The sequence below is a fragment of the Phragmites australis genome, chromosome 13, assembly GCF_958298935.1.
Source record: "Phragmites australis chromosome 13, lpPhrAust1.1, whole genome shotgun sequence".
NCBI lineage: Eukaryota > Viridiplantae > Streptophyta > Magnoliopsida > Poales > Poaceae > Phragmites > Phragmites australis.
In genome coordinates this window covers 2,671,431-2,743,519 of record NC_084933.1, presented here as the reverse complement: position 1 = coordinate 2,743,519, position 72,089 = coordinate 2,671,431, and the positions used below count along the sequence as shown (strand labels likewise).

The 72,089-nt window shown below is 43.0% G+C and overlaps 1 protein-coding gene across 3 annotated transcripts; it reads left to right on the top strand.

The window, feature by feature from the left end:
• Window positions 1–15,779: 15,779 nt before the first annotated feature.
• LOC133888923 (sterol 3-beta-glucosyltransferase UGT80A2-like) lies at window positions 15,780–44,294 on the top strand. Of its 3 annotated transcripts, XM_062329317.1 has the most exons (14): window positions 15,781–16,177; window positions 17,797–17,978; window positions 19,317–19,556; window positions 19,693–19,804; window positions 19,897–20,067; window positions 21,341–21,404; window positions 21,497–21,554; window positions 28,890–29,067; window positions 29,786–29,916; window positions 40,916–41,018; window positions 41,104–41,180; window positions 41,466–41,513; window positions 41,854–42,003; window positions 43,752–44,294. In XM_062329317.1, exons 1-14 carry the CDS (start codon window positions 16,078–16,080, stop codon window positions 43,926–43,928), a joined length of 1,791 nt encoding a protein of 596 aa, XP_062185301.1. In that variant the 5' UTR covers window positions 15,781–16,077; the 3' UTR covers window positions 43,929–44,294. The 3 variants fall into 3 exon arrangements, with proteins under 3 accessions (XP_062185302.1, XP_062185303.1, XP_062185301.1); XM_062329318.1 differs by lacking the exon at window positions 29,786–29,916 and having other exon boundaries at window positions 15,780–16,177; window positions 40,920–41,018; XM_062329319.1 differs by lacking the exons at window positions 28,890–29,067; window positions 29,786–29,916 and having other exon boundaries at window positions 15,780–16,177.
• The last annotated feature ends 27,795 nt before the right edge of the window (window positions 44,295–72,089 follow it).

Genomic DNA, 72,089 nt, shown 5'->3' with positions numbered 1-72,089 from the left:
AAAAGAAAAGGAAGTTCTTAATTAGAGCTTTCGAGCACCTTGTAGACGAGATTATCTCCCGTATATGGGTTTTACTTCAATGCAATGTACTGGACAGGATATTACAGGAGCCACATGATCGGGAAAAAGGAGGGGGGGGTGGGGGGGATCCATAACCTCCATAGTACTTCTTTACGGGTTCGAAGAGTTCTATTACTTGTTTCAGTCATTTCAGTTCCTAGCTTGAAAGCAAAAGATAACAAAGGGTAAAAAAACAAAGTTTCATTTCCCTAAAAAGCTCGCAGTTAAATCCTTCCCTAGCTTGAAAAGACAAGATGATGAAATTGGTGCGACACAGAATTCAGCGTAAAACATTCCCAGCAATCTTACAAACAATAAATTTGGCGCAAACCTGTAGCACTACACTATGAAGGCAGCAGGAACATAAAAGTTGGGAGAACCTGATTCTGTAAATGTGCACCGGTCTACCATCAGGTAACAACTGACAACATCCAGGAACTGTCACATAATTTATGCACAATACTCTCATCGGATTTCACTTTCTTGTTTTGCTCAAGTAGCTACTAATAGATGTCAAACCCCCCGAAAACTCCGACATTTGGGGATGACGACTGATTCGATGGAGCTTCTCATCGCCGAGCCACCGGTCGCTGTCGAGGAAGACCCACCGATTAAACGTGTCCTGGTCTATCCAATTGACATCTCGGTCAGGCCTGTCCTCCAGCCGATGATGGATGATCCTCCTCCTTCTCCTCCGGCCGAGGACGACGAAGGTCGGCGCAGACGTCGTCGTCATCGCCGGCGTGGTGCTTTGCCCCGAGACATTGCCGGCAATCCTAGCGAAGGCCCGTGTGTTTCGGTGCATGGACGGCTGGGATCAAGATCAACTGCTAAGCGCCACATGGATGCTGCCTCTGGTTCCAACTCAGAGTCCCCATGCACTTTGGTCTCCTCGTTTCGTGTGGAATATATTGATGGCCAGGCGGCTTCCTCAGGGCCCCATGCGACTGCTTTGTTGGATGCCACGATTGTTGAGCAGCTTGCCTCTTCGGCGGCCGTCACATTTAACACGAAGGCTGCAATCCGTTGCCAAGACTTGGTCCATCTGCATGGTGTGCACCCACCGCCTGCCCCTGCTAATGACCGGGAGGTCGAGTCCAACCGTGATGCGGCTAGTTCTGAAAATCATATCATTCCAGTTGATGAGCCCAATTCGGTTGCTTTCCTGGGTGTTGGGCCTCTTGCTGCCCCTTCCTCAGATCCATTTGAGGCCCGCATTGTTCCGCACCCAGTTGATGAGCCCGTTTTGGTTGCTTTCCTGGATGATGATACCGGCCCTCTCTCCCCTGGCCTGAGGATTCTGAAGACCAACACAGAACCAAACTCTGTCGCTGATGCCAAGCTCTGTTCTCCTGCGCCAACTGAGGTCGAGTCCTGTGAGGTGCCGCGCACGCCTGTGGCTGTCTCTGATCCAGAACCATTGCCTCTTTCTTCTAATGTTGAGGCCACGCAATGGACATCTCCCAGGACGACTGTCCAGGCTCGGGCGCCTATTCTTCGGGTTTATGTTCGGCGCCGCAAGCTTATCAACAGGAATGGGAGGGAAGAGCTGGCTACTCCTGCAGCGTCGGCTCCTCGGAATTCTTCCCCGCGGAAAGCTCATCACAACTTCATCAAACGGCTTACTTTGAAGACTTCTGGATTGATCCCAACGCCTCATGTTTCCAAGAGAAGGCAAAAAAACTCTCCCACCTAGCACTACTCCACGTCGCAGTCGGCGTGTGGCTGGTGTTGGGGTGGAATTTCCGACGGAACCTGAGCCTAATCGAGCTAAAAAAACGAGTCATGAGATCGCTGGATCTTATCAGGGGAGAGATAGCAATTAGCCAACAAGCTTTGGATGATTATGCCAAGATCTTCGCCCAACCGTTATCTGATTCTCACATACAAGCGCTGGCAGCCTTGTTTGGCTGGACTCCCCCACTGGATGGGGTCGAGCCGGCCGCAAGTCCTTAATGCTGTTGAATCTCGGTCATTTTTTTATTATTTGGTTCATGATGAATCCGTCAAACATCATTATTTGGAATGTTCAGGGCCTAAATTCTTCAGCTCGACAGGACTCGGTTCGTGCCATGGTGCATTCATCAAGGGCGGACGTCATTTGTCTCCAAGAGACCAAAATGGCTGCTATTTCTCAGTAGATGATTCTTTCTATGCTCGATTCAGATTTTGGAAATGTTGTGGAGCTTCCTGCGGTCGGTACTAGTCGAGGAATTCTAATTGTATGGCGGAATGGCCTTGGCCCTATTGGCAGCAGTCGGATTGATGCTTTTAGTGCTACAATTCAGTTTTGCCCTGTGGATCAGCAACCTTGGTGGTTAACTTGCATCTATGGGCCACAAGGGAATGACAACAAGATTGCATTCCTGCTCAAGCTTCGGGATATTCGAGCATCTTGTTTGGGTCCATGGGTTGTAGTGGGCGATTTCAACCTTATCTATAAAGATAAAGATAAGAACAATGCCAACCTTAATCGTGCTATGATGGGTCGGTTCAGGCACCTAATTTTTTATTTGGCTCTCAAAGAATTGCCTCACGACAATGCGGGTTTGCACCCAACCATTTAAAATGACAAGGAAGGTCAAGGTCTGGCGATATTGAAATGAAATGAGGCATTTTAGCAAGGTTCAACTGGCCAGAGTGTCCCTTTTTTAAAGACTTGAAGTGATCTGTGAACCTTTTGTTGTGATAGCAGTTGTTCCCTGAGAAAGCTATCATTGAGCACAGCCTTGTTGGTGGGGTTCGATTCCCCTATACATTGAATCTCAATGAGGGAAAGGTCTCGTCTTGTCGATTTCTAGCTTGGTGGTGCCATAAGAACCCAACCGTAAAATCAATCCCCCGGGGATAACGGATTTATCTACCCTCGATCGAATCGAGGTATCGACAATTACATTCCCCTGGCAAGAAAGGTTATAGACTTGAGCAACAAAGGACAAGAAGGCACAGGTCGTGGACCACTCTTCCTTTAAAACTGCTAGCTGGAGGAGCGCCTTTGCATGGCCGAAAGTTTACTTGGACTAATGGCCAGGATTCTCCTACACTTGTCAAGCTTGATAGTGTTCTTCATTCGGTGGATTGGGAGGAGCTTTTCCCAAATTGCTTGTTGCAAAGTGCTGCAATAGAAGATTCAGATCACTGTCCTCTTCTTCTTGGGCTGAGAGATAACAAGTCCGGAAAGAGAATATTCCACTTTGAATCCTTTTGGCCAAATTTGGACGGGGTTCATGAGGCGGTTGAGCATGCTTGGAGTTTTGTAATCGCGTGCTCCTACCCCATGGAGACCCTTTCTTTAACATTCAGAGCTGCTACTCGAGGTCTTCAGAGTTGGAGTCAAAGAAAGGTTGGTCATGTTCGATCGCAGCTTGGTCTTGCCAAAGAGGTTTTGCATCAGTTGGAAATTGCGCAAGATAGCCGCACTCTTTCCGCTTCAGAGATTTGGCTTCGAAATTGCCTCAAAAAGCACTGCCTTGCTTTGGCTTCGCTCATGCGGACTATAGCTAGGAATCGTTCCTGTATTAGTTGGCTTAAAGATGGAAATGCCAACATAGCTTTATTTCATCTCCACGCGCGTCATCGTAAGAGGAAAAACTTCATATCCAAGCTGGTTTCGAATGATAAAGTCCTCACTAGCCATGAGGACAAAGCTAAGGTGATTCTTGATTTATATAGCAATTTGCTCGGTTCTTATGGGGATCGGGTCAACACTATCAATCTTGTTTTGTTAGGCATTGAATCCCATGATCTAGCTGATCTTGATGCCCCTATTTCTGAAGAGGAGGTTTGGAATACAATCAAACAAATTCCTTCTGATACGGCGCCGGGGCCGGATGGTTTTACAGGGCGCTTTTACAAATCTTGTTGGCCGATTATTATGGATGATATCATGGCTGCCATTTCGGCTATTTGGAGCAGGAAATTCAGGAATTTTTGGTTGCTCAATAAAGCCTATATTACTCTTCTACCAAAAAGAGATGAGGTTAGTCATGTTAATGATTTCCGACCTATAAGTCTTGTGCACAGTTTCTCAAAACTTGGTACTAAGCTTTTGGCCAATCGGTTGGCTGGTTGGCTACAACACTTAGTCACCCCCAATCAGAGTGCTTTTATCAAGGGCCGATTCATACAGGATAACTTCATGTTTTTGCAACAAACCGCGAGATACTTGCATCAACAAAAACAGCACTGAATTCTTCTTAAGTTGGATATCTCAAAAGCTTTTGATTCGGTTTCTTGGCCCTTCCTCCTTGAGGTCTTGAAGAAATTAGGTTTCGGACCAATTTGGTGTGATATGATCAGTGGACTGTTGGCTTCCTCTTTGACTCAGATTATGTTGAATGGAATCCCCGGTGAGGTTATCATACACTGGCGAGGTTTACGACAAGGCGATCCCTTGTCTCCTATGCTCTTTATTTTGGTTATGGATATTCTCAGTCACATGGTGTCTCGAGCATTTGAAGAAGGTATGCTGCAACCTTTATCAACTAGGACAATCCAACATCGGATTTCATTATATGCGGATGATGTGGTTCTTTTTCTTCGGCCGGGTCGTAATGATATTGAACTTATGCTTGACATCCTGAACCTGTTTGGAGAAGCCTCAGGACTTAAAACTAATGTGCATAAGAGCTGTGTTTTCCCTATTCAGTGCTCTGAGATGGATGTTGCAGTAATTCAGGAACATCTACCATGTGAGCTGCAAGAACTCCCTTGCAAATATCTTGGGTTACCTCTCTCCTTGAGAAAATTGACAAAAACTCGGTTGCAACCTTGTATTGACTGAATTGCAAATCAAGTGCCTGGGTGGAAGGCTGATCTTATGACCAGGGCTAATCGGGTTATTCAGGTGCAGCATGTCCTCACAGCCATGCTTGTTTACCTAACCATGGCCTTTGATCTTCCAGTTTGGGCTATAAAAGCAATTGATAAGATTCGGCGGGGTTTTCTTTGGAGAGGAAGAAAAGATGTTAGAGGGGGTCATTGTCTCATTGCTTGGGACAAAGTGCAGCGGCCTCGAGAGCTTGGCGGTTTGGGTATTTCTAATCTTCAAAGACTTGGTTGGGCTCTTAAGATGAGATGGTTGTGTTGCAGAAAACAGAGCCCAATAGGCCTTGGTCTTTTTTTCCGATCCAAGTGCAAGAGTGTGTTCATGCTTTCTTTTCCATGGCGATCGTAACTGAGATTGGAGATGGTGCACACACTTTGTTTTGGAAAGACAGGTGGGTGCAGGGACAACGAATTGTTGATCTCGCACCCAACTTATTTGCTGCAGTTTCCAAAAGGAGAGCCAATACGCGCACAGTCCGTGAGGCTTTAACAAATAATTTTTGGATTCATGATATCCAAGGTGCTATGACTGTTGGTGTGCTAGCCGAGTTTCTTGATCTTTGGGATCGGTTGTCTGAGGTTGTTTTGCAGCCGGGGGAACAAGACATTCATCGTTGGTGGCTTTCTACATCAGGACAATACTCGGCCAAATCGGCTTATGCAAACTTTTTCCAGGGTTCTGTCCTTTTTCAGTCTTGGGAGTGCATTTGGAAATCTTGGGCACCAGGCAAATGTCGTTTCTTCCTTTGGTTACTGATGCACAAAAGGTGTTGGACTGCAAACCGGCTTGCTCGACGGAATTTGCCTCATCCAACCCGTTGCCCTCACTGTGACCAGGATGCTGAAACAATTGATCACCTGCTCACCACTTGTGTTTTTGCGAGGCAATTTTGGTTTAGTCTCTTGAGGCGATTTGATCTTCATGCTCTGTCACCTTCAGTTGATGATGGAGCCTTTGAAGACTGGTGGTGTAAGGCAAGGGCTACTGTTAATGGGTAGGTGAAAAAAGGCCTTAATTCTCTGGTCATTATGGGTGCCTAGACCCTTTGGAAGCACCGGAATCGATGTGTTTTCAACGGAATTGCCCCTAGCTTGGCTGCAGCCTTGCTGCTTGCCGAGGAGGAGGTGCAATTCTGGGTGATGGCTGGGGCTCGAGGACTTTCCCTCCTTACTGCCCTAGTTTCTAGTGATTAGGTTGTTTTATGGTCGTTTTTGTGTTTTATTCACAGGCGCGTCGGTAAATAGCCTTTGGTGTGAGTGTGTATGGGTGTTCTTGGGTTTATACCCTTCTTCTTCTTTAATATAATGATACGCACTTCCCCTGCGTATTCGAGAAAAAATGTCTGCAGAGCAGCCCATCATCACCATCTCTAAAGTCCAAGTGCGTGCCCTTGTATTCCAGGTTTTCAGGCTCCGATGCCACACCATCAAGGTCTGTTAGTGATTTGAGCTGATGACCGAGGTTAACGATGGTCTTTTTGGCACTCCGCGAGCTTCCCAGCAGCATTAGATAGCTCTTTCTCCTGTGATGATGTGAGATTGGCATTCAGGAATTTTTGAAGTGTCAGGTAAGATTAGACCAGTATGTAACAACCAATGCTTTGAGCATACAAATTAGGAATACAGAGCTACTATTTTTGGCTTAAAATTGTGAGCCTAAAGTATTACAATATTTGGGTCAGTTTGGGATGATATTTCTAGACTAAATGCAGTCAGACAGCTATACCTGCTTGACCTTCAGGTCACCGTTTGAGTTAGACGCCAAAGCTTCGCCTCTCGACTATCCCTTGACAGATGAGCCTCCAACTTAATCTACATGCTTTATTGTTGAATCAAGCCATTGTCACATATACAGCTCAGTACCACCGACGACACAACCACCCTTGCAGCCAGCCCTCAACCAGTCCTAGCCAAAAGTCATGGCGATGCGTCACCGGGCTGAGAAGGCCAAAAGGGAACAAAAGATTGAAATCTGAGTAACTTTCCCCGGCATTATGAACTTAAAGGCCCCACTATTCTCTAGTTTGAAGAATGAGTGGACAACTCAACAAAAGCACTGTTCTTTTGTCAACTAATTTTTTCAGCAACATCACACCGCTGCAATCACAGAGAAAGCACTGTTCTGAACATGTTCTAGATATAAAAGATTGTCAACTAAATTTTTCAGCAACATCACACTGAATATACCGCTGCAATGATAGAGTAAGCATTGTTCTGAACATGTTCTGAATTAAAAGATTGGAATACAAATGTTTTGTTCAGAACAGTACAGGCACAATGAACAAGTTGGCTGACTTTGTATTTGACAGAATGATCCCTGCCCAGTAAAGCCCATTTGACTCAAGTCTATTTCAGATCACGTTCAGTTCGTTCATGGTACCTGATTTCAGTTACTGAATGGTAGTGATCACAGGCAAAACTTTGCAACACATGAATCAAATTCATGTTAAATAAATTGCCACTTTTCACCTTGGCCTGCCTGACAATTTTTGGTTTCAAAATCTGCTATATGTAGATTATACGTACAAATAGCAGAGAGAAACATTTCCTCCTTCAATCATTTATACTAATACTAAATTGACAGAACTTTCCACGGAGCAACTTGTTCACACAGAGCTCGTGAGGATCTCAACAGTTTAATTACATCTGTAGCAATGCAACTATGCACTATGCAGAACTAGAGTAGTGCAAATGAACAGCATGGTTACTGCTTGTTTACACTCTTGTGTCTGAATTCAGAGTGCAAACACTAGATTTGCACCTGACCAGTGCTAGACTTCAATCGCTTGGCAGATCTATTCTGCTGTATAAGAACGAAATCACGCCACTAAACAAATGAAGATTCAATAAATTTACATATGAAGCAATGCACTATATTTACATCTGAAGCAATGCAACTATTGAAATATTCAATAAATCAACACCGACAACCTTTTCAAGTGTTGTTGAATGCTCTAGCAATGAATCAAGAAGACTACCAGATCCACAGCTAAAATGAACCTGCAAATGCACTTACCGGTGAGACGACAGCAGAGAAAGCAGCAGGAGGAGGAACGGCAGCAAAGGCACAAGTGGGGGAGGTCATGACATCGTGGGCGGTGGCGAAAGGCGCGCAGACGATTAAGGAGGCAAAAGATCCTAATGAGGAAAGGTGGCTATGGAGGGCTTGCTGGCTGTAGGAACGAGATTAGCGACTGGAGGGAGGTAAATAAGTGTCTCAATAAATTTCTTGTAAAATCGATAATCTTCTCCTATTTGTATCATTCAATACACCTCAAAACTCAAGCGGAAGCGAAAATAGAGAGAAGCTTCAATAAGAGAAAATCGAGACAACATGACTCCACAGTTATTAAATGAACCATAGTTCCATTTAAAATCAATTCATGTGTCTTAGCACTCGAAAGATCATAATTTGTAAAGAAACAATAAAAGATTAACATCGAGCAACGAAACTCTCCAAGTTGATTATCTAGAAATAAAAGAATTCAAGACCTCATCACATATGTGTGTGTAAGCGAAATTTATGCCTGTAACAACAAGAAAAATGACCACACAAGGTGCTGAAATTTCAACCAAAAATCAAAACGAAAATCAATTCCCGAAACCGAAAAACTTACAAACTTGCAAGGGAAACAATAGAGCAAAACTAGAAGGAGGTGAGCACAATAACATAAAAAAAATAAACTTTATTGCAGCAAAGGTTAGCCCTATTTTAGACAAATTACAAAGATTTTTTTCTCACAAAACTCTCATCTAATACATAAGCTAAGCACTCATTTTCCCCTCCTCTAAAACTCTAGCACAAAGCTCTCATATGGATGGCACAAGTGAAAGTGCATCTAGCCCCTATGTGTGATTTTGGTAATTAATGATAATACCTATGGACTAACAATGGTGTTGAGTTTGTTAGTAGGTTGTTCTGTAGGTGATGCATGGATGGGAGATATCCATGAGCTCTAGGTAAATGAAAAGATTGAAAATGCATCAAGATGAATAAGCTCTAGGTGATGCTCGAGTAAGTGATGACAATGCCTATAGACTAACAATCATATTGAGATTTGCTATTAGGTTATTCTATAGGAGATGCATAAATAATGAAGCATGGATTCTTTGAGAAATACCATGAATTCAAAGAATTGCATTAAAAGTCATAGAGATTTTAGTGATGCTCATAAGAAGAAGAAGAAGCTCAATAAGACTGGCAATAAGCTTGAAGGCTAAGTTACTTGTGGAGATCAAGTAACTAAAGGTATGACTTGTTAATAGAGTTTTATAGACTAACCCATGTACTATGTGTTTAAGAACGAGTGAGGTTAGGTTCTATATGAAGATTGACAATATGCATGAAGGCTAATAAGTTACTTATGGAGATCAAGTAACTTAAGGTATAAATGTTGTCATTTAGGTTTTATGGACTAACCTATGTGCTTTGTGCTTGAGAGTGAGTTGGGGTTAGGATCCATAAGAAGACATAAGTTGAATTGAAATCATATATGCCAAGAGTGAAGAACAAGAGTGGACTCCATATTTGATAAAATGAATTTCTTGAAGATGTTGAATACAAAGTGGTTTTCTATGGCAAGACGGTGAAGAGCAAGCAAGACTCGGCTGCGATGGACCATCCGTGGTGAAGGGCAAGCAAATGGCTTAGCGCCGAAGGACGAAGGCGGTGGTGAAGAGCGAGTAAAGGCTTTGCGCCAATGGACCGTGCGAGGCCATGAGAAGCTATGGATGATTTACATCAATCATATGAAGAATCAAGAAGAGATAAAGTGAAGAATATATAAAAGTTGGCAACCCTCAAGGTTTGGAAGAAAGAAGCGGTACTTGAAAGTTTTTCAAAAGCTCAAAGTGGTTCAAACGAGTTTTATCTTTGAAGTTGAGTATAGGTATGCCGCACTATTAAGAGGGATGCAACGTGAGCTAATTGTTGTGTCTCAGTGCTCAAGAGTTCACAACCAAACCCAAAGTGAGAGTTTGTTGTTAAGAGTCCGGAGCGGAAAGTGTGGAAGTGTCCAAAATAGGTTTTGGAGTGTTTCTAATTTGATCATATATGTTTTAGGTCATGAATTCAGTTTGGATGTATAGCCCTCTGAATAAGCTTTCCATAGAGTCCAAAATCGTCGAAATCGGACTTCGGGATCAAAAGTTATCGCCGTTTTTCGGAGGTCAGCTGTGCTGTACTCGGAGACTCCGGTGAAGACCGGATTCTCCGGTACCTGGAGTGGCCGGAGACTCCGGTGTAGGCCAGATTCTCCGGTAAAGTCCAGAAAAGAGCCTAACGGTTAGTTTTTTGAAGTGGGCTATTTATACCCCACTCACCCCATCCTTTGGGGCTGCTGCAAGGGCACGAAAAGAACATCCTCTAGAGCCAAAAGAACCTCTCCCACTCTATTCTAGTGTGTGATTTGAGAAGAAAAGTGAGTTGGGTTGAGAGATTGGAAGATTGAGTGCAAGTGAGCTAAATTCATTCTTGAGCACTCGAGTTCATCGGCAAGAAGTTCGATTGCGTTTGTTACTCTTGGAGGTGAAGCCTCCTAGCAGGCTAGGTGTTGCCCGGTGAGCTCCCGCATGTGTGGTGAGCCGCGGGAAAGTTGTGAAGGTCGATCTCGCCTCCGAAAGGTTAGAGATAAAGCTAGTGGATCGAGGAAAGCGGTTGAGAGAGAGCCGGCTCGTTGGAGCTTCCTCAACGGAGACGTAGGATTCACGGTGGTGAATCCGAACTTCGGGAAACAAATATTTGTGTCTCCTCTCTTGTTTCTTTACTTTTATGTTCTTGCTCAAATCTTTGTGCATATTGCTCGATCTACTTATTTGTGTGTATTTGAGTGTAGGTTCTCCGTGAATCTACTTGGAATCATCTCCAGGAATACACGACATCACTTGGTTTGAGCTAGAACTCTCTATCCATCATTTTTATTCAGTTTCGGGCTCAGTTCTGTACAGAACCCGGAGAATCCGAACTTTACCGGAGTTTCTGAACCTGTACACACCGGAGTATCCGGACTACACCGAATACTCCGGATGAACAGTAATTTCAGGCATATAAACAGTATTTTCAGCCTTTTTCAATTTAAGTTTTATTGCATATCTCTTGCTAGATTAGAGTAATTTTTGTCACCTTAGGATTATAACTTTCACACTTATTTAGGGTGTTTGTGCACTAGTTGAGCCTAACATATTTAGGTTTTTCACTTATGAAAAACCCGCTAGTTTATATTCCGCTGCAAGTTTAGGCCAACGGTAAAACGGGACAAATTTTTGTAAAAACGCCTATTCACCCCACCTCTAGGCGACATCATTATCCTTTCAACAAGGAACTCAAAATGGTTGATTCATATCCTCCCATAGCCATACCCCTCTATTTATGAGCCTAGAAAATTTGACTCCTTAGTTTCCTAATTTTTTTCCCCAAAATATTCATCTTTTGTAGTACACTCCTACCTAATACTAAGGGTATTTTAGTCTATTTTCTTCTTTATTCATCGGACAACCGTGACGCCTTCATGACTTAACTTCACCTCGACGCAAGCTTCGCGATTGTGTCACGTACTCCTCCAGTCATCTCACAATTTTTAGGCCAAACCATGAAACCCTAGTATGTTTCTCAAAGCGTAACTCCTCACTTGCTTACACCTTAAACAAACGCTCCAATGTCAACGTGTTTACTCCGTCTTATGATCCTGACCGCCGTCCAATCTCTCTCACTTACGATCTCTCGAGTCACCTTGTCACTTGCACTAGTATCCCCTTTGTTTGACTTTGTTAACACGCCGTCTTCATCCGTTTTCCATACTTTGCTTGATCTCCACGTGTTCAGCTAAAATCACCATTAACTCTGCCCAGCCTCCTTGATCGTCCGGCACCAAACACTTCGCTTCGACTTGATCATCCCACCGTCGACTGATAATCCATCACTTGAACACCATAAGACAAGCAAACACATATCTCCAACTCTAATTTCAGTTAGTCCATAATCAAAATGCTCAAATAAAATCCCAAATCAATTCAAATCACATTAAAGCTTATGCAAAATCAAAGATCATCAAACCAAATAAATACCAATGTAATTCACTCATCACAAGTAAACTAAGGCATATTTAACTTGGTTTCACACAGGTGATGGGGGCGGTGAATGAGGCAACAAACAAGGTAGAGGAGGCTGGTGGCAAGGATCCACCATGGGGCAGTGGCGGCCTCTCTCACGATGTTGTGTGGCTGCTTTGCGGGATCGCAATGCCTTTACGATCTAGGATACCGATTAGAGCGGGGTGAATAGGCGGTTTTAAAACTAAATGTTAAATGATCAAGAAAACTTGTGGAAACTAACTAAAGATCACTAGAGTGATATGAAGACAACTAAAAGCTATTTCAAGGTTTGCAATCCTAGAGTGACATACAACAATTTATATTCTAGAAAGATAAATTGCATAAAGTAAATTTGCTCAAAGTAAATTACTGAAGGATGACACAAGAATTTTTTTCTGTGGTATCAGTGATTTGCTGATCACCCCTAATCCACGTTGATCTGAGTTCAAGCTTCTAACCGCTTCTCTATCAAGTGCCAATTCTCAAAAGAAAAAAGGGCTCACACCGAGCAACTTGATCTTAAGCAGGAATAGAACAAGAACTACTCAATACCTCGATTCCACTAGAGTAGCACTTTGGCTCTCTGGCAAGGCGTGCTCAAGGCCTCTCACAATCACCGACGTGGCTCCTTCACAATCTTCTTTGAAGGGCTCAACAACGTAACAACCTCCAAACCATCTAGGAGGCGGCAACCCCCAAGAGTAACAAGTCAATGACGCTTGCTTGAAGGATCACTAGTGTTTCAATGCTCAAATTCTTCAAAGTTATGCACTAGATGCTCTCACACTCTAAAAAATGCAATCACTAAGCCAAGAGAGGGAGAGGATGAAGGAAAGAGCTCAAAAGAGTTGTAATGAAATGCTAGAGAGGTTCCTTGAACCAGCCAAGCTCTTATTGATAGCCCACACTCGAAAATGTGGCCGTTGCATTTGATTTGACATCTCTGCGCACTAGGCGCTCAGACCGCAGCTCAATCAGCGGTCAGACCATCGTTATTACAATGGCTATTAAAGGCATGATAATGAAACTGACATACGTCTGTCGGTCAGACCGTGAACCCTCACGATCAGACCACGAGCAGAGAACAGAGTGCCAAAAACTCTCTGTTCCCAGGGCGGTCAGACCAACCATGCCAGCGGTCAGATCGCCAGCCAGACCAAAGGGTCCAAACACCTCTATTCGTTTGGCGGTCAGACCGGCACACTATTCGGTCAGACCGGCACACTCCTCGGTCAGACCGGGATTTAAGCATCGACCAAGTTTATACTACGGTTAGACCGGTCATGCCATGCGATTTGATCGCCACAAAGACCAGGGGGACAAACCACTCTATTCGTTTGACGGTCAGACCGGTCATGCCGGCGGTCTGACCGCCACACATGAAACTGGAATAGTACTGCCTTCCTTTGGTTTCTCTCAAACTAAATTTTCGACACTATATGAAATGCAAGTTTGAGCAATTATAGCACTATAGATATATTAAGTAAATGCACATCAACCCCTCTTAATAGTACGATACTTATCATATCAATCCGGTCAATTTCTCTTCTCTAATCTCGTTTGATCGGCAACATAAAATGCCCTACAATTATACTTTCACCTTAAGCTAGGCATTTTCATGTTTTCCACTCATGCATTTCTAGCTTCGCAACATCTTTGTAACTAACTTTTTTCACAACTCATTTAAACATGTAAGTCCACAAAATACATATTATCATTAATTACCAAAACATGAATTAGGGAACTAGATGCTTAAGCGCCACTGGGAACTGGTGGTCTGCCCCCATAGAGAATAAATATTATTTGCCATGGGAAAGGTTGACTTTTTAATGGCGATTTCACTCATGTCAATAAAATATGAGATCATCTGAGTTAATGACTATGAACTAGAGAGGCAAATAAACAAAGTCACTTCTTGACGGTGGCAAAATAGACTCGCTGCATTGAAGCGGGCTGATTTGCGAAGCTATACGGGCTTACGGTGAGGGCCAGCCCAGCGGGTTGGTGACGCGGCCCGCCCCACTTGTAAGCCTAATTTTGGCAAGCTGCCAAAAAGCTTGCAAAGTTTAATGCACTAACAAGTGGAGCTACCAAAAGCATCTAACTTTCAATAAATTTTTTTTTTGAAACAACCAACATATCAACTCATCCAAATCAACCAACCACTAAAACGAAAAAGGAGAAAGTGGGGCGCCATCCCAAAAACAACCGAACCCAAATAAACAATCGTGGCCTCAGCCCCTCCTCATCCCTGTCATTCTCTTGCCGTAGATCAAGAGGTGTGGGACCTGTGGGCTCCCCAATTTAGGATAGAGCTGAGCTAGGCTTCCGAGCGATGAGAATGAGGTAAGAATATGAAGGGGTGACGGCATATCCTGACGACAAGGGTCTTGACAGAGGGCACACTACTCATCGTCATTGTGGGCGAGGCGAGGCAAGGTAGGCAACATACTGCCACTACCACTTTCACTTCCTATTCACCCCCTCGTCAGTCGTCACACCACACGGATCAAAATCCTCTAACTTCACCCAGGTGAAGTCAGGTAGGAATAATGACCTGTGAGGTGATGAACAGTACAATAACGTCGAATATTGTAGTATCGCATCCTACTCGTTCATCAGCGATCCAACGGTTCACAGTGACTTCACTTCACCGTGAAGTCAGAGGATCCATACGCCACACGCATCTCCGTAACCAGAAGATCGGGTCAGACTCGAGCAATCATCGAGGAAAAAAAAGGTTCTTTTTTCCCTGCTCAGCTCTGTTAGAGCAAGTTCGATAAGCTTGGCTATCATTTGGAGACTAAGATTGTAGACAAGCCATACAATAGCTTGGCAATTAGGTTGGTTGTACAGAAGCACACAAGTATTTAATTAATTCAAGGCCATTTGAGACATGTTGATCGACACTGAGCACCATCTTTGTGGCTACCATGTTGCCTCTGAGGAGAAGGGAACTAAAGAAATGCACTTGGAACTACTTGCGTGCTTGCAACGTTAAAGCAAATTAACCTACAAGTGAATGGTTGGATTCAGTTCGTATGAATCATCTGAGGACGAAGATGGATCCATTCCCCTGCAAAAAATATGATTGACAATCACTAATTCAGCATAGAAGTTCTTGTTCCTGCTCAAGCATTGTGCTGCATATTGTATACCAAACACTACATGCCATTTTTTCAGAGATAATTGTTGTTCAAGCATTGTGCTGCTCGAAAAACGTCCAGGAAAAGATGGATAGAGGAAGAAAGTAGAAGGCCCACACAACGTGCTCCATGTCGACTATTTAGAGTATGATTATTTGTTTGTATAAATCATATATATAAGTTGAGAGAAAACATATTGAACGAAATTATATTTGTTGAGAAAAATAATATTTATGTTGATTATATATGTTTGGACAGTCTGAATCAAATTTCTATTTAACTGACCGAATTCGAGCTGTGTAAATAAATATAAAAGTTGGGACTATAATTGATTACTTATATAAAAATAATTACATATCACTAATAAATGAGTCCACCTACCTAAACAGATACATAAACATATATCTATCGGAGCAAATTAAAATATTGCATACAACATTCAAACTTATTTGTATCCATCGGATCAGATTTCTTTTATACGGTATGCGGGCAAACCGTATAAAAGGCTAAAAGCCCGGCGCAGCGAGAGCCTCTTTTCCCGTGCAGCCTGGCGCGTGCAGGCTCTCTCCCCTTCTCTCACTCTTCCACGTAGGAGGATTGTGCTGACGTGTCTTGGCTACAAGTCAAGGGACATGGTGTGCTTGCTTTATTCTGATGCATCTCTCGCTCGAACATGGGATTGGGAAGATAGAAAATAATAAAGGCAAAAAAGAAAGAAAAATCACAGCGAAGCACCGGCACCGCATCGGCCGCTTTAGCTTGGCTTTCCGGCGCGGCGCGGCGCAAGGCGAGCCATCTCCGCGATTGCCCCCACCGGAAAAGCGAGGCGAGAGCGGGAGGGCGAACTGGCGAAGCAAGGAACCATACAAGATTTGGAGGGATCGGTCTTCGCGGGTTCAGCGGTTCCAGGGCCTTCCGGAGCCGCCGCGGCGGGCATCGGCCGGGCTGCAGATAAATGGCGGCCGAGGAGAGCGGCAGCGCCGTGGGGGAAGCGGCGGCCGCTGCCAACGGGGACTGCCCCGCCGCCGCCGCGGCGGTTGCGTCCTCCTCCGCAGGTGATCTCCTAACTCGTCGCCTTTTGTTTCCGCTTGTGTTGGGGGTCCGCGCCGCCGTCCCAGGGTGTTGTCCGCGGGGCGGGCGGGTGGGACTCGGTTCGCTTTTGTCTCCCTGACCGCCTCCTCCGATCCCTGCTCGTGGTCGCTTCGCCGTGCTGGGTTAAATCTCTGCTCTAGTAGGATGGATGCCTGCACGCTCTGGGGTGGGGAGCTCGCCCTGGGTTCGTCAGGCTGGGGTTCTGGTGAAACGTTTTGCAGATCCTCGTCCATGAGGTTTTTGCGCGTGCGCAGTGCGTCCGAATCTTGTTGTGCACTGTTACGGGTCGAACTGGTTTTGGTGCAGGGGGAGGTGTGGTGAGTGTGATCAGCCCTGTGACTGATGGAATAAGGTCGCCCTTGCTAGACATGCTTTTGCTGGAATTGCCGCATTTGCGCATCATGTTTGCTGCCCATGTACTAACTTAGGCATCAGTCTGAGGAATGGCCAACGGCAGTCATGCAGGGTGATTTTGGTTGGGTGATCTTGGTTCTGGTGGGTATTTATGCTGGACTCTTTTCGTTTTGGAACAATGGTGGGTATTTAAACCTACACAGAAAATTGAACTGCTTGGATTGATAGGTCATGCTGAAACTGCTATTGCTGAAGTGATAGTTATAAAATTAGTAACCAAACCTGGAGACAATTTGTTGCAATTTTATTTACACTATCAGACAGGTTTGCAATTGCAACAAAGGGCGATATTGCTTGGCTCAGACTATATTAGTAGAATTTTGTAACTGGCCAAGACATGCCTGACATGTGCTCCATTTTCTTGGGTACATAAGTGCTGGTGATTCTAAGAAATGTCTAATGTGATAATGTCACACTGTAACAAAATCTAGCTAGTGCCATTTTATCTAGCTTTACCTAAAATTTTGAATCCAGAGCTTTCGACTTATCATGCTTTAGTTTGAAAAGATGATAAACACTGATTTGTGAAAAAAAATACTGCCCAAAAGGGGTGAAGAGAAACACCTTTTCCTCTTTCCTGTCGCTAACTACAGTTCAATGAGACATGGCTTCAAAGTTAGGTGCTATGGCATGTTGATATGATGTCTTTTGATGAAATTGGGTTTGCTAAGGTTGACACGTCTTGCTACGTGGACATACAGGGCCATCTCATCCTGCTATACGTACATGTCTTTTGTGGTCCCTAGCGACAAAATGTTAGTGGGTTGCATTGAATTGTCTCGTACTATTACTAGTACCTTTTATGTTGGATCTTGTGGGTTTCATCTCTAGCCTACCCCAAATTGCTTGGGAGTAAAATGCTTAGTTGTTGTTATTGTAGTTTTAGGTTATATTGAACATCAATAACATTAGTACTGAGCCTAAACGTCTCAAGTATAAGTAGGATTTAAGTTGCAGCAACTGTAAAGGATAGCTTGCTGCAGAAAACTTTAAACTACAGTAGGACCCATATTTGGGGAGGGGAATACACAGAAGTACAGAACATGTGATATTTGTTTTTTTTTGTCGGTAGTCTCCTTTTAATTTGAGTTGTGAAAATGGAAACTAAAAATGCTATCCATTTTTTCCTGTTGACATGATTCTTAATCAATCATCTTTTTCCCAATAGATGACAGAATCCTCCCTAGATCAAGCACCATGCCAGGAGTGATTAAAAATGACGAAATAACCAATGAAACTGCTGGACCATCAAATTTGCAACGATCAAGAACTGAGCGACGCCGACAAAATAATCCAGCTGATGATCCTGCTAGACAGTTATTTGATGAAAAGATTCCTATAAAAAAGAAGGTGCCTATATCTCATCTCTCTTATTTCTTTGTTGCTTCTGTACTGAAAAATAAGCTTTTCATCATGCAGGACATTTAGATTGCGTTAACTTCTGTATGAAAGTAATAATTTGTTTGTTTGAGAATGATATTTTAAATACAATGTGAAATCTATTTGGAAGTGATGAGAACCTGTACATGATATCGTGTGCGAATTATCAATTGGCTACTCCATATTTCTAGCTTTCAGGAATAGTGTTTTGATTCAATATACTCTAGTAAGAAGTTAGGGCTTCTTGGTTGCAAGATGGCAAAGGTAGGTGATAGAACCTGTTCTTCTCAGATAATACCTGTGCTTCACAGCCGATCTCGGCTTGAGTGACCCGCTGGTAATCACGGGTGAGGGAGGGGGGGGGGGGGAGCCATAGAGGGTGCCAGGAGAACAGATCAGAAAGAGAGGGACAGAGAGAAGCAGCCGAGAGGGAGGAAAAGAGGAGAGAGGAGGAAGATGAATTCTTTATTGATCTGTTCAGCCAGGAGGTGCTCTCCTATATATGCCGGCTGGACATGATCCCAGCCGGCCCACAATATTCTCTCTAGTATCTATCTCTAATTTAAACTAAATCTATCTCGAACCCTTTACCTCTAATTTAAATGAATCTATTCCCCTAGCCGACTGGATATGCTCTAGTGCAGGTGCTGGACTCTCCCCTGGTCGCTGCTAGCCACCTTTGTTGCGCCGGCTATACACCTTGCCAGTCATAACAGTAGGACTAGGATGAACAAAGCCCCAGAGCTACCTCCACCCCCCTCCCACTACACACAAATAAGTAAATAGCACTCTGAGCTTTTGGAGCATCTTCACTCTTTGGTTTAGTGGGTCAGTTCATTGGCTTGCTAGTTGGAAGAAACTGGTTATCAACTTTCTAAATGAAAAACTACCCTTCAGTTTATGGGAAAATTATAAACTTAAAGAAAACAGGCTCTATCATACAAGGCTCTCTAGAGAACACAAAGGGAATATGTGAAACTTGCAACTGAAAATAGTAATTATACAGCAACATAGACTGTATCTATACAAGTCCTGCTAAAATGTTACCTAGGTCTATACCTCCTATTTGCAAACTCTTACTTTCTTCTAACATGCAAACTCATGTGTCTGAATTGGGCTGAGTCTTGAGTTAGCCTAATTTAGACAGACTTGAGGATGTGGAATAAATTTTGTATGTTTTAGTATGTTGTGATATACCATATGGTAGATTGAAACCGCTAGAATTCTAGATAATAACTTATTTGTATCTGGCTGCCGAATTTTGTTCTTGATCTTTTCGCCACCTTACTTTTCTCCTGCCTTATGCAGCTCAAAATGCTAAATCGTATTGCTATTGTGAAAGATGATGGAACTGTGGTTGTTGATGTGCCAAGTGGTCTGGAAGATACAGTTGGTGTTGGAACAGAGGATGGCTATGCTGACGTCACTGTTGATGACTCATTGGATGGATTAGACATACCATACAGGCCTCCTATGCAAATAGTTATACTTATTGTGGGTACACGGGGAGATGTTCAGCCATTTGTTGCTATAGGAAAACGCTTACAGGTTAGGCCTACACTAAAATCGTTCTGAATCTCATGCTCTCTCTTTTTTCTTCCTCTGTTATGGTTCTTCCAGCTGAACCGCCACACTTTTTTGGTTTCCAGTATGACTGTGGTCATTTTTCTGATATTTGTTTCAGGATTATGGACACCGAGTGAGATTAGCAACCCATGCCAACTTTAAGGAGTTTGTACTAACAGCTGGCCTGGAGTTTTACCCACTAGGTGGAGACCCCAAAATACTTGCGGAATGTATGTCTTTTTTTTTTTTTGTGAAGAACTCATTTCCATATTTTTCCATTAATTGAAGATTAATGTGTTTGGTACGTTCATAATTTGAGCAGATATGGTGAAGAATAAAGGATTCCTACCTTCAGGCCCATCAGAAATTGCTATTCAAAGGAAACAGATTAAAGATATTATATTTTCATTGCTGCCTGCATGCAAGGATCCTGATCCTGACACCAAGATTCCTTTCAAAGTGGATGCAATTATTGCGAACCCACCTGCATATGGTCAGTGTATCTTGTTTACATTGATGTAATTCTTTATGCTTTGCGCTGCTTTATTTCCAAGACTGAAAGCAAAGTTCATTACTAAAATTACATTCAGCACTAGGGCCAAGTTTGAGCAAAGGAAAAAAAGTTTCTGGGATAAGAAAGTGCACAACTCTCATTTAGTTTTACTTTATTTTAGATTGATTCAATTGTAGATGAAAATTATTTCTTTGTCATGATGATCTTTCCCTTGGCCATGCGATCAATAGAAAGACTGATTTTGTTTTGTGCAGCGCTACTGTTCACGTAACAGTATGCGTGGCGTCAGCAATCCTAAAAGTCAGTTTAGGTTTTATCTCTAAATAAGTTAGTTGTTATATTGAAGTTAGAAGATAAGATTTGATTAGATTTGTTATCAATTAGAGATAATATTATATTTGAATTGTTAGGGCCCGCTCCTATATAAAGGAGGCCATTGCACCTATTTCAGAGTAAGCAATGAAGATGGATTAATCTAGACCCTGTCTCAAACTTGTCACCCTCATCTGTAGTCTTCCTCTCATCCCAAGCAGCAGCCACCGTCCGGTTATCCTCGCGATGGTGTTTGCCCCTAATGATTTAAGCATCATTACAGATTTTGTAACACACTTAGCATCTGTACATTATCTTTCCGTTTCATCCTTCTTCTAGAGGTACCTCCTTTTCATGTTATGGCTTTATTTAGGTTTGGAATTATGGAAATGTGAACTGTTGTTCCTTTTACCTTTTGAATTTAGAATCTTTCAATAGAGTAGAAAAGCGTAATCTGAAAGTACATATAAAACTACATAAACATCACAAGAGGAAGAGCTTCCTGCTAGCTTTGCTTTGGTTGACCTTGATTTTTCTGAAACACGAGCAAAAAGAGGCCGTGCTTTGGCCAGGCTGGCAAGAAGCACAGTTCAGTTTGGCCAAAAGGCACCACCCAGGCCTGGACTGTTAGTGGCATCGCATCAGGCCTGCCCATCTCTTTTTTACAGATTTTTGATATACTTAGCAGCTCATGCCCTGTCTGATAAGGCAATTGGTTATTTCCAAAGTAGTACATGAAAAATCTCATGAACATGCAAATATATCTGAAATAATGCAAACAGGATTGCTTACTCGTCAGTATTACATTTAACGGCTCAATGTTACTTTATTAGTTCCTTCCTGCATATTTTTCTTTCTCATGATTGATATTGGTTTATATTAATTCTCTTGTACGAACAATTAAGAGCATGTTTATCCTGCTGACCTTAATATTGTTCAGGACATACGCATGTGGCGGAAGCACTAAAAGTACCCATTCATATATTCTTTACCATGCCATGGACGTGAGTCTCCGTTAGCCTGCTTCCTCTTTGAAGAGCATAAATTTGCTGAGGCATATTATCATTTGGGGATCTAACTTATGCTGCTTATTCAGGCCAACTAGTGAATTTCCTCATCCTCTTTCTCGTGTGAAGCAACCAGCTGGATATCGAGTAAGTTTACATTGTTTTACTTGCTTGGGAAAATTTACCACTATTACTTTATGACATCCTCCCAGCTCTCAACTGGTGTGAATCCTTCCCAATGATTGAAAAGATCATGGGAAGGATAACATCATACACACCACAGCGATTTATCATTGACTCATCGTGAAAATATAAATTTCTTTGTTAATCCACAGAACAGGAAACAAAACTGATCACTTTGGAACAAAGTTTGATGAATTGAAAAAGAAACTGAAGGAAATATTTGGGCATGTAAGATAATTTCTGCTCCGTACATGATATGTTGGTCCTACATAGTTAAAACTGGTTACATGCTCCTGCATGCATGACTCATGAGATTTGCTAGTAACATTGTAGTTATGTGTCATGCCCGGTTTTTCAGAAAAATCACCGGGTGCAATCCACATGTATACCAGGATCAGTTTCATCATACATACGGTGACATATAAGTGATATACAGTTCTATATTGAACAAAACAACTTTATTGAAATAAATACCAGAGTTTACTCAACAGCGGAAGAACACAAGAGGGCTCCTATGGATCTTCTGGATACACCACAGGCAATCGACTGGGAGCAACGCGACCTGAAACGCTTGGTCTCCTTGTAGTCTTCTCAACTGAGCAGCATTTATTATTGGAAATAGCAAGTGTGGGTACATATCGTACTCCGCAAGTGTGGGAAAGTATGACATGAGGCCAATATTAAGAATAGCTTAACTCAGGGGTTTGTTTGCATAAATGCCATTTTAGTAGTAAAATAGATATAAAAGCAACATTTATTATGTGAAAGATCTTTTAAAACTTGAGCCAAGGTTCTAACCACCTTGCTCCTCATCTGAGATTCCATCCACCTCTATAAAAAAAATCTAAGGTTGAATCACAGTTCCCACCACTGTGATCCACCCGAACCAACCAAAGACCATCCAAACCATCAGAAACCACCCGACTAATCATGTAAGGGTCCATACCGCTCATAACCGTGAGCACGGCTGAATATTCAGTTTTCACTCTGCAGAGGTTGTACACTTTACATACAAGACGTATCTTCCTATTTTGCCGAGTACCCGTTGGCCGACAGATGACTCTTACACACTTCTGAGGTGTGCGCTAGGAATCCACTGCAAAGCCTTTCCAACGCTTCTCTCAGTACGCGTCGATCCGCTGAGGTTTCACCGTCGTACATAAGTGAAGTACACCCTCCACCCCAGAAGCCTCCTCTTGCGCCTTACGGTTCCAGGAAGTACACCCTTCCATTCCCGTACCACCAAATGATCTTCACAATGCTGAGAGGATAGCAAATTACTCGGCTAGGCCCGTCCCATACCAGACTTGTGGTTGTATTGTTTTCATGGGTGGTCGCTCCATGAACCGGTCCTTAATATGGTCTGGGCAAGACCGCCTTCAACCAGCTCAGCGAGATAACTAATATCCGACAAAACCGACAATCTGCCTGGAACACATCCACAGGCCAACCATCAAACCAAACTTGCCCAAACCCTAACTTCCATGAGTCTTAAGCATCTTTATCAAGGTTATCATCATGCATTATTAAACAAAACATCCTTTGCCTATTCTACCCATGAATAAGCGACACTAAGCATTTTCTACCCAAACCATGATCACCATTCTACGGATACAAGGAAAATAGGGGAAAACTAGTAAACCCTATTCATAAGATATCATGTTTGACGAGCATGCAATTTGTAAAACAAAACTTTATAAAAGTAGGTGCAAAATGTTCAAGGACATTTGCCTTTATGATGTTGCTCAATTATCTCGAACTGTTGCTCCTGGAGATCCTCGTACTGCTTCAGAACGTAGTCGTCTACTCGCAGGAATAACCGACAAAAGAGAAAATACAAACAACTAAGAACAGTACATCAAACAGAGGCATCACATCATAAAGAAGTGCTATGGTTGGATATGGTACGAGATTTAGGTGAATTCATAGTGTTGCTTGGATTTGAATGAAATTCGCTGAATAAGATTTGAATAGATGAATTCTATTTGAATAATAAGAGATGGAACATAATTAACTATAGAAGGTAGGGGCTAACATGTAAACATCCTAAATAGGAGATCAATTGGTTGGAACTTTTGGCAAGATTGTGCAACGATATTGGAAGTTGGGATTGCGTTCTTTGGTAGCGTCGCTGCAGATTCGAGGGAACCCTCATAGAAGATGTGATGTAACACACCGTAACGCGGTTGGTGCATCAGAAGCACTACTGGATTGACCGGAACACGAATGAATTTCGGGTGCACGCGCCGAACACACCCAGATAAGGGGGCAGCGACGCAGCGACCATAACGTTGTCGGTGTCGATGCTCTTCTGGCCGAACCGCTTTTAGGGGTTGTAGAGGACCACCAAGGGCACATCTCAGTGAAAGGGATCGGTCATTGGAGCTCCGGTTTGCGGGGCAATGCAGCTGACGTTCTAGGTTCGCAGGACGCGTGCGGCACTGGGCAGCAGGGATTGTGATGTCGATAACGGGAGCTCTGTTGCAGCTATGGACAAACCATTTTGGCAGGATGTACACAACTAGCAGAGGCACGCCTCGGCCAAAGGACTCAAGCATTGGAGTGCTAGATCGCCGGGGAACGCGATCTGAACCCGCGCTGCACGCGTAGAATTCCAGACTGGGGTAGTGGCACGACGATCGTGATCCCGGCAGCGTCGGTGCTCTAATAGCCGAACGGTTTGGTAAGGGCATGGGGAACATCTAGGGACACGTGTTAGTCAAAGGGCATGGCGATCCGATCTATGATTAGTCAGGGAACGCCGATGCCAATCGACGGCCGCGCGGCTGTCCGCGACAGCGACGGCCGTGGCGGCGCAGATCGAGCTTTGGCCGGGGTTGGGGGTTCAGTTAGGGATCACAAATGGCGTCCATACTGGGGAGAGGAGGAGGGGGAGGGGCTGGCCCGAGGTCCTCACCTTGCTGCGATGATCGGAGAAGAAGGATTCATGGAGACGAGACGACACCGACGGCGGCGGCACAGCGACGCAGTCCAACGGGGCACGGTTGTGGAGAGGATCCTCGGTGGCGGTTGGCGAAGAGGCTCGGCGTGGTGCTTCGTCGAAGGACGAGGAGCGGAGGCGAGGTCATAGGGTAGTGTCTCACCTTGCTTCGATGCTCTGGAAGTGAGGACGCGGTGTGAGGGTCACCAGTGAACGAGCATGGGCGGCGCTCCGCCGGACTTGGGGTAGATGGTGTTGGGGCGGCATTTTGGTAGCCTTTCGACGTGGGGGAGGTGTGCTGCTTGCAGCTACCTAGAGGGTGTCTTTTATAGGTGCAGGGAGGGAGAGGGACAGCCATGAGGGGAGGTGAAAGGATGGTGATGGTGGAAGACGAAATGAATGGGCGCAGGAAGATGAAACGAATAGCACAGGTTCAAGGACGATAACTTCACCGTCTGAACTCCAAATTGGACGTTTTTTGTCTCTATCTTGTAGTACTCGAAAAGATCTACAACTTTGGTATTCATTGGAACTTCTGAAAATACCATCTTGATTTCCAAAAATACGTTACAAGAGGAACTGTTTGAATTCTGCCTTATCTGCGCAGCACTGATCTCAGGGGCAATTATTCTTAGGTCTGTTATCCAAATGGGAACTTACATAGGTGCAAATCGAAGCTCTCGACGAGACCTACAACTTTGGTATTATCAAGATTTGCATTTGGGGCCGTCTTGAACTCCGAAACTTCATGATAAGACGAGACTGGCGACAAGGAGTAACTAGTAGCCGGCTTTAATTGCCATTATGGCCATTAAAGTGGCGGTTTTGATCATGAATTGAGGGAAATAAAGAGGGAATTGATGAGGGGATTGAATGAGGACAACGACATATTCAATATTGGCATTTAAACAATACGGGTGCACATTGAATTCATCGGTTTTGGGAGCTCCTTTGTGCATCCATGGAGTCAGGAAGGCGAATGGCTTTGTTCATGTCCTCTCGATCTGGAGATGGAAGAAGGGACAGGGTAGCTTGGGTCATCTTTGGTAAGGGAAGGAATTAGGGATAAATAAAGATAGGGAACTTCAGAGCTTTAGGGAAATGGTGACAAGATATAAGACGGAAGAAATTGATATAGGGATTTTGGATAATATTGGAAAAAAAAGGAGCAAGAAATTATCCAACCTTGAAACTCCTTAACCTATTCTAATATTTTATAAATGCATTTTTCATCATACAAAACAAATCCTTTTTAAACTCTAAACAAAATTTCGGAAAAGCTTTCAAATTTCAAAAAAAAATTATTTTATTATTTTAAAATGGTCACAACCCAAAATCGAAATTTTGCGGTGTGACATTATATCGGTGTGGTGTTTTGTGTTAGTAATATAGTCCTTATCCCTTACGTATAGATTACTAGAGTCCTTATCCTGTACTCTCTCATGTACTCTCTATATATTACCTCCAAGGGTCACTATTGAATACAAGTTGCTATTTCTAACATGGTATTACAGTTGGTTTTTTTTTTTGACATCGCAACTCGTCTTGATCCAATCTAACTTGCTGTTGGCTCCCTCTCTCTCCCTCTGTCTCCCCGCGGATCCGCTCAAGCGGATTGGATTTGGATGCACGCGGGGCCGCCGGCTGCCCGTGCTTTGTCGGTTGGATTTGCGACCCTTCTGACGGCCACTCATCCCTCGCCGACCCGCCGTTGGCCGCCCGTCCTCACCGCTGCGCCTCCCTGAGCCACGCCGACCAGCCCCGGCTCCGCTCCGGCTAGTTGGCCTGGCGGGATTCGTGTCGCTCCGCCCCTGTCTGTCCGGATCCGCCGCAGCCACGGTCGGATCTAACTACCCTCCCGCGGCTACGATAAGGGAGGTGGCGGTTTCAACGGCATGTACTCACCAAGGGGCGGCCTGCGCTCCGTCGTCAGCACGGTCTCCTCTGTGCTCCACTCCTTCGGGCTCCACCCCATCGTCGATGATGCCAGGTAGGTGCTCTGCAGCCCCCTCGTCTTCTTCCGCGGCTAGCCCCTTGACATCATCGTCGCCTTCGACCACGCATCATAGGAAGAGGAAGTCGGAAGGTCTCGACTACGAATTGGTGTTTGTGAGGGATTTCGTGCCAAGTGCATTGGCATTCCTGATGAATGGTGAGCCAGAGATCGTCAAGAACTTCGTTTTGAAGATTGTGCTGCTGTAGGGCTGGGAGAAGAAAGTCAATCGGTTCAAGCTCAGTGAAGGGGCCATGCTGACTAGCTTCAAGCGCTGATCTTCATGCTCCTTCGGATGGTTGTCTTACTTTGGCATGTATCTTCACGTTGCTGTCAGGAGCTCTATGTCCTCGCTTGTTACCACACGCTCTGTTGCTTGCCATCTATGCAGCACCGATATGGATACGGGTATCGGTATCGGGCCAATACGGATAACGGGGATATGACATTTAAAAAAAAAACCCTATACATGGATACATTTTAATATTTAAAAAATAGTATTAAGTTACTCCCATGTTCTACTTAAATTCTAGCCTAGACACAAAGTACTACTCATTCAGGCATTCAACAATCAAGCAGTAGCTATTGCATATACAAATAAGAAGATCAGGCATCATATATTGCATTTAGGAGCTATTGCATATACAAAAACTGTTGCTGTTTGCAAATTAACACAATGATGCAGGCACTGCACCTTGAGCAGAAAAGGAACCAAGACGCAGACACAAATCGAATTAAGATAATGCTCTCATCCTCCAAGTATAGTTTGCAAAAGAACCAGGAACTGCATGAGCATTTCACAATTCAAATCACTGGTTCTGCAACGAGGTGTGGCAATGACTCACCAGATCTGGCTAGGTGGAGCTGTGGAGGGTGTCGCCGGAGGCTCAGGCGAGGCATTGCTGAGCTGTTGTCCTCGCCGTCTGCGGAGGCTCACACGACTGGTGGAGTCCTGGTGGGTTGTTATCCACGGAGGCTTAGGCGAGGCATTGCCGCGTGCGGGCCGAGCGGTGGCTAAGAGGGCGTTGGCGTCGTCGGCTCGCCGCCGGCAGGTGGTGGAGGGTGTCGCTGTCGGCGTGGTGGCGACCGGCTAGAGTGAGCACGGAGCTGGGAGTCGTGAGGGTGTTGTCTGTTGTGTTTAGGTTAGCTATTAGGCCGAGCCATATCCCTTAGGTATCCATGAGGTATCCACATTTTTTTTTCTGGATACGTATTCGAGCCGTATCGGTATCGGATACAACATCGAATACGGATATGTTGCCATACTGGAGTATCGATGTTTCATAGGTTGCCATATGAATTTTGCTATGGTCTGGTAGGCTACCTCTTGGTGTACATTGGGATGTCAATCTCATGCATGCATATTGCTAGTTTGTGCTAGTCGATGTGTGGTGGTGCTGCTGCTAGGCTATGCGCCTTAGTCTCATATTAGAGTTTTTGTAATTCCGTTGCGTCCACATCCAAGTCTTAGTCTCTCTTTGAGTTTGTCTATTTCGTGTGAGTCCACATATTCCTTTGTTAATTAGTCGATTTTTGTTGTTGTTATTGATGCAACAATGTCATCTAGACCTTTCTGTCTTTAGTGACAACTTCGTTTGTTGTCTTGCTATTCGTCATCTTGGTCTAGGGCATTCTTGTGTCATCTTGGCCTTTTCGTAGCTGTAGTGACAATTTTCGTTTGTAGTCTTGCTGCTCGTTGTCTGTGTCTTGACCAAGGGCATTCTTTTGTTATTATCATCACAAATCTACTCTTGTGCTCCGCTTTGAACTTCTTCGGTTTGATTCGATAGGATTACAATGGCTCCACTCTACGACGGTTTTGAAGAGACAATTTTTGGATGTATTAGTCTAAGTTTATTACTTAGTATTATCTCTTTCAAATGCAACACATTGCATATGGCTTGCTTTTGAGGAGGGTGTTAGTAATATAGAATCTTTATCCCTTACTTATAGGTTACTAGAGTCCTTATCCTGTACACCTTTATATATTTTCTATATATTGCCCCCAATAGCTACTATTGAATACAAGTTGCTATTCTTAACATTTTGCTCTGCGTGCCTAAGTGTGTGCATGCACTCTAGTTTACTTGCATTTAGTGTGCATATTTGGAGGTCGAGGGGGCAGCTTCATGAATTGCATGCCATGTCAAGATGCTGAGCTCATCTTGCCAGTTGCTAAGGTGCACACTGCACACTGCACAAGGCTGTTAGCTTCACTCTTCAGCTTTTGCAACCAGAAGCAAGCCCAAGCTGACTAGCCTAGGGCATCTTCTTGAAGATCTGTATTCGAGTTGGATGCCCTTGAAGCCATTGTTACAGCATTTGATCTGATATCTAACCTATATACTGGTTTCTACATTTGCAGCTTTCGTATCAAATTGTGGACTCTATGATTTGGCTTGGTATACGGGATATGATAAATGAATTTAGGAAGAAAAAGTTGAAGCTGCGTCCAGTAACATACCTAAGTGGTGCACAGGGTTCTGGCAATGATATTCCACATGGATACATTTGGAGTCCTCACCTTGTCCCGAAACCAAAAGGTCTGTCATACTTACTGGCTTGAGGTGAAATTATAACATTAACCTCATCACTCTTTAATTGCCAAAGCATGCAGCTGAGTCGGGATCTTTGATTTCCTTTCACCCATTTTTCTGGCAGCAGCCACTTTTAAATTTAGTTGAGAGATTTGATAAGATAGATTCTAAAATGTTGTATATCTTCCAATTTTCATTTTTTATTTCAAATCGGTCCATCTTCATTGATGCACAGTGATCTGGATGAGCAATTGTGGTCTAACCGAAAAAACTTGCGGATTTTGCATCAGTGAAAAAGTTAACTGGTCATGGTGCTAGAGAGGTTCCATACCTGAGTTATGAGAACGCTCTTCCAAATTTCTCATTATATAGAAGTGGGCATTGTATGACTGACTGACTAGTAGGCTAGTAGCAAGTCAATGCTAAGTTCAGTGTAGTTTGCAGATGTCTGAATATCCGATAACTTGTCATCTGAAGTGTAGCATCAAAATTGCTTGTTAAGCTATATCTAGGCTTTTCACTGCTGATTGTATAGAAGAGCTTTTGTACCAAGTCAATATGGTGGGAGACATGATGCTAGTGGAGTAGCTTATTGTGAAAGCAGTTTTTCTCGAAAAATTGTGAAAACAGTTTCTTCGAAGCTTTCAGATTGCACTTTTCTACAAGCATCTTGTAGTTATGAATAGCCAGTGACTCGAGATAGTTTTCATGTATTGGATTGCAGACTGGGGCCCCAAGATTGATGTTGTTGGATTTTGCTTCCTTGACCTTGCTTCCAACTATGTAGCTCCTGAATCACTTGTGAAATGGCTTGAAGCTGGTGACAAGCCCATATATATTGGTTTTGGTAGCCTTGTAAGATCAATTGGAACTTGCTTTATGTTTATTTCATACACACTTTGAAGTTTTATTTCAGTCAATCTCATCGACTGTATTGTATTTAACTATTCTGCATGCGCTGGCAGTTTTTTTTTGTTGATTTGCACTTGTGTTTGTAGTTTGTACTTTAAATTACTTGGCAAAACGGGTTTTACTTTGTATGAAATGTTTTGTGAAAGTGACAGTCAGAACACCATTTAGACTCTTGGAACTTCTGGTTGTTTTACCACAATCAACTTGTTATATGCTTTGTTCACTTGTTACAATGTTACAACAACTGATAACAATAAACTATTTTGTCATTTAAAGCTTTTTAATCTTGTGGTAGAAGTGTGATCAAACAATGTTTAGTTCTTAATCTATAGACATGTTAGTATGTTGATGTTAGGAGATTATTTTATTAGGAAGACCAACACCAACAATAACAACAACCACCTTTGTCCCAAGCATGTTGGGGTAGGCTAGAGATGAACCCACAAGATCCAGCTAAAAAGACGATGAGAAAACAATAACGATAATGAATGTATTAGTAATAGTAAAGAAAATAACAGTAATAACGATATAAAGAGACTGATGCATAAGTTATGATTATGGCATATGGATTGCTAACTTTCATGCGCTTTTATCTGTGGATAGTTCCTTTGGGGTATTCTTTTCCTTTAAGTCTCTCTTTACAGACTTCTCCCATATTAGGTTTGGTTGACTCCTGTCTCTCTTCATATTATCATCGTGTCTCAGTATCCCGCTATGCATAGGTGACTCTAAAGGCATTCGTTGGACATGTTCAAACCATCTCGACCGATGTTGGACAAGCTTTTCTTCAATTAGCATTATCCCTACCCTGTCACGTATATCATTATTTTGGATCCGATTCTTTCTTGTATGGTCACAAATCTATCGTAATATATGTATCTCTGCTACACTTAACTGTTGGATGTGTCGCCTTTTAGTTGGCTGATATTCGACACCATACAACATCATGGGTTGAATTGTCATCCTATGACACTTAACTTTCAGCTTTTGTGGCACCCTCTTATCAAAGAGGATGTGAGAAGCTTGGTGCCATTTCATCAATCCGGCTTTGATTCGATGACTAACATCTTCGTCGATATTACCATCCCTCTGTAGCATCGATCCCAAATATCGAAAGGTATCTTTCTTGGGAACCACCTCTCCACCGAGACTAACGTCTTCTTCCTCATGCCTAGTAGTATCGAAATCACACTTCATATACTCGGTTACTCGGTTTTGATCCTACTAAGTCTAAAACCTTTCGATTCTAAAGTATATCTTCACAACTCCAAATTCCTATTAATCTTTATCCTACTCTCGTCAACTAGCACCGCATCGTCAACAATGTCCCTTGTGACCTTATCCATCACCAAAGCAAATAAATAAGGTTATTGGAAAGTCCTATTTTAAGTGGAAAGTCATCGGTGACACCTTTACTTGTCCGAACACTTGTCACAATGTTATTGTACGTATCCTTGATGAGTGTAATGTACTTTGTTGGGACTTTGTGTTTTTCCAAGGCTCACCACATGACATTTCTCGATATTTTATCGTAAGCCTCCTCCAAGTCAATGAATACCATGTGCAGGTCCTTCTTTTGTTCTCTATATCTAGGTTGCCTTATCAAGAAGATCGCTTCCATGGTTGACCTCCTAGGCATGACACCAAATTGGTTTTTGGTAATGTTCGTCATTCTTCTTAGGCGATGCTCAATAACTTTCCCCTATAGCTTCATTGCATGTCGTTGAATATCTCTCTTATTCTTGAAGATTGGTATTAAAATACTTCTCCATTTTTCGGGCATCTTGTTTGACCAAAAAATTAGGTTGAAGAGTTTAGTTAGCCATGTCATCGCTATGTCTCCAAGACATCTCCACATCAATGGGGATACTATTAGGGTCTAGCGTCTTGCCTCCTTTTATCCTTTTTAAAGCTTCCTTGACCTCAGTTTCATGAATCATTCCTACATTGACTAAAAAGAACCGAAGGAAAATGTTTGGACTGTCAAGAGCCTCCGGTGATCGTTTGCCTCCGTGGCGATCCTCAGCTCCCCACCAAATCCTAGCCTCCTCCCCCCCCTCCAAAAATCCCCACCCGAAATCCACAGATCCAGCCTGTAAATCCACTCGCCCGCCCCTCCCAACTGTTGTTCGGTGTTCTCTGCAAGGTCTAGAGATCGTTCGCCCAATGCCAACCCCGCGAGAAACGCAAATCCGCTCGCATTCCGTGCTGGCTAGGAGACGGCCGCTTCCAGGTCCGATGGCGCGGCGGGCACAGCGTTGGTGTCGCCTCTGGTGGGCTCAGCTTCCTCGTCACAAGAACTCTCAGGTGAGATAGCAGACACCATGGATTTGTTGTTCCTGTAGTCTTCTTGCAGATCCGCTTCCCAAGAGCCAAACGATGTGTTGTTGCACCGTGCCGCCTTGAATGAGTATCACCTCATGGAGTCGCAACATCCAAAGCTGGATTCATGCGAGCTGCGGCCAGATCTCACCTCCCTCAAGCCAGCCGTGGTCGATGCTTCACTCAAACCCGGAGCGCTTTCAACTCCAGAGGCCTAAGCTCTACTTCTCGTTTCCCTTTGCGCACCTCTGCGGCAGGAGAACGTGGTTGCGAGCATTGAATCCGCAGTTCGACGACCGATGCAGAGTGTTGGCATGCTGGCGACCAAGCCTTCCACCGGTGATGAGCCACCCCCTTTGGCGATCCGGCCTCAAGCTCCATTTGGGGGCTTACAACAGCGTCCACCACCACCACCTGTCATCAACTTTATCTCCAATATGCCTCTAGTCATGGAATCAGTCTACACCAAAGGTCACTCTGCTCAACAGCCTGATCTACAGCCAAGAAGGGCTCACCAACGACGTCCTAACCAGTGTCAACCAGAGCCGCACCGTGCCCAGTCGTTCCTGCAACGAGATTGCATCTCCAGGGCGAGCAAAGGGAAGGGGTTTGCTGTTCCAACTTCGCCCATGATAACAAACAACTTGTCACCAAGGAGGACATACAACATTCAACTCAAAGACAACCAAGGCAGAGGTTTTTGCCAGTTTGGCCGCACCCAAGAGCATGACTCCTCATACTCTGAGACCTCAGTTGTAGCAGAGCATCCAGAGCTCTAGGCTCTTGAAGTTTCCACTGAGCAGGATGATTGGCACTTCGTGAAACCTAGATACTGGTGGCGCAAAGAAAGATTGCATTCACGATGCGCCACACTAGCCAGGCTAGCTGCTTGGCGTAACGCGTCTTCAGAGCTCTATAAAAGAAAGGCAGAGGGAAGGTGTTTTAACTGCTTAGCACAAGACCACACAGTGTCTAGTTGCAGAGATCCAACAAAATGTTGGCGCTGCTGGAAGTAAGGCCATCGTGCAGTTGATTGCAAACTGACATCTCACAAAACCAGCACCGGCTGGATCGCTAGATTGCCATCCACCCTTGCCCGATCAAGCCAGCTCTCCTAGAAACAAGCGCTGCTCGCTGGCGCTTCGATGTAGTGATTGCCCGTGGTGCGGCTCCAGATGCTGCCACCGCAAGTTTCACCACTTGAAGGCTGCATGGCTTCCTTCCCGGGTGATTCAGCGGCATGGTCACTTCAGAAGTTCACGACCATCTCTGCCTCCGGCAGCGTCGCGTGCCAGCTGGACCGCCTCCTCGCCAGGGCCACGATCAGCTGCCTGGTCGGTTCCTAGCCGTCGTTGATGACCAGGCCCCACCACCTCAGCGATGCTCTGATGGAACAATTCGGTGTTCGCATGCACCATTGCCATATCGTCAAGCATCATCTTGAAGACTTTCTGGTCATCTTCAGCGACCAGCAGACTCGCGACGAGGTGGTGTGAAAGCGGCGCCTCCTACCATGGGCGTGACTTCCGGTTTGCTGCCTGGACAGATAGAAGGACTGTAGACTCAACTCACCAGGATTTCCATGTTCGCCTCAGAATTGAAGGCCTACCACTGCATGCTTGGTCAGAAGAGATTGCTGCTATGGTGGTAGGTAAGCTCCATGCGCTAGAAGAGCACTCGAGGAGAATGGAACGCACAAGGACCTACGACCTTTGGGCTTGGTGCAGCAACCCAAGCCACATCCCATGGATCGTCTGGCTCATGATTATTGAGGGGCAGTGAGCTTCTCCCCACATCAACTCCATTGCCGATTGTGAAAATCCACTCTGAGGAACCACATGGGCCAAAGAATGGCCAAACCTACAGGTTGTTCATACACCTTGAAGTTGTCTATGATCTAACCTTTCTCATTGATAGCCAAAAGGATGACGAAGATCTGAATAGGCTTTGGGAGCGCATCTTGGACTGGGCTTATGGTGTCCCTGATGGAGGCGTCGAGCCAAAGTGCTTGCCACCCACCCGCATTTCCAAGGTGAGCAACTGGGACCAATAGGGCAGAGTTGACGGCGCCTGGGATGACCGAGATGCAAGGGATTGTGTCCATAGTTGTCACCATCGTGGAAAGCACGACTCCAGGCGTCGTGGGGAGGCTAGCTGCGGGGACAGTTTCCCTCCTGTTCTAGAGTAACGCCTACGACATGATGATCAGGGGAGTTCCAAGCGCTCCACCGAGTGAAGGCCCAAGGTGTCTTTTGCATCGTCGGTGGCCACATTCTTTGCGCCTCATCCCAAGCAGCGAAGTGCGACTTCAATCCCTGCTTCAAACCAGACAGACTACGATCTCCTTCAACTCCCGGAACGCTTTTTTGCTGGCTCACCCGCCTTGATGCTACTGCCATGTGACCTCATGATGTTTGAAATGTCTGCTAGCCAGACCTTCGCAGGCGACCATCACTCGGCCACTCCACAGCCGCTAAGCCTTCCCATGCCTTAGCTAGTCTTCAGGCTCGCAGTTACGTTGGCTGCGCGGGCGTCAGAGGTGGACATCGACACCCCTCTGGTTCCTTGCCACGATGCTCCAGAAACTAAGGCACCTCCAGTGTCACAATTGACCAACTCCCTAGATATGACGCCTCGTTGCCCGTCCCTCTGCCCCCTAGTTGCTGCCGCCTCAACCCGTAACAAACACCTTGACTCCACGCCCGCCTTGCCAGGGGTTTTCCTCCCCACGACAAGTTCGTCCGACGAGCCCTGCGAGTGCGTAGGGGCCCAAGCGGTGGCCGATGCGTCTGGTGGTGGGATAATCGCTGGCCCTATGGATGCCAACGTAGGGGGTATGCCTGGGCTGTACACCCTATTGCGGGCTATTGCTTCTTGTGACCGACAGAACAGATACAAGCCTAAAACCCGTGACATCGTTTACTCAAGGAGGGCAATGGACAAACTTGCTTCTCCGCACTCACGCTACAGGACACACCACACCATCGACTCGGCCTGTTGAACCTCTGGCGGCGAAATTCATAAAACATCTCACGTGCCCTGTTGATGGCCTACTCACGTGCCCAGTTGATTGCCTAGGGTGTCAGGGTTCACCTGCCTTCGTCCTGCGTCGGAATAAGTGACAAGTGCGCGGTGTGCATTCCTCAGTACATCGTCGCACAATAGCGAGGATCATGTGCATCCTTGGGATTCTGGCCGAAGGGGAACAAATGGGTGAACAGGCGCAACAATGCTATGCCAAGCTTTTTGAGCAACCAATTTCGCGACGTCATTTAGAGGCCTTGGCTGCACTCTTTGGGTGTCCAAAGTTGAACTGGTGTCCCTATAGGTGGGGGTATTCTCTTTTCTCTTGGTCGGGTTTTGCTCTCATCATAATGGATCTCTCTTATATTTTGATCTGGAACGTTCGCGGGCTTAATATGCGAGCGCAACATGATTCTATCCGTGAAATGGTCCTTTCTTCGTCGGCTGGCATAGTTTGTTTCCAAGAAACAAAGATTGCAAGTATATCCCGTCGGCATTTGCTTTCATCCCTTGGGTTTGAGTTTGATTAGTTTGAAGCTTTACCACCTGACGAAACCAGAGGTGGCATCTTGATCGCTTGGAAAAGTGCAGCTTGTTGGGCCATAGGGTCGCGTACCGATAGATACTCAGTTTTTGTCCAATTCACCATGGATGATGGCCCCAACTGGTGGCTAACCGGCGTGTACAAGCCTCAAACAGATGCAGAAAAGGTCCTGTTCTTGCAGGAGTTAAAGGGACGTTCGTTCTCTATGCCAAGGACCATGGGTTCTAGCCGGAGACTTCAATATGATATACAGGGCCGAAGACAAGAATGACGCCAATATTAATCAAGCAATGATGGGTAGATTTCGGAGATTTATTGATGACATCGAACTACAGGAGCTGCCTTTAATTGGTAGAAAATATACATGGTCCAACGAGTGGGAGGCGCCCACGCTCGTGCGGCTTGACCGTGTTTTCTGCACACCAGATTGGGACCTTCTCTTCTCGGATTGTTTGTTGCAAAGTGCAGTCTCTCTTATATCAGACCACTGTTCGTTGATACTTGGGCTTCGGGATAAAGGGGGAAAAAGTGCTTTAACTTTGAAGGGTATTGGCCTAGAATGGACGGTTTTCAGGAGGTTGTTCAGGCAGCTTGGTCAGAATCGGTTGTTGAAACCTACCCTCTCTGTTGTCTTGCTGTTAAATTCCGGAACTTGAGCAGGGCATTGCAATCTTGGAGTCAACGTACAGTGGGTAATATCAAATCATGTTGCTGTGGGCCATAGAGATCCTTCACAGCCTGGATATTGCTCAGGATATTAGGCCTCTATCTATAGAAGAAGAATGGTTGCGCAGGGAACTTAAGAAGCATAGCCTTGGACTGGCATCCCTGGAGTGTACAATCGCTCGCCTTCGCTCTCGGAATGGGTAGCTGAAGGAGGGTGACGCGAATACTGCTTTCTTCCACTCCCAAGCTCACCATAGAAAGCGTAAGCATTTTATATCTAAACTAAAGGTTGATGACCAATTGATCACAAGTCAGCAGGAGAAGCACAAAGTTATTTTGGATTTTTATACTAACTTGTTAGGCTCGGCTGAAGAGAGGGCAGTCACTTTTGACCTTGCGTCCTTCTACCAGCCTCCTCATGAACACTCGGCCCTTGATGGTCCTATCACTGAGACATAAATTTGGGACACAATTAAGCAACTGCCCTTGGACAAAGCGTCAGGTCCGGATGGGTTTACCGGCAGGTTTTACCGGGTTTGTTGGCTTATTATTAAAGAGGACGTTGTGGCTGTGGTTGCTGCTGTTCAGAAAGGAGATCGAAGGAAGCTCCATCTTCTGGATTCAGCTTTCCTGACCCTATTGCCGAAGAAATCGGATGCTATAGAAGTGAAAGATTATAGGCCCATAAGTTTAATCCATAGTTTCGCCAATCAGATGACCATAATTATGGCAAGAAGGCTTGCTTCGAGGTTTGGATGCTCCGATCGCTCCTAATCAAAGCGCTTTCATTCGTGGCTGTTGTATATAGGATAACTTCTTATTGGTGCTGAACTCTGCCGGTTTCTTACATTGGCAAAAGAAACCTTGAGTGTTGCTGAAACTGGACACATCTAAGGCATTTGATTCAGTGTCCTGGAGTTTTCTCCTAGAGGTTCTCAGGTTTTTGGGTTTCGGTGAATGTTGGCGTAATATGCTAAGTAATTTGCTTGCCACGGCCTCTACTCGGGTTTTGCTGAATAGCGATCCTGGGGACTTGATTCATCATCGGAGGGGTTTGAGGCAAGGGGATCTGCTCTCGCCAATGCTTTTTATTCTTATTATGGGTGTCTTGAAGTCGGTTCTACATAAGGCTTGTGAGGTCGGTCTGTTCCAACCTCTCTCCACTAGAGCACTCAATCATCGAGTATCATTGTATGCTGATGATATGGTACTGTTTTCGAGACCTGCTGTTGCGGAGCTTGATGCTGTCAAAAGGATTCTTCAGTGTTTTGGAGAGGTTTTCGGGTTGCAGACAAACATTAACAAGTGTTCCGTGACTCTGACCCAGTGTGTGCAGGCTGAAATTGACATTGTGTGTGGTGAACCATCATGTAATATCACCGAGTTTCCTTGCACTTATCTAGGGCTACCCCTCTCCGTGAAGAAACTCACAAAATCTGCATTGCAATCCTTAGTGGATAAGGTTGCTGATCGGTTATCGACCTGGAAGGATGCTCTAATCCATCCTGCTGGCAGAGCCACCCTTGTCCAGGCGGTTCTCACTGTTATTCTAATTTACCAATTGGGTAATCAAAGCAATCGACAAGAGAAGGAGAGCCTTCTTGTGGAAAGGTCGAAGGGATGTTATTGGTGGTCAGTGTCTCTTAGCTTGGAGCAAAGTTTGCATGCCTAAGGAGCTTGGGGACCTGGGCATTCACAATCTTGAGGTTCTTGGTTGGGCATTGTGGATGCGGTACTTGTGGTTGTTGAAATCAGACCCTCACAAGCCTTGGGCCGGCCTTGGAGTTTCAATCCCTGCAAATTCTGCGACCTTGTTCTCTATCATGATGTGTTATGAAGTTGGCAATGGTTCTAGCACTATGTTTTGGACGGATTGCTGGATTTTGGGAAGTCAGTTGCTGATTTGGCCCCTCATGTGCTCACTTTAGTGCCCAAGCGCATTATAAATAGTCGGACTGTCCAATAGGTCCTCACAAATAGAGACTGGGTCAATGACATTAGAGGGGTTGCATCTATCCAGGTCTTAGCTGAGTTCAACTTATGGGACCTCATCTTAGAGTTTAAGTTGTAGGATGGGGTGGAGGATACGCATAGATGGATGGGCTCGATGTCCGATGTCTTCTCTACTCGCTCGGTATATAGGACCTTCTTCACCGTTCATATCACTTCAGAGCCGTGGAAGAGATTTTGGAAATCTTGGGCGCCTCCTAGAGCAAATTACTTCATTTGGTTGGCTTGCCACAATCGATGCTGGATAGCTGATCGCCTAGCATGATGCCAGTTGCCTCATCTTGATTTGTGTCCTCTCTACGATCAGGAACCGAAAACCATTTCACACCTTCAGATCGAATGTGTCTTCACTAAGCAGGTTTGGGTGGACTCCCTACAGGAGGTTGGTCTACAACGTGTGGCGTCGACGAGCATGAGCTTGGCCTCCTTCTAAGACTGGTGGCGACTTGTTGCACATCAACTCGATAAGAATCAACGCAAGGGGTTCAACTCCTTGGTGATCCTGGTGGCTTGGTTTATTTGGAAACATCATAATGGTTGTGTGTTTGAGGGCATGAGCCTAAGCGCGCAAGGTCTCCTTAGTGCCATCAGAGAAGAGGTCGTGCTGCGATGTGCAACGGGCACTTGGTATCTGAGCATGCTATGGCCTTAGGCGCAGTAGGTTTGGGGTCACCCCTCTTTCTGTTACGGGCGCGTTGGAGTTGAGTGTTGTTTCGTTGTGTGTGTTGTTTACCTTTTCTTGTTTTCCTTTGGACTGTGTTCTGCAGGGTTTCCCCACGGCCCCCTCCTTCCTTGTTTAATTTAATGACGGGTAGTTCTTCTTTAGTTCGATAGAAAAAAAATCATTTCTACAAATCGTCTGTTGATATATCATCAAAAGATTCGTTCAGCTCAATGGTAGAGCTCTTCTCCCCGTTGAATAGTTCATCGAAGTACTCTCGTCATCTAGTCTTGATCTCATCATCCCTCATCAGAAGTCGACCGGTCCCATCCTTGATGCATTTTACTTGGTTGACGTCCCTCGTCTTCCTTTCACAGATTTTGACCATCTTATAGATGTTCTTTTCTCCTCCTTTTGTGCCCAACCGCTGATAAAAGTCCTTATAAGTTTGACCCCTTGCTTCGCTCATAGCTCGCTTGCGGCCTTCTTTGCCACTTTGTACTTCTCTATGTTGTCAGCACTCTTGTCACGTTGTAAGAATCTGAAACATTCTTTCTTCTCCTTGATAGCCTTCTGAACATCCTCGTTCCACCATCAAGTGTCTTTAGCTTCTCACCTGCTTCCTTTGGTCACCCCGAACACCTTTGAAGTCACCTTCCTAATTCAAGTTGCCATCTTCATCCACATGTCATTTGCATTCTCTCCTTCTTTCCAAAGGCCCTCATTAATAACCCTTTTCTTAAAATTCTGTGCCGCCTCTCCTTTGAGCTTCCACCACTTCGTTCTTGCGACTTGGTGCCCTTGTCCCGTCGAACACGTAGGCGGAAGTGAAAGTCAGTCACCACAAGCTTATGTTGAGGGACAACACACTCTCCGGGTATCACCTTACAATCTAAGAAAGCATGTCTATCCTCTCTACTTGCAAGGACAATCAATCTGGCTAGAGTGGTTGCCACTACTACAGGTCACTAAATGGGATTCTCTTTTTGAAGGTGTTAGCTATTATCAGGTTATAGGCCACAACAAAGTTCAAGACATCCTCTCCCGCTTGGTTCATACCAAAATTAATTAAGGAAGACCATTGAATCTTTATGCACCAGAAGCATGCACTAACATTTTAAGTTCAATCTGTCTAAAAGAAATGTTAAAGTTCATGCACAGTTGATTTTGGTAACCACCCTGCAGTCAGAGTCATAGTTTTTTATTTTGATCCCAAAAGATACCAATTTGTGCAAATGTGTTGGCTCATGCTCGCCATCATCCATCAATGCCCTTCCCCAGATTTTACGTTTCAAACTCGTTGGTAACTTGGTATGTCAAAGTTCTGTAATTTGTTCCGTCCTCCTGCAAAATCTTGATACTCAACATTGAATGAACACCTCTAGCTTTGTAGTACTTGTTCATTCTTTTCAGAACTGTGTTGCAATATGTTGCTATGAAATTTAATGGTTGCATATGAATTGAATGTCTTCTCCTTTCATTGTTTTATGTATGCATGGCCTGTGTGACTATTGTCTTTTATGATGCATGCATATTGGTATGCTGCAAAGTTAGCTATACACTTGAAGGATTAAAAAATAATTCATTCAGGACTCTGTGACTTCTTCCTTGATTTATCTGTTAAGTTATTTATGGCTATGAAGCCAAAGCTGTCACTACATTCCTCTTAGCTACTTTTTGACAATTAACCTGTTTTTTTAATCCTGATATACTAGCCAGTTCAAGATCCGCAAAAGATGACTGAAATCATTGTCCAAGCACTCGAAATGACTGGACAGAGAGGCATCATTAACAAAGGTTGGGGTGGCCTTGGAACCTGTAAGCTCTTTTGTCAGCTTGTTGTCCTATTGGTTTCCTGGCATATATTCTTGTTCCATTCTGATGACTCCAGAACTTTTGGCAGTGGCAGAACCAAAAGATTTCGTATATTTACTGGACAACTGCCCTCATGACTGGCTTTTCCTGCAGTGTAAGGCAGTGGTAAGCTATTGCTTGTAACCCTTGATGCATCTGTTTTTAAGCATATTATATTCCCATTACGTATTGTTTCTTCTAGTGATTTACTGATTTTAGTTCACAGTCAATATTGAAATGCTCCCCAACATTGAGAAACTAATGTTTTTCATGGGTTATGCAATGCTATTTCAGTAATTATCTTATTTTAGTGATAGAACTCAAGCATTACCCTTTGTTGGGATAATTTACTGGTGTTTAAGACCTGAGAGGAGGTTTTAAGCTTTACTCCTTTTGTTTTCACCTCCATAGGTGCATCATGGTGGTGCTGGCACGACAGCTGCTGGCCTCAAAGCAGCAGTAAGCTCTCTCCCTCCCTCCCTCCCTCTCCAATTATATTTGATGCTTGCTGCAAACTAGTATTGTAGGAAGTTTGTTGTACTTAATTTAGTTGTTCACTTTATAATCTTTGTAATTTGTAGTGTCCTACAAATACTGTACCTTTCTTTGGTGACCAAGAACTCACTACTTGCATGTAATCAGTCCAAACCTGTAGGTTTTTACTTTCCAGCTTATTCTGGCATGGTTTCCAATAGGATGGTGTTAAGCATGTGTTTGAAGTACCTCTTGCTGAAAACTAGTTTTGTAGGTCTGTTGTACTTAATTTAGCTCTTCACCTTGTAATCTTTGTGAGTTGTAGTGTCCTACAACTATTGTACCTTTCTTTGGTGACCAACCATTCTGGGGCGACCGGGTGCATGCTAGAGGGCTTGGGCCTGCACCTATTCCAGTTGATCAGTTTGGTTTACAGAAGTTGGTCGATGCTATAATCTTCATGATGAAACCAGAGGTAAGTCCTGCATATTACATGATGTATGTGGGTCAAGGAGTATAAATTGTCTTGTTCGTTTCTTTTTCTTTGATATTGAGGGAAAAAAAAAACAAGAACATGGTAATAGATGTGTATGGCTCAGCAAATATTGTGAACTCAGTGTAGCGTATTATTGATATAATCAATCTTTTGTGTGGTAGATATAGTCAATTGACACAGGTAGCATACTTTTCATGCTCAAAACCAAGGTTGCTAAGCTTTAAAGTTGAATCGAGTTGCGGTAGGGGTGATTTGTCAACTTGGTCAACTAACGACTAGTCTGGACTCACCAGTTCAGCAGACAATTCTAATCTTGAAGCAACTGTTTAGAACATGTATATATATCTTGCATCAGATTAAGGGAACAAGATAATAAGCTGATTTTTTAGTTGTACTGTAGCACAATTCTTGGTCATGTTAGGGTTTATTCCCGCTCTTACATATCAGAACCTCAAACTCCAAATCGTGCGTCCAGCAATACCCGACTAGTCACTCCTAGACAGCGACTAACCATTTAGTCGTCTGGCTACAACTTTTAGTCGAGCGGATGGTGCAAGGTGCTATCCATGTACCAACTGGATGAGTAATCGTGGATTGGGTGAGGATGACTTAACAACAATGCTGGCAGTTGGCTTGTACATTTGATCTATCCTATTAATCACCTAGAGCCTTGTCACATTTCTTCTAAAAATACTAGTTGTAAATGTACATATTACTCCCTCTAGTCACAAATTGACGTTTTGGACACAGTCCGGTCAAACTTTTGCAACTTTGATTATCAATAACTTTAAGATATTAAGTTTGGAAACATGAAAAATCATGTGTAGATTTATCTTGAAAAAAAATACTTTCATAGTATCATAAATTTATTTGATTTTATAAATGTACTATAGTAGTCAAAGGTACATATTGGAGACCGTGTCATGTCTAAAACGTAAGTATTTTTGAACGGAGAGAGTATATAAAGTATGAATTCTTAAATCAAACAAGTATAGCATTCTGACATTCGTCTATTGATTGAAGGAATTAAAACAGTTAGTTTACTAGATGCTAAATAATTAGCTGACCCTGTATATCTTTGATTTGGGTTACTGTGTGTTCTCTAGGATTTACTTCACTGCATAAGTTTATACATGACACTCCTGCGCAATACTACTAGTGCCTCATTAAAAGTAGCTGTCGGATGTGGCTTTTCTGTAAAGCCTGCGATGTTACCAATCTAGGTTTAATCCTGCACTATCTTTGGCTTGGACTGACTTGTCCCTTGCATGGATTAAGAACCTGGTTCCGGTGAATTTCCTGAAGTCCACTGGGAGGCCACGCATGTTTCAGATACGGTCAGAATCAACATTTAGACACCCAATCAATTGCAGTTGTGCTGAGAGCAAACTGTACTGTAATAGAGATTTAACTCTGCGTAAATCGATAATAAAAAAAATCTGTTAACTGGTTATGAAAAGAATATCCTATTTTATTGGAGGTTGCATGTGTACAATAGATTTTCAGATTGGGCTACTGGAGTGTACACAAAAGGGTCTCGTTATGGTTTTAATATGCTTTTTCCTGTTCGCATTGGTGACCTTACCTATTAACTATCCTTTTACATATTGTTGCGTGTGGAAAGTGATGTCAACAGTCTTAAACAGGCTTTTAAGTTTAACAGTTGGGTCGCACTTGTTATTTTTCCTAATAAATAAGGGCATAAGCAACACCCATTGTAATTTCAGGTGAAAGAAAAGGCTGTGGAGCTGGCTAAAGCCATGGAATCTGAAGATGGTGTGACGGGTGCTGTTAGGGCATTCCTCAGACATCTGCCTTCAAAAACAGAGGAGATAACTCCGCCGCCATCGTCGAGCTTTCTGGAGTTCCTAAGTCCGCTGAGTAGGTGTTTGGGCTGCTCTTAGTGCCACTTGCATCAATCACGGCATATACCATTCCTCTTTTTGAAAGAAGAGAAGAGTTACCATCGTAGCTCGTGGATGATGCTCTATGCTATTTTGTGCGAGACGAATGTTGATGCCCAATGTAAGAAGGGACGAAGGGGGCCGGGAGCGTGTGCTTTACTCTTCTTTTATCCTTTTCCTCGTTTCTTTTTCGGGTTTTATTTTATTTTTGTGTAAAGAGTACTTGTCTGGCGTGGATTGTCTGTGTTGTTTAATTCTGATGTGCAACTTAGCCCTTGCAGCAACCATCGGAACACATCTGCATGGCCAATCCTTTGTGTATATGGAAAGCGGAAGTGGCACAAATCAGTGCAATTGCATCTTGCATTACTTTAGAAGTCTAGGACAATAAAATGGCATATTATGCCATATTGTCATGTGAAAGTAGTTGCTTTCTGGTATGTGCACCTATATTCTTTATGAGGTATTGCAGTATATGCGGTGGATCAGTGAGGTGCGGTAGATCATGAAGGTGTTCACTTGTAGGTCCATTTTGAATGTTGCTCATCGACCCTCTTCTGCTTGATCAGCTCAGATGCCTTATGCTCAGCCTCATGTTCAACCTCCTCGCTCCTCTCTCCCCGGCAATGACGACATCAACTGTTTTGAGTCCTCACTCCTCCAAGTCTTCTTACTTTGGTGCTGATAAGCACTATGACGGCAACTACTCTAGACTATCTTATATAGATGTCCTCAAATCATGCCTCCACCAGAGAGCCAAGTATCACAATCAAGAATATATTATGTACTTTATAAATATTATATTCGTAATTGGTGCAAACATGTTTTGCTTTATAAATCACATATAGAGCTTGATGATTTAAATGATATACAAGTGATGACAGCACCTGGAGTAGTCATTAGAGAGGGTATCACACACTATGCGGTTAACTTTGACACCTTTCTCAGCCTGAGTCATATGCAAGACGAGAAGTTGGCCTCTTAATTAGGCGGTGCTGTAGCATCTAGGCCTCTAGTAAGTGGGAAGTATTTCAGTGATTAATGGCAACTATATCATTGTGATTAATGCATATGTTTTTAAGAATTCAAATTCTTTAATTCACAATGATTCAATGGTTTTCTTGGTCCATCATGAAATTCTATTGGTCGATCAAAGTACTTTTAAGTCAAGATTAAGGATCCTCTAGTTCTAAATGTCACAACGTGATGAAGGACACTTGGATTTGTTATAGGTCTTTTTTTGTTTTTTATCGTACTATAAATGGGGGCTAAGTGTTGTAGTTTGACCTAGTTGAGTCTAGACATAGTTGGATGCACACTTGCGAAAATCTAGCACTAGGTAGCTCAAACAAATCCATGGGTGAGAAGTTGAGAAGTTAGAACTCAAAGTCGATTGAATTGGATGAGTTCCAAGAAGTTTGTTCTCACCGGATTGTCCGGTGTAAGAAGGTTTTTTACTCACCGGACTATTTATCTTTTTAAAGAAGACTTCAACTGAACTCACCGGGTTATCCGGTGATGGAAGGAACTATACACCGGAGGATTTAACAGAAAAATTATTTTTCGGAGAAATGTGAAGTTATAAGCACTGGATTATCCGGTGATCTGAAGGATTCATACACTGGACCATTTAACAGAAGCTCGGTATTTTTGGAGAAAATCATTCGTCTCTCTTGCAACTCAGAAGCATTCATACACATTGTGTGTCATCTAGAGGCAAGGGAGAGTACTTGAAGTGATTTGCAAGTTCTTAATTGAAGATTAAGGACTATATTAGTGTTTCAAGAGTAGTGAGTGTGCATCTAGCTGTTGTTTTAGGCTTGATTGTGATCAAGTAAACCAATTAGCTTGTTACTCTCGGTGGTTGGCAACACCTAGCCGATCGTGGAGATTCGAGATGTTCTCGGTGAGCTCTTGGAGGTCTTGTGAGAGCCCCGGGAAGCTCAGGTACTTGGTTTGATGCTCACCAATCCGGAGATGGAGAAGTGGCAATCACTAATGAGCACTTGAGTCTCGGTGACTCAAAGGGGAGCGACATCCTTGTGTGGATGCTCCAACGAGGATTAGTGGAGAATGCCAACTCTTCGATACCTCGGGACGAAAAATTCGATGTCCTCTTTCCCTACTCTTATTACATTCCGCATTTTGCTTCTATCATTTCTTTCATACAAGTTTCAATTCACACTTTACTTATGTTTTATATGCTTGCATGTGTGTTCTTACCTTTCTAGCTTGCTATGTCGTATAGTTGCTTTATAGGCTAAGGTTGCTTCTTGTTCTAGGAATCGGTAGGTGGTTTAGTTTTAAATTAGTGTCCTATTCACCCCGCTCTAGGGCCATTAGATTCTTTCAATTGGTATCAGAGTATCGTGCTCTTGTTAGGCTTTAAATCCTAGAGCAATGGCCCCAGAGAATGGAAGTAGCATGCCAAGGTTCGATGGAAAGAACTTCGCATATTGGAAAGTTCGCATGACGAGCTATCTTGAGGCTATTTCTCCTAAAGTTTAGCTAGCCACTTCCATTGGGTTTGATCATCCTTTCACCGATCAACAAGTTAGATGGAATGCTAAGACTAGAATTCATAGCAAGGAATATGCTAATGAGATATGGACCGCTCTTTGTGAAATTCATGAGGGGTCTAGAAAAATTCGTGAGGAAAGATATCATGTGCTCATGAATGCTCTCAATCAATTCAAGATGCTTCCAAATGAATTATGCAATGATATGTATTCTCGCATGAACATGCTTGTAGAAGAAACTAACTCAATTATCTCAAGGAGACGTTATTCGCAGGATCTTGATGGTGCTTCCAAAGCTGTAATACAACATTGTCATCTCTAGGAGAGTTTTCACGCTTCTTATCTCAGGAGGAGAGTCAGTTTGAGCATGCATAAGAAGATCAAATGGCATTATCTTGAGTTGGCAGCTGGTGGAGTTGATATGAGAGCTCATTTTGAGTCTATCCCTGGACTAGCTGAGTTGGTGTCTGGAGTGGGCTAGTATGTTGAGGATTGGGTGAGAGTGTTCTATGCCACGATCTAGATTGCACCCAAGAGGAACTTCATTCAGTTTATGTTCCAGGGTGAGAGCTTTAGACTCTACCGGAACAACATCTTAGAGGCGCTAGGTCTTCATGCAAGCTCTCGTTGGTTACACGAGATTGTTCATTCTCATGCTCAGCCACCCCGCTGTCCTCTCGTTGGTGGAGTCTTCCCGACAGACGACGAGATCTGACCGATTTTCAGGCTGTCTTTTGCTCCAGGATCACCGAGAGTGCCAGATATGCTAACTCCTGAGGCAAAGGCTTTACATATGGCATTGAGACGTAGCCTTCTTCCCAGGATTGGATATGGAGAGGCGATCCCCAGTTTGCAGCAGTGGCTGATACTCTCCGTCTTCACTCACCAGAGATTTGATGTAGTTGACTTGATTCTTTATGAGATTGAGGATGTGATTGCTGATGGGATGACCATGGCTAGACAACAACCTTATGCACATTTCATATCCCACATGATTGCACATTCGATCAAATTCCCTCAGTACGTTCAGGCCTACGAGCAGTCGCCTACACACTATAATGTGTATGCTCCCACAGTACCTTCAGACAGGCGACGAGACCAGCGTGCGATGTTTTATGCTCAGGAGCAGATGCCAGCTGATGTTAGAGAGAGAGCAGCAGCAGAGGATCAGGCCCATGCAGTGGTCGAGGCAGAGCTCCCACACGCATTCTTCTTGAGTGATAGCGACTCGGATTCTTCAGATCTTGAGTTCTTCCTACCAGTCGCTAGGTCACATGGTGCTGAGGTTGGAGGGTCTTCTCAGGTTGTTCCCACTTCCACAGTACCTTCAGTACCTAAGACAGTGACCTTTGTGCCCCTGCTGCACCTCCATCAGAGTTCATTCTTATCCTTCAACAGATGTAGCAGCAGCAGGCAGCCCAGGCAGAGCAGCAGGCAAAGCTATAGGTAGACATCCTTCAGTAGCAGGAGCAGCAGCAGGCTACCTTAGAAACCCTTCAGGCCGATTGAGAGAACAATGACCGCATGTTCACTTTTTATATCTGGATGTCTTGGGTCTCTCTTTCAGGCTTCCAGTCTTCAGCTTCCAGTTGCTCCTAGGGCACCAGGCCCAGCACTTAGTCCTCTCCCGGGCAATGTCAGTGGTCTCTTGGGAACACCAGTGTCTACATTCCCTTTGTCACCCATCTTCAGCACTGGTGTATTTTCTTAGCCTGTCGGGATAACGATGAGGCCAGTTCTACCCTCTTTATCTACTCCTATGACTGGCGCTCTTTGTTTTGAGGACTCTCCACAGCCGATTGTTCCTTCTCAGCTACCATCTGTTCAGACTCCTCCAGTCGTTCAGTCTGCTTTTGAGGAGCTCGATGCAGCACTTCAGGAGATAGCTACTCAAGGCACCACTATTGCTACCAGCTCAGCCCCAGCTACAGTCTCAGAGGCACCGTCAGACACAGCTCAGCCTCCTTAGCCAGCTATTGGCCCTGCAACTGTTGAGCTATCGGCTTTGGATACATATTCAAGCTCACAGTTCGAGGTGCGACCGTCGCCAGTAGCGCGGACTTCCTCCTCTCCTCCGGATGTTTTGGAGTGTGCTCTTTTTGGTGCTTAGATGCCAAAGGGAGAGAGAGTCTAGGTGATAGGGGGAGTCTTTTGGAGAGAGGTAGATGAGTGACTAGTGAGTTTTTTAGTTCATAGACTTAGGGGGAGCTTGGGTAGTATAGGGTCGGAGTGTTGGATTTTCATGGATTTTGATGTAATAACAAGCTATTTGTTTCTTAATCGATGTGTTTTGCTTGTCAATGCATTGTGCTTCCTTTCGTGCTCTGTTTTAATTCTTATTCTACTAGCATGATAGGTTCTTATACTAGGCTTTCTCTTGCTTATTTTGTTATATGCTGTTCTATGCCTAGTCTAATAGGGTGTTCTTCATTCTCATTTTCTTATTTATTTGTGTTGTCATTAATCACCAAAAAGGGGGAGATTGTAGCATCTAGGCCCCTAGGTAAGTGGTAAGTGTTTCAGTGATTAATGACAAACATATCATTATGACTAATGCATATGTTTTTGAAGGAATTTAAATTCTTTAATTCACAATGATTCAATAGTTTTTTTGGCCGCTCATGGAATTCTATTGGTCGATCAAAGGACTTTTACATCAAGATTAAGGATCCTCTAGTTCTAAATGTCACAACGTGATGAAGGACACTTGGAGTAGTTATAGGTCTTCTTTTATTTTTTACCGTACTATAAATGGGGGCTAAATGTTGCAGCTTGACCTAGTTGAGTCTAGACATAGTTGGATGCACACTTGCGAAAATCTAGCACTAGGTAGCTCAAAGAAATCCATGGGTGAGAAGTTGAGAATTTAGAACTCAAAGTCGATTGAATTGGGCGAGTTCCAGGAAGTTTGTTCTTACCGGATTGTCTGGTGTAAGAAGGTTTTTTACTAACCGGACTATTTGTCTTTTCTAAGAAGACTTCAACTGAACTCACCAGATTATCCAGTGATGGAAGGAACTATACACCAGAGGATTTAACAAAAGAATCATTTTTCGGAGAAATGTGAAGTTATATGCGCTGGATTGTCCGATGATCTGAAGGATTCATACACTAGACCATTTAACAGAAGCTCGGTATTTTTGGAGAAAATTAGAGTTGAACTGACCGGATTGTCCGGTGACTTGAAGGAGTCATCGCCGGACCATTTAACAGAAACTTCGTATTTTTGAGGAAATAGAGTATAACTCACTGGACTATCCAGTGATGCTATATGGAAGAACACCGGAGCATTTTTCAATGGCTACTAACAACTGTCAAATCAGTAGATGGAAAAAGTTAACTCACCGTATTGTCCGGTGTCAACAGAGACGTGTGCACCGGACCATCCGGTGTTCATAGAAAAAGTGAGTGGTTGGGCAACAGCTAGATTTTGACAAATAGCCTATATATACCCCCTCACTTGGTTTCATTCATCTCTCTTGCAACCCAGAAGCATTCATATACATTGTGTGTCATCTAGAGGTAAGGGAGAGCACTTGAAAAAGTGATTTGCAAGTTCTTAATTGAAGATTAAGGACTTCATTAGTGCTCCGAGAGTAGTGAGTGTGCATCTAGCTGTTGTTTTAGGCTTGATTGGGATCAAGTGAACAAATTAGCTTGTTACTCTTGGTAGTTGGCAATACCTAGCCGGTCGTGGAGATTCGAGGTGTTCTCGATGAGCTCTTGGAGGTCTTGTGGGAGCCCCGGGAAGCTCGTGTACTTGGTTTGATGCCCATCAATCCGGAGATGGAGAAGTGGCAATCACTAATGAGCAGTTGAGTCTCGGTGACTCAAAGGGGATCGACATCCTTGTGTGGATGCTCCAATGAGGATTAGTGGAGAGTGCCAACTCTTCGATACCTCGACAAAAAATTCGGTGTCCTCTTTCCCTACTCTTATTACATTCTGCATTTTGCTTCTATCATTTCTTTCATGCAAGTTTCAATTCCACACTTTACTTATGTTTTATATGCTTGCATGTGTGTTCTTACCTTTCTAGCTTGCTATGTTGTCTAGTTGCTTTATAGGCTAAGGTTGCTTCTTATTCTAGAAATCGGTAGTTGGTTTAGTTTTAAATTAGTGCCCTATTCACCCCGCTCTAGGGCCATTAGATCCTTTCAATTGGTATCAGAGTATCGTGCTCTTGTTAGGCTTTAAATCCTAGAGCAATGGCCCCAGAGAATGGAAGTAGCGTGCCAAGGTTCGATGGAAAGAACTTCGTATATTGGAAAGTTCGCATGGTGAGCTATCTTGAGGCTATTTCTCCTAAAGTTTGGCTAGCCGCTTCCATTGGGTTTGATCATCCTTTCACCGATCAACAAGTTAGATGGAATGCTAAGGCTAAGAATGCTATTTTTGAGGGAATTAGTGAAGAGGTTTTCTCTAGAATTCGTAGCAAGGAATATGCTAATGAGATATGGACCGCTCTTTGTGAAATTCATGAGGGGTCTAGAAAAATTCGTGAGGAAAGATATCATGTGCTCATGAATGCTCTCAATCAATTCAAGATGCTTCCAAATGAATTATGCAATGATATGTATTCTCGCATGAACATGCTTGTAGAAGAAATTAAGTCTCTTGAACTAACTCAATTATCTCAAGGAGACTTTATTCGCAGGATCTTGATGGTGCTTCTAAAGCTGCAATACAACATTGTCATCTATCTTCTTTACGAAAGAGACATGAATGACATGACCATCACCGACGCCGTTGGAAAAATATGTGCTCATGAGATGTTCTTATTTTGAGATCATGAGTCTTTATCCAAGAAAAATCTTGCTCTCAAGACAAAGATGGGTTACAAGAAGAAGAAAAAGATAAAGCTCCCATCATCAAGCGAAAGCGATAAAGAAGGTAGTGATGGTGATGACTCCGACACCAAGCTTACTCTTCTCATGAGAAGAACTACAAGGATGATACCAAAATTTCAAAAGAAGGGCAACAACTATGATCCTAAGAGGAACAAATTTCGCCGAAAGAAATTTAACAATTTCAGTGGAGAAGACAAGAAGATGTGCTACAATTGTGGTGAACTTGGCCACATGTCATATGATTGCCCTCAACCCAACAAGAAGAACATGAACAAGGGCAAGAACATTGAAGCAAATAAAGATGAGGACAAGCACAAGAAGAGGAGCCAAGATAAATATTCAAGGAAGAAGCTCTTCAACAAGAAGGGTGGAGGACGCAAGGCCTATATTGTTGGTGAATGGATCTCCAGTGAAAGCTCAAGTGATGACTCAAGTGATGATGAAGACAATAACCTCACGGGCCTTACCATCACCAATGATGATGATGCACCCCTACCTCCACCACCTATGTGCCTCATGGCAAAAGGTAACAACAAGGTGAGTAGTGATGAAGATGATAGTAGTGATGATGATGATGGTCTTTCTCCTAGTGATTTATCTAAGCTCATGAATGATTATGCTACTATCATCAAGAAACAAAAAGCTAAGCTCAAGTCTCTTGAAAATGCTAATGCCATGCTTAGTTCTAGTCACAATGAGTTGCTTGCTAAATACAATGATGTGCTTAAGAAAAATGATGAAGTAGTTGCATCTAGCAAGTCTCTTGAGGCTAGTAACAAAAAGCTAAAGCTTGAGCATGTTGACTTGAAATGCAAATATCAAGAACTTAAAATTGCTTATGATGCCATTGATTCTTCTCTAAATGAATTGTCTACTACTAGAGTAGTTAAGATCAATGCATCTATATCCTGTGATGATCTTCTTGAAATACATTGCTCATCTTCATGTGATGATGTATCATCTTTGAAGACTAACCATGCAAGGAAAAAATAGCTTAGGGATGAGATTGCAAGCTTAAATTCATGTGTGGCCCGGTTGAGTACAAGCATAAAGAAATCCTCATGAAGAATGCTATGTACTACAACAAGAGAGGCATTGGTTGCTTCCCAAACCCGGTGGAAAAGGTCATCAAATCAATAGAGATAAACAAGTGCTTAATCAAAGAAGTTAGCTCATATTGTCAACATTGTGAAGTCACCAGTCACCACACAAGGGAGTGTCCCATTCCTTCCAAACCCCTTCCTATTTTGCCATCTAGATACGAGTCTACATTTAATGGTCATCATTTTTTATTGCATAAGCTTAAGAATGGGAAAGTCATGGCTAAGTTCATTGGAGCTTAAGAAAAGGGCAAGATTCCAAGGTAAATTTGGGTACCCAATAATCTTGTGTCTCACATGAAAGCTACCAAACTTGGTTGGGTACCTAAACAGAAGGCTTGATCCCATGTGTGCAGGTGAATTACAAAGCCGGCGGAAAGCATTGGGTGCTTGATAGTGGTTGTACACAGCATATGACCGGCTATGTAAAGATGTTCACCTCTCTAGAAGATGACGTGGGCGGACATGATAAAATCACCTTTGGCGATAACTTAAAAACAAATGTTGTAGGTTTGGGTAAGGTGGCAATCTCTCATGATCTCTCTATCTCCAATGTACTTTTAGTTGAGTCTCTTAGTTTAAATTTACTTTCCGTAGCTCAATTATGTGAGTTAGGCTTCACATTATTATTTAGTGATATTGATGTTGTCATTACTAGCAAGATGCATAATGATGTAATCTTTAAAGGTTTTAGACATGGACATATATATCTTTTGGATTTTTCATCTAATGAAGCTAGCTTGACAACGTGCCTCTTCACCAAGACATCTTTGGGTTAGCTTTGGCATCGACAACTTGCTCATATTGGAATGAGCCAACTCAAGAAGGCATTTAAGAACGGAATGGTGGTCGGTTTGAAGGACGTAATTTTCGAGGAGGACAAATTGTGTAGTGCTTGCTAAGCGGGAAAGCAAGTTGCAAGCTCACATCCTTACAAGGCTATGATGTCTACATCAAGACCCTTGGAGCTACTACACATGGACCTCTTCGGACCAACCACCTACAAAAGTCTTGGTGGTAATCTCTACTGCTTTGTCATTGTTGATGATTATACAAGATACACTTGGACATTCTTTCTAGATGACAAGAGCAAGATCATTGGGATCTTCAAAAAATTCGCAAAGAGGGCTCAAAATGAGTTTGATGTAACATTAGTGAAGATCCAAAGCGATAACAGGATGGAGTTCAAGAATACTGAAGTTGAAGAATTTTGTGAAGAAAGAAGCATCAAGCATGAGTTTTCATCAACCTACACTCCTCAACAAAATGGTGTGGTGGAGAGGAAGAACATGACATTGATTACACTTTTAAGAGTTTTGTTGGATGAGTATGGTACGCTGGAGAAGTTTTGGGCGGAAGCAATCAATACGGCATGCTATGCGTCAAATATAGTGTACCTCCACTGACTATTGAAGAAGACCCCATACGAGCTTCTTATTGGGAGGAAGCCTAATATCTCCTACTTCCAGGTGTTTGGTTGTAAGTGCTTCATCTTTAAAAAGAGAGAACGCATAGGGAAGTTAGAGCGTCGTTGTGATATTGGATTTCTTGTTGGTTATGCATCTAACTCCAAAGCATATAGAGTATTCAACAAGTCCACCGTTTTGTTGAAGAAACGTGTGATGTGGAGTTTGATGAATCTAATAGCTCCCAAAGAGAAGGTATTGCTTGTGACGATGTAGGTGATGAACCTTAGAGAGAAGTGATGAAGAAGATGGACATTGGGGATGTCAAGCCTAAGTAGGATGACGAAGTATACCTACTACTTCTACTCCACAAACCTCTTTAGCACCCCAAGTGGATCAAGATGAAGAAAAGGTGATGAGGACATCACTCCCTCGGATACATACAATGATCCTCCATTGAACTTTCAAGTTCCAATCACAAGAGCTCGCGCACGACAATTAAATTTAGAGGTGAGCTCGTTCCTAAGCAACTCTTTATATAATTTTGAGAATAGATTACTACCTAATGATTATGTGTTGCTTAATAATCATGGAGAGGACAAGGAGACACATAGAGGAAGGCTTGGAGGCGTGGAGGAGCAGCTAGGACGTCCAACAACAGCAGGAGGTCCAGTCCAACTCGAGTCCGAATCAGCCTCGACCTCCAGGACCAGCGAGCAGTAAAACGGACGCCCAGGACGCATCCGGACTCCGTTTTCGATGATTCACATATGGTTGGAAAGATAATTTCATAAGGAAACCAATGGCGTTGGTTTGAGATCCAAATTCCTTCTGAGTCAACGGGAAACGTCGAAACAAGTCAGCGTCCAGAATCTGTCCCGGTGCTGCGTCACCGTTTTTGGTCCGTTGGGCCGTGTATCGTCGTTGAGCCCATTAGGGGGGGCGTGACCAGGGGGTGTGACGACCCTAGACCCTTATTATCAGCCGCCGCCGCTCTCGTTAGGGCGGGTTTTGCTTAGATTATTCTGTCAAGAACAGTTTCGCCGTTTCGTCGGTTTGTGAGACCCCAATTCGTGAGATTAATCATTCATCTGCAATTTGGTTGCATTCTTCCTTGTTCTTGCTTGTGTTCTTCGATTCGCAGGCAAGGATTTTAGCCTTCTTGGCGAGGTCAACCGTGCAACACCGGTTGATAACCAGAGGAGACGTGGTGCTGCGATTGCGCGGTTTCGGATCGTGTTGTTCGGAAGCCGGATCGACTTGTGTCTCGTGTCCACCAAATCGAGAGTTACCAGAACCTTTCGGAAGATCGGGAACCCTAGTTCATATTAAGTGGTATTCAGAGCTTCAGGTATACCGTCAGGTTCATATCTACCCTTAGTTTCGAGTGTTTTCGCCTTCGTTCCATAATCCACTGCCATATCGTTTTTTTTTCCTGTCCTACAACCCTTCCGCGCCTTTAGCTTTTGCATATTTCAGTTTCAGAGTTCGTCGTGTTGAGTTTGTGTCCTGGTCAAGGTCTTGTTGCTGGTTAGGTCGTGTTAGAGTCCAGTTCGTGTGTTTTCCCCCACCGTTTCCATCAAACCCTAGCCTCCGTTGCATATTTTCCCCACTTTTTTCCCGTTTTGTCCTCTAATTCGGAGTCGTTTCTCAAATCGGGCAGAACTTTCGCGTACGAACTCCGTTTTCAGAAAAGTCACAGAGTTTTTCGCATCGAAACGGCGTTTCGGATCCGTTCGTCCCCGCTTTCTCGGGTTCGGCGAAATCAGAATTCCCAAATTCGCCTCCGAAGTTGGAGTTTTCAATTTCCAAATATTTTTCTCATTTTCCGGCTGAACTTCAGAAAATTCTACAGGCCACGTATTTCACTTGTTTAAGCTCAAATTTTCTGTGGTTCCCTCTTGTGTGCTCCTAAGTGAAAAAAAATATCAAAAAAATAAAAAGAAAAAGTCAAATTTTCCCAAAAAAACAACGACAGCCCAAAAAAATAGAAAAAAGAGAGGGGCAAAAGAGTAACAATATCTAGAGGAGCACATAGAGAAGGGCAAAGTGAGCTGTGTTAGCGTGTGCTGTTTAGTTCTTTGTTTCTATTGCTCTTGCTATCCATCATACTTGTTTCTCCACCTTGTTTATCACACATACTTGGTACTTGCAACACTTTAGGCCAGCAACGAGAACAAGTACTTGGGACTATAATTCAGCATTACTATCTGTTTCTGATTTGTGTTCCACATATACATATTTGTTCTCTTTGTGTGCCTTCCAAGCTCCACAGATTCTTCTAGACAGCACTGGTTTGCATCCCTGCAATCGCTCGCACGCCTTCCAGGTATCCTTTGCTTTGCTGGTAAGAACCCTGGTAAGAGCTTGGTAAGGTGTCTACCTTTGCTGATCTTGATTGAGAGGCACCACTCCACCTTGTAGTACGATTATTAGGGATAACCTTCACTGTTTGTTGTTGTGTTTGTTTCCACAATGTCAGTTGAAGGAGATAAAACGCCAAAGGACTTCAAGGAGTGTGTCAGCCAAGAGCAGCTACAAGCTGTTGTAGACAATGCTCAGAAGGAGATGAAGGAGACAGTCATCAAGGCTGTCACTGAAGCGATAATTGAGATGAAACTCGCAAACGCGGTTGAGCGGGTGGACAAACGGTTATCCGAGCTCACCGACAGGGTAAATGCTTTGGAAAACCGTCCTGTGCACAACGAAGATGTGAATGGAAGCAACACCGGTGATGAGTTGTATGATGACGATGTTAATGTTGATCCAGCGGCGACATTGCAAAACAGATTACGGCGTCGTCTTCGCACTAACACCACAGGTATGGGTGGCGTTCCACATCACCACCACCATCGAGGTATGTATAATCGAGCTCCTGAAGATCCTTATGCTAAGGTTAAATTTACTATACCTTCTTTTTCGGGACATTATGATGCTGAGGGATATCTTGATTGGGAGATGACAGTAGAGCAAAAATTTAGTGCCCACCAAGTACCTGAACAACATAGAGTTAGACAAGCCACTAGTGAGTTTAAAGATTTTGCTATTATTTGGTGGACTGGTTTAGCTGCAGATGGTGCCACACCTCGTACATGGGAAGAGCTTAAGATTGCTATGCGTGATAGATTTGTTCCCCCATCTTATCATAGAGACCTGCGTAAGAAATTGATGCGCTTAGAACAGGGAGATAAATCTGTGCAGGATTATTATGGTGAGCTTCAAAAGGGCTTGATGTGTTGTGGCATAGTAGAGGGAAACAAATATTTTATTTGTCGATTTTATTCGGGTTTGAGACGTGAAATCCAGGATATTATTGATTATAAAGAATTTAACAATGTCAACCAGTTGTTTCAGTTTGCTATGCTTGCAGAGAAGGAGTTGCAGGGGCGTGAGCAGCAGGGCAAGTACAAGGCCAGCACCACATACACGCCGCGCACAGGACCATCCTTTGGGCTGTCCAAACCATCCACTTACAGGGCTCCCTCACCAGCGAGCAAGCAACAAGCAGCTACGGCACCAAATCCGGTCACTACACGACCTTCAGGCTCAGGTAAAAATTCTGTTTTGCAGGGACCTTCCAAGAGTGCTTCCTCTGTTGCATCAACGGGACGCACCTCTGGCATTCAGTGCCGTCGCTGCCATGGATTCGGTCATGTGCAGAAGGATTGCCCAAGTCAGCGGGCATACATTGCAACGGAAGATGGGTACATCAGCGCCTCTGACATTGAGGAAGAAGAAGAAGAAGAACCAGTTGTTGAGGAGAGCAACGAAATCTTGGGCAGTGATGACACAGCGACCTATAGGAGCATCATTGTGCAGCGGGCGCTCAGCACAAGGGTACAACAACCAGAGAAGCTGCAACGCCATAACTTGTTCCAGATTTTCTTCGTCATCCAAAATCGGCGAGCACGTGTCATCATCGATGGAGGTAGTTGTAATAATTTGGTGAGTTCAGATTTGGTCAAGAAGCTTGGCTTGACCACACGCCAACACCCCCATCCATATAACCTTCAGTGGTTTAATGATGCTGGAAAAGCTAAGGTAACACAAACTTGCAGAGTTTCTTTTTCCATTGGTTCCTATGCTGATTATGTTGACTGTGATGTGGTACCTATGGAAGCTTGCTCACTTTTATTGGGTCGACCTTGGGAATTTGATAATGATGCTATACACCATGGTAGAAGTAATACATATACTTTTATGCATAAAGGAAAGAAAATTACTTTGGTTCCTATGACCCCTGCTGAAATTGTACAAGCTGATAAAGAACGAGCTGCTAATTTGCGTGATACTAAATCTGAAAATCAGCAAGTTGCTAATTCTCTTTACCCACCTAAAAAGGATAAGTCTGCACCTAGTTCTAAGGTAGAGGGCATAAAATTGCAGGGTGGTGTTATGCTTGCACTAAAAAGTGACCTTGCTGAAATTTCTAATAATGATATTTGCTACACCTTGGTTTGCAAACGAGTTTTGTATTCGCTTGATGATGTTATTAGTTCGATACCTCCTGCTGCCACTAACCTTTTGCAGGAGTATGAGGATGTTTTCCCAGCTGAGATACCCCCGGGACTACCACCTATGAGAGGGATAGAGCATCAAATCGATTTGATCCCGGGAGCAACATTGCCAAATCGTGCTGCGTATCGAACCAATCCCGAGGAGACTAAGGAAATTCAGCGGCAAGTCCAAGAGCTCTTGGACCGCGGGTATGTACGTGAGAGCCTTAGTCCTTGTGCTGTTCCTGTGATTTTGGTTCCTAAGAAAGATGGTACTTGGCGTATGTGTGTTGATTGTAGAGCCATCAATAACATTACTATTCGATATCGCCATCCTATTCCTAGACTTGATGATATGCTTGATGAGTTGTGTGGCTCTGTAATTTTTACAAAGATCGACTTGCGTAGTGGTTACCACCAAATTAGAATGAAACTTGGAGATGAATGGAAAACAGCTTTCAAAACTAAATTCGGATTATATGAGTGGTTAGTAATGCCTTTTGGTTTAACTAATGCACCTAGCACTTTCATGCGTTTGATGAATGAGATTTTAAGAGCTTTTATTGGACGATTTGTGGTGGTTTACTTTGATGACATATTGATTTATAGCAAGTCTTTGGATGAACATATGGATCACTTACGTGCTGTTTTTAATGCTTTACGTGATGCACGTTTATTTGGTAACCTTGAGAAGTGCATCTTTTGCACGGATCGAGTCTCTTTTCTTGGCTATGTTATTACTCCACAGGGAATTGAGGTGGATGAGATGAAAATTGAAGCCATAAAGAGTTGGCCGGTGTCCCAAACCATCAAATAGGTGAGAAGTTTTCTTGGACTTGCAGGTTTTTATCGTCGTTTCGTGAAAGATTTCAGCGCCATTGCTGCCCCCTTACACGAGTTGACAAAGAAAGGTGTGGTGTTCCATTGGGGTAAGGCACAAGAGGAGTCCTTTGACACTTTGAAGGACAAGCTTATGCACGCGCCATTGCTGCAACTTCCAAATTTTGGTAAGACCTTTGAGCTAGAATGTGATGCTAGTGGAGTTGGCATTGGAGGTGTTTTGATGCAAGAAGGTAAGCCCGTTGCATACTTTAGCGAAAAATTGCATGGCCCTGTTCTTAATTACTCTACGTATGATAAGGAATTGTATGCACTTGTACGTTCTTTAGAGACGTGGCGTCATTATTTGTGGCCTAAAGAATTTGTTATACATTCAGATCATGAATCGCTTAAGTATCTTCGTTCTCAAAATAATCTGAATCGTAGACATGCTAAGTGGGTTGAATTTATTGAATCTTTTCCTTATGTTATCAAACACAAGAAAGGGAAGGATAATATAATTGCTGATGCTTTGTCTAGACGATATGCTTTGTTGTCCCAACTTGATTATAGAATTTTTGGACTTGACTCAATAAAAGAACAATATGTGCTTGATCCTGATTTTAAAGATGTATTGCTGAACTGTAAAGAGGGACGTACATGAAACAAGTTTGTGATCAATGATGGATTTGTGTTTAGAGCTAACCGTCTATGCATTCCAGTTGGTTCCGTTCGTCTTTTGTTGTTGCAAGAAGCACATGGAGGAGGATTGATGGGACATTTTGGTGCTAAGAAGACGGAGGATATGTTGGCCACACATTTCTTTTGGCCAAAGATGAGGAGAGATGTTGAGCGGTTCGTGGCACGCTGTACCACATGTCAAAAGGCTAAGTCTCGCTTGAATCCACATGGTTTGTATATGCCTCTTCCTGTTCCTTCTATTCCTTGGGCAGATATTTCGATGGACTTTGTTTTGGGATTGCCTAGGACTAAGAGAGGGAGGGATAGCATTTTTGTTGTTGTGGATCGTTTTTCTAAGATGGCACATTTTATACCTTGTCATAAAAGTGATGATGGCGTTTATATTACTGACCTCTTTTTCAAAGAGATTGTTCGCTTGCATGGTATGCCTTCTACTATTGTTTCAGATCGTGACGCTAAATTTTTGAGTCACTTTTGGCGCACTCTATGGAATAAGTTGGGTACAAAACTATTGTTTTCTACTATTTGCCACCCACAAACGGATGGCCAAACGGAGGTAGTGAACCGCACTTTGGGTACCATGTTGAGAGCTATTTTGAAGAAAAATTTGAAGATGTGGGAAGAATGTTTGCCCCACGTGGAGTTTGCTTATAATCGGGCAACACATTCTACCACCAAGGTAAGTCCTTTTCAGGTAGTGTATGGTTTTACCCCTCGCGCTCCTATTGATCTTTTGCCTTTACCTACCACTGAAAGAACACATAGTGATGCTAGTGCACGTGCTGATTTTATTCATAAGTTGCATGAAACAACTAAAATAAATATCAAAAAGATGAATGAAAGGTATAGAATTGCTGGTAGTGAAGGTAGGAAAGAAGTCAAACTTGAACCGGGTGATTTAGTGTGGTTGCATTTAAGAAAAGATAGGTTTCCAGAGCTGCGTAAGTCTAAATTAATGCCAAGAGCTGCTGGTCCTTATAAGATAATTGAGAAAATAAATGATAATGCATATAAACTTGAGTTGCCACCCGAGTTCGGGGTTAGTCCTTCTTTTAACATTGCAGATTTGAAACCTTACTTGGGAGCCGATGATGAGCTTGAGTCGAGGACGACTCCAATTCAAGAGGGGGAGGATGATGAGGACATCACTCCCTCGGATACATACAATGATCCTCCATTGAACTTTCAAGGTCCAATCACAAGAGCTCGCGCACGACAATTAAATTTAGAGGTGAGCTCGTTTCTAAGCAACTCTTTATATAATTTTGAGAATAGATTACTACCTAATGATTATGTGTTGCTTAGTAATCATGGAGAGGACAAGGAGACACATAGAGGAAGGCTTGGAGGCGTGGAGGAGCAGCTAGGACGTCCAACAACAGCAGGAGGTCCAGTCCAACTCGAGTCCGAATCAGCCTCGACCTCCAGGACCAGCGAGCAGTAAAACGGACGCCCAGGATGCATCCGGACTCCGTTTTCGATGATTCACATATGGTTGGAAAGATAATTTCATAAGGAAACCAATGGCGTTGGTGTGAGGTCCAAATTCCTTCTGAGTCAACGGGAAACGTCGAAACAAGTCAGCGTCCAGAATCTGTCCCGGTGCTGCGTCACCGTTTTTGGTCCGTTGGGCCGTGTATCGTCGTTGAGCCCATTAGGGGGGGCGTGACCAGGGGGTGTGACGACCCTAGACCCTTATTATCAGCCGCCGCCGCTCTCGTTAGGGTGGGTTTTGCTTAGATTATTCTGTCAAGAACAGTTTCGCCGTTTCGTCGGTTTGTGAGACCCCAATTCGTGAGATTAATCATTCATCTGCAATTTGGTTGCATTCTTCCTTGTTCTTGCTTGTGTTCTTCGATTCGCAGGCAAGGATTTTAGCCTTCTTGGCGAGGTCAACCGTGCAACGCCGGTTGATAACCAGAGGAGACGTGGTGCTGCGATTGCGGGGTTTCGAATCGTGTTGTTCGGAAGCCGGATCGACTTGTGTCTCGTGTCCACCAAATCGAGAGTTACCAGAACCTTTCGGAAGATCGGGAACCCTAGTTCATATTAAAAGGATGAACAACATCTTCCAATACATGATACACATATCTCTTAAGAGGAAGCTCAAGCTCAAGCTTAAGACGTTGGACCACCACAAGTGCCACAAGTGAAGTAAACACACATGTCAAAGGATCACCCAATTGACTTGATCATTGGGAGTCCATCAAAGGGAGTAAGAGGTCGCTCTCAATACGCTTCATTTTGTGAGCATTACTCGTTTGTTTATTGTGTGAAACCCACTCATGTAGAAGAATCCCTCAAGGATCCGGTTTGGGTGATGGCAATGCAAGATGAATTTAACAACTTCACCCGTAATGAAGTTTGGATACTTGAAGAAAGGCCTCAAGACAAGAACATCATTGGTACAAAATGGGTCTTCCTCAACAAACAAGACAAAAATGGTGTGGTAGTTCAAAGCAAGGCAAGATTAGTCGCTCAAGGTTTCGCACAAGTGGAAGGCTTAGATTTCGCCGAAACATTCGCTCCCGTAGCAAGACTAGAAGATATACGTATCATTCTTGCATTTTCTTCAAAGCATAACATTAAGCTTTATCAAATGGATGTGAAGAGTGCATTCTTAAATGGCTTCATAAGTAAACTTGTATATGTTACAACCTCTCGGTTTTGAGGACCATAGATATCCTGATCATGTCTACAGGTGTCAACTCTTCGATACATCGGGAAAAAAACTCGGTGTCCTCTTTTAATACTCTTATTACATTCCACATTTTGCTTCTAGCATTTCTTTCATGCAAGTTTCAATTTCTCACTTTACTTATGTTTTATATGCTTGCATGTGTGTTCTTACCTTTCTAGCTTGCTATGTCATCTAGTTGCTTTCTAGGCTAAGGTTGCTTCTTGTTCTAGAAGTCGGTAGTTGGTTTAGTTTTAAATTAGTGCCCTATTCACCCCCCTCTAGGGCCATTAGATCCTTTCAGGCGCACCTCCCACAGGCACGCAACAAACTTAGGAGGAGTACGCAATGCCAGTTCCCAATAGCTAGCCTTTGCATAGAAAGGTCCCGCCGGACTCACTCACGTACTCAACGAATCATGTGAAAGCATGAGGCCGCAAGGCTTCGAGATCGTATGAGCATATGGGTTGTCCTAAAACGGGGACACATTTAAGGTTTAGAGAGTACTTTAGTGACTATATGGCTTATGTTAGATATTGTTGACATCTTATTTTACTAATATTAGTGATGATTTACAATTAAGTTATCCCTAAGTGCCAAATCAAGATTGTTTTATGAAATACTCTATAGTGGTAAAATCCAAACCCTAAAGATTCATAGAAAAGATTAACTGGTTATAACCTTGAAGATCCACTAAGAGAGAATTGCAGTATTCAACCTCCTGTATTGATATGTTATATCCGAAATATATGTATCATTGCAACTTATTGTCCCCATGATCCTATGAAAGGATAAATGATCCTCTGCAAGGATTAGTCCTTAGAAAGGATAATTTATGTTTGTATTTCACAACTAATTGAATATATGGTTACTTTAATGAATTAAGCTCATCTGTGCATGAACCACATTGCTTCAATTACTCTCATCACAATCCATAGAAGAATTGTGAGTTAAGTCTTTCAAAGACTAAACATTGTGGTAATTGCATATAATTGCTTATGCACATTTAAGACATTTCGAATAATGAAGTACAAAGGATGTTGCTACTAAGGGGAGCGTGTTGAACTTTGATCATCGTACTTTAGACTTAGAAGTCATAGCTTTGATATGCCAAGAGGAAATCATAGCGACGATTATTATTTGAATTAACCTGAGAGGTATGTGCAACTTATTTAAGACAATTTAGATCATTATTACAAGATCATGATTGATAACTATTCAAGAAGAATAGAAAATCTAATACTATATGATCGAGAGGGTTAAATGTTGTATTTTGTGAGATTTTTAACAAGGCAACATGTGAAATGAAACTTGCGTATGCGATGTATTTTTTTTCTCCAAGAACCATTTTTTTCCCATTGGGTTTTCAGATGGGGTTTTTTAATGAGACATGTGTTTTGTGGTATTCGCCCGAGAGAGTGTTGTAAAACATATACGTGAATGATACTTGAGGGCTTCCACGAATTCCTAGTAGGACTCTTACCCTGTAGGTCTATATATACGAGAGAAGAGGAGGGAGACATTGTATATACTAGGTAGATTGGCGCGCTTTGCTGCGTCTGTTTTAAATAAATGTTATACTTGAATGTTGCATGATTTATAGTAGCTTTAATAGTACAAGTGCATCGATTTTTCCACCATTAGTATATGTTATTGGAAGGAGAATATTAGATTCATTTAGACTCATGTATGTAATATATATATATATATATATATATATATATATATATATATATAGACATATAATATATTGTTGAGTAGTAGTTATGTCAGTAATATGGAACTAACAAAATTTGTTTCGTATTAGTGCACTGATTGTTCCACCATTAGTATATGTTATTGAAAGTGGGATGTTGAATTCATCTAAACTCATGTATGTAATATACATATATAAATATGAATATATATTTGTATCTATATAGATATATATATATATATATACATAATATATTTGTGGACAGTAGTTATGTGAGTAATGCGATTGTAACAAAATTTGTTTTGTATTTTTTTTGAGTTTTAGTTTTTTTTCTTTGCAGTTTAGATTGTTTTAGTCGATTTAATATAACAAATTTTACTTTCACATTTTCTAGTATTTCTGAAAATAGAAAGTATATTATATGTATACAAATACGTATATACATATCCATATATATACGTATATGTATACAGTGATGGGTGGGGCCCTGCTACAGTAGAAGAGCCCCTGAGCGTCTAGGGATTCCACCGCCGTTAGTATATAGGATAGATTAAAGGAAAAGAGTCTCTTCCTAAATTTGTGTCTACTTGTATTATATCTACTATTCGCTGTGTTGATTGTAGAGATGGAGAGGGTAAGGTCCTAACCACTAGCAACCTGGTTTGTATAAATCGGTTAGCTAGTGCCTAGCCATCGATGTAGATCGAGAATCATTTGCTTGCACGAGGGAGGTTTGGCATTGTTTGTCCATAGATGGCTATCAGACTTTTCAAAAAGAAAAAAATATAGTCTATCTGTTGTCCTCATCTAGACCAATAGTGATTTTGATTTAGGTACTTACACATATATAGAGAGAGATTTAGATTATGGATACCCCTAACATGTAGGTTCAAAATTACAACTTTCCAGTGGATTAAATAGAATCCGAAATCTCTAGGTTCAATCCGGAACTTCCGGGCACCGGAAGTTCCGAGTCCAACCCAAACCTTCTGGATATAGAGTACGAATTCGAAAACTAACAACGCCTAGGCACTTTTAGTTGAATATGTATGTTACCACATGTCACAAGAGATGTAGTAAGTCCTTCCCAAAATCACATAAAGTCACAAACACACAACCACATAGATTGGGATGAATTTCCCAAAAATCAACTAGAACTTGAGTAAACACAAGAACAAGAAAGTAAGCAAGGAGACAAGTGATTTGTTTCCCGAAGTTCAGATCCAAGGATCCTACGTCTTTGTGGAGGAGCCCACAAAGAGCTAGGTCTCTTTTAACCCTTTTCCTCACTGAGCGTCCATGAAGATCGAGCTCGGGCCTAATCAAGTGTCCTCTTTCCTTGCGATGGTGAGGAGATGCCTTCACAAACTTCCCGTGGCACTCCACAAGGTTGGGTGCTCAATGGGTGACGTCTAGCCATCTAGGAGGATGAACCTCTAATAGTAACAAACACGATGTCGATGCAGCTTGATGAAGTCTTCAAGTGCTCAAAGATGGGACTGTTGTTCACTAGCACTCAGTCTCAAATCCCTCACCCAACTCTCAAAACCTAACAAGAATTGAAGCCAAAAGAGTGGGGAGAGCTCTAGAGATGCCCTCAATGTGATTGTCTTAGGTTAGGTCGTAGCCCTTTTATGAGTGAAGGGGGTGATGGGGTATTTATACCCAACCCTCAAAACTAGTTTTTACTATGTATTCTGTTTTGGCTCGGAACTTCCAGGTTGAAGCAACAAATTACCACAGAGGACCCTGGGTTGGAACAAATCGGGACACTCGGAACTTCTGGGTCCAAGACTTAGATCAACCCAAGGACCCCATCAGGAGATTCATGTGAACACCATCAGAATCCAAAGGTTCTGGACCCATTCGAAACTTTTGGGGGTAGTTTAGAAAAACCCAGACTGAGCACCCTTGCTCGGAGCCTCATCTGGAGGTTCCGGCAACTCGGACATTCCGGATTGCACTGGGAACATCCAGATCTAGGAAAAGCCTCCACTCGAGAACCCTATATCAGAGAGAGTTTTGAGGTTCTGGCTATCCAGAACTTCCGAACCAGGCCAAAACTTCTGGGTATAGAAAACATACTAGAGATTTCCGATGTTCGTAGGGTGTTTTGTGTCTCTCATCTTTAGGCTAAATGGATACTTTGAGCATTGAGACATCTTCAAGTCAGTCTGTATGCATCCGTCTTGATAGTATGTCATACTATACTCAAATTCAAAAATAAAATGAATTTAAAACTATTGGATAGCCACGTGCCACTTCTCTTTTCTTTTTGAGGGACGTTAACGTCATTTAACTTCTCTGCGTAATATCGGGCCTAGATGCACAAAGGTAAAGTAGAGATCCAGTCATGGAGCAATATACCTTTTGATCCACGACCTTGCCTTGTTCATTGAGATGGAGATATCAATTTGCTTGCATGTGAGTTTTGATAGGTCTAGCATTCTCCATATCAAACTTCTTAAGTATATTCTTGATGTACTTGGTTTGACATATGAATGTCCCTTCCTTGAGTTGTTTGATTTGAAATCCAAGGAAGAACTTCAACTCCCCCATCATTGACATCTCAAACCTCTTCATCATAATCCTACTAAATTCTTCATAAAACATTTTATTAGTAGAATCAAATATAATATCATCGACATATACTAGGCATACAAATAAATTATTATCAACACTTTTTAGTGAAGAGAGTAGTATCAATTTTACCTATTTCAAAACATTTTTTTATGAGAAAATCTCTAAGACATTCATACCATACTTTAGGTGCTTACTTAAGCCTATAGAGAGCCTTATAGAGTTTATCACGTGGTGAGGATACTTGAGATCTTCAAATCTGGTTGGTTGCTCCACATACACCAATTCGGAGATTGGGCCATTGAGAAATGCACTCCTCATGCCCATTTGGTATAGTTTGAAATCATGGTGAGTAGCACATGCAAGTAATATACGAATTGACTCAAACCTAGCTATAGGAGCCTAAGTCTCATCAAAATCCAAACTTTCTATTTGAGTGAATCCTTGGACAACCAACCGTGCTTTATTTCTTGTCACAATCTCATTCTCATCTTGCTTGTTGAGGAAGACCCATTTGGTGTCAATCACATTTTATTTGGGTCTTCTCACTAAGGACTAGACTTCATTCATCTTGAAATTGTTGAGCTCTTCTTGCATAGCCATCACCCAATTCGGATCTCCAAGTGCTACTTCTACCTTCAAAGGCTCCAAAGAAGAAAAAAAGAGTAATATTCATAAAAAATTGTAATTCTTGAACGACTAGTCACTCCCTTTTGTATATCACCAAGGATATTTTCCACCGGGTGATTTTTTTAGATGTTTTGATGTACTCTTGGATGCGACACTAGGGATTGGGTTTGAATGTCTTCCACTTCATCATCATCAAGGAGATTGTTGGAGTGATCATGAGCTTGATCTTGACATTTGTCTTGATATTGAGTTTATGTAGATGGCTCCACTTGAGTTGGTGAACTTGGATGATCTTGATTGCTTTCATCCACTTGCAACTCTTTGGGCTCTTGAGGCTTGATTTCACTAATTCCCATCTTCTTGATCGCCTCGTTTGGAATTTCCTCATCGCCTAAAACATTAGAATCAACTTGCTCTATTTGAGAGTGGTTAGTCTTATCAAATATCACATTACACATGATTTCAACACAACCGATGCTTTTATTGAAAACACGGTATGCATAGGCATTTTATCCATATCCAATCATAAACCTTCATCAATCTTAGGTGCAAACTTAGAACTTTTAGGCTTTTGTTGAGAATGAAGCACTTACTTTCAAAAACTCTAAAGTATGACATATTTGGTTTGTTACTGGTTAGAAGCTCATAAGCGGTCTTCTTCAAGATCATGTGGAGGTACAACCGGTTGATAGCATGGCATGCGGTGTTGACGTCCTCCGCCCAAAATTGATCCGGGATCTTTTATTTATCAAACATGGTTCTTACCGACTCAATGAAACTCCTATTCTTCCTTTCGACCACCCCATTTTGTTGAGGGGAGTAGGAGCCGAAAACCCATACTTAATGCTTTTCTTCATCAAGAAAGTCTTCAACATGAGTGTTCTTGAATTTGGTTCTGTTATCACTTATTACTTTCTTAATCTTCACATCAAACTCATTTTGAGCTCTTCTTGCGAACTTCTTGATTGTTGCTTGAACTTCAATTTTATCATACAAAAAAGAATACCCAAGTGAAACGAGAATAATCATTGACAATAACTAAACTATATTTGTTACCGTCAATTCTTATCTAGACAATTGGTCCAAATAGATCCATGTGGAGAAGTTATAATAGTCTTGTTATTGTCATCACGTTCTTGGTGGGGTGTGGAGCTCCAACTTGTTTTCCCTGCTTGACATGCACTACAAATTCGATCTTTCTCAAAAGAAACATTTGTTAGTCCTAGGATGTGCTCTTCTTTAGAAGTTTAGACAAATTCCTCATTCCAATACGAGCTAGTCGGCGATGCCATAGCCAACACATACTAGACTTAGCAATCAAACAAGTCTTAAGCTTCACTTTATTTGTTGGCAAATCAACAAGATAGAGCTTGCCCTTCAAACGACCAGTGAAAGCTATTGAGTCATCCATTCGAGAGATTATCACACCCTCGTTAGTAAAAAGATAATTGTAGCTTATTTCATAAAGTTGTGACACAGACAACAAATTGTACCTTAAGGAATTAACAAGAAGTACATTAGAAATTGTATGATCATTTGAAATACTAATTTTACCTAGACTCATTACTTCTCCTTTCCCATCATCACCAAACACAATATTTTCATGTGATCCTCTATTTTCTTCAAATGATGAGAATATACTTTTCTCTCTGGCCATATGATTTGTGCATCCACTATCAAGCACCCAACTTATTCCATCAGAGGAGTATGCCTATAAAACAAATTAAGTTTTTTTAGGTACCCAAATTTATGTGGGTCCTTTCATGTTAGTCAAAAGAACTTTTGGCACCCACATATTCTATGCCTCTTATTTTAGTTTCACCAGAGGGTACTGAAAACAAAAGCTTCTCGAGAAATAAGCAAGTCTTCTTGCTTCTCGAGACTCTCCTCTTGACTTTCTATTGTTTCCATTAGTTCTTTCATTTTAGTTATAATATATTTATTTAAACCTTTAAATAAGCTTTCACAATCACTATCACTATCACTATCTAAAAGCTTTGGTTATAATTGTACCTTGCGCCCCTTTGCCACAAGGCAAGTGGGTGTGTCGTCGTCGCTCATGTCACTAAAAAGTGACTTTTTTGGAGGAGAGGTGTAAATGGCAATCGTGGTGACCCCTTCATCATCAGAGTCGGAGTCGTTGGAGTTCAACTCCTTGCCGATGTGAGCTGGGCTCAAATAGATCTTTTTGTGGGTCTTGCACTTGTCCTTCTTATAAGGCTTGTTCCTCCTCTCTTCCATATCCTTGTTCTTCTTCTTGTTGGGACACTTGGCTATGAAATGGCCAACTTCACCACACTCATAGCAAGCTCTCTTGGATTGTCTTATCTTGGATTTGTCTTTCTTGTACTTACTATAGCCGCCCTTGTTCAAGAATTTCTTGAACTTCCTCACAAAAGAGAGCAATTTCTTCATCATCAGAGCTCTCTTCTTCACTTGAACTTGATGCTTCAACTTTCTTGCTCTTACTTGCCTTGAACGCTACTTCTTTTGTCTTGGATCTTGAGCTTTGCTTAACTAAGTTCTTTACTTTCATGACTTCTTCCTTCATGACCTCATGAGTAAGAATTCTTCCAAGCACATCATTGGGTGTGAGTCTCTTGAAATCTTTCCTCTCTCGAAGGAGAGTAACCAAGGTAGGATTTCTTAGTGTGAAAGCTCTCAACAATTTTCGCACCACCTTGTGATCATTCATCACTTCCAAACCCTCGGATCTTCTTCACAAGCACCATCATACGATCATACATCTCATGAGGGGTTTCATTATCTTCCATCACTAAAATTCCCAACTTTCCTTCTAAGAGCTCTATCTTTGACTCTCTCACAATTGTGGTGCTTTCATGTGCCACTTGGAGTGTGTCCCATATCTATTTTGTCTCTTCGAGCCCATCAACCTTGTTAACCTCCTCGGGACTCAAGGCACTAAGTAGCATGCTTGTTTCTTGAGCGTTGCGATTCAAATTTTGCTCTTCCTCGGGAGTGAGTGCTTCGTCTTCATCCGATAGCTTAAAACTTGTACACACAATCTTCCAAATACTTGGATGAAGATAAATTAGATGTATTTTTTTTGCCTCCAAGTGGCATAATGTGTACCATCAAAGTATGGTTCATACCCGGATGACATGGATATATAAGAATGAGATGCATTCAATTTATCATAATTGAAACCAAATTCAACTCCCTTGTTCTTGCTGTTGCTTGACCTCGAAGAATCATCCTTAGGACTCCTCGTGCTTTTCAGACTTTTCTCCCCGGACGCCGACATCTTCAATTTCTACAAGCGGTGAAGTCTTGTAGGAGATTAGACTCTGATACAAATTGAAAGATCACAATGTCTCCTATAGGGGGTGAATAGGCATTACTAAAATATTAAAACTTTACAGCAGATTAAACAGAATCCAGAACCTTCGGGTTCAATCCGAAACTTCTGAGCACAGAAAGTTTTGAGCCCAACCCTGACCTTCCAGATACAGAGTACGAATTCGAAAAGTAACAACGTCTAGGCACTTCTAGTTGAATCTATATGTTACAACATGTCACATGAGATATAGTAAGTCCTTTCCATAAGTCACCTGCAATTACAAATGCGCAAACACGTAGATCGGCGCGAATTGCCCAGAAGTCAACTAGAACACGAACAAACACAAGAACACAAGAAAGTGAGCAAGGAGACAAGTGATTTGTTTCCTGAAGTTTGGATCCAAGGATCTTATGTCTCCGTTGAGGAGCTCATAAAGAGCCAGGTCTCTTTCAACTTTTTTCCTCATCGAGCGACCACGAAGAACGAGCTCGGGTTTACTCAAATGTCCTCTTTCCTTGCGGTGGCGAGGAGATGTCTTCACAAACTTCCCGTGGTACTCCACAAGCTTAGGTGCTAAGCAGGTGATGCCTAGCCGTCTAGGAGGATGAACCTCCAAGAGTAACAAACGCGATGTTGATGCGGATTGACAAAGTCTTCAAGTGCTCAAAGATGGGAGTGTTGTTCACTACCACTCAGTGTCAAATCTCTCACCCAACTCTCAAACCTAGCAAGAATTGAAGCCAAAGGAGTGGGGAGAGCTCTAGAGATGCCTTCAATGTGTTTGTCTTAGGTTAGGTCGTAGCCCTTTTATGAGTGAAAGGGGCGAGGGGGTATTTATACCCAACCCCCAAAACTAGTTGTTACTGTGTATTCTACCCTAACCCGAAACTTCTGGGTTGAAGCAACAGATTATCGCAGAGGACCCTGGGTCGGAACAAATCCGAAACATCTGGGTCCAAGTGTGAGAAGCCAATCAAATAGTATTCCAATTAATTATCAGGATGATTATTTGCTTAATCACAACCACAATAATTAATTGAAATACCATTCTGGTAGTCCCGACACGTGTTTTGTGCCCAAGATCAGAACACATGCCTTCCAACAAAAAACATCACAACAAAGCTTAAGAAATAGAGGGTAATTAAATTATAGTACAAGTTCTTAAGTATTCAACCATTTACAACAATTTACAACAAAAAGTAGCTAGAAGGATATAGAACAGATCACCCTCTAACCAAAACTAGAAACTATACAGCGGAAGATTAACATCTATGAACCAACAAAAGCTAGGTGAAGCCATATGGCCTTAGGCTCCACCCAAAAGCCTCACCACACAAGTAGTTTGCACTACTCATTTCCGCCACCTACATTAGTGGGCGTGAAGT

Bases quoted from the DNA above. Each gene is read 5' to 3' on its own strand.
- LOC133888923 (XM_062329317.1), top strand. From the start codon at position 16,078: ATGGCGGCCGAGGAGAGCGGCAGCGCCGTGGGGGAAGCGGCGGCCGCT. The intron at 19,805-19,896 runs GTATGTCTTTTT...TAATTTGAGCAG, and splicing joins CCCCAAAATACTTGCGGAAT to ATATGGTGAAGAATAAAGGA. The intron at 41,019-41,103 runs GTAAGCTCTTTT...AACTTTTGGCAG, and splicing joins TTGGGGTGGCCTTGGAACCT to TGGCAGAACCAAAAGATTTC.